The sequence below is a fragment of the Bos taurus genome, chromosome 5 (genome assembly GCF_002263795.3).
Source record: "Bos taurus isolate L1 Dominette 01449 registration number 42190680 breed Hereford chromosome 5, ARS-UCD2.0, whole genome shotgun sequence".
NCBI classification, from domain to species: domain Eukaryota; kingdom Metazoa; phylum Chordata; class Mammalia; order Artiodactyla; family Bovidae; genus Bos; species Bos taurus.
Genome location: NC_037332.1, coordinates 97,104,598 through 97,171,084, shown reverse-complemented (window position 1 = coordinate 97,171,084; position 66,487 = coordinate 97,104,598). Strand labels below are relative to the sequence as shown.

Sequence of the window (66,487 nt, the reverse complement as noted above, 5' to 3'; positions counted from 1 at the left end):
GGGGGTGAAGCCAGGTTGGGACAATCACACTAAGATCATCAGCAGTTCTTTGAGGCCAGGTGATGAATGCCAGTCCCTCCAGCCTATGGTCCATTCAGCCTGTGGGCAATCTTGGCTGCCAAAGGGCAAAGTCTCACTTTCACCTTCCAGAAGGTGTGACAGCTCAGATAAACAGAACAGAAACAGATGCTACTAGAGATCTCTACCTAGTCTGTGAAATTACACTGAGTGTTAATATGTGGTCTTTTTTAGTTGAGAGTTCCTTTAAACCACAAAACTAATATTCTTTTAGTATTTTTCCCCTTTGTCCTTCCAATAGTATACATACTCACATATCTTTTCTTTAAAAAAAAAAAAAAGCCATATATCATTTTGCTGGTTTAAATTTTTCTTCAAAATAAACTTAAAAGTTCCTTACAATATTGGTGTTGATAAGTTTCAGTCTCTGGCTTTTCATTGTGTTTCTTTGCCCTTTCACTCCAGTTACCAAATAGCTTAAAAAAAAAAAACAAAAAACAACACCTTAAATTTCACTTGATTTCATTTAAATTTGTTTTTCTAATTACAGTGTGATTCACTTACAGTTCCACTGAAAATATACAATGGTTACATGTTTTTATCTACAGAGTTGCCTACAATTAACTATGGCCAAGAGTGACTTAAGTCCTGTTTCATGGGTTTTTCGTATTCTACTAGAATGAATAACAGCTGAAACTAATTTCCCTCCATCAGTTCTTTCTGTTGTATATGTGGAGATCCCAACTGAAGACTGATGATGGAAGTCTACATTCTCAAGTGTTCTCATATCCTGAATTTAGACCATGACTTACTAAGAAATAGAGCTTCCCTGGTGGCTCAGTGGTAAAGAATCTGCCTGCAATGCAAGAGACACAGGATACTCAGGTTTATCCCTGGGTCCAGAAGGAGGAGGAAATGGCAACCCACTCCAGTATTCTCGCCTGAAAAATCCCATGGATTTAGGAACCTGGAAGGCTGCAGTCCACGGGGTTGCAAAAAGTCAGACACGACTGAGCACACACAAGTACCTTCTTAAGAAATAGTTCTAGGGCGGAAAAAATCCCCTTTGGGGTGAGTGAATAGAAGTAGTTCTGCCACCTCCCTGCTTTCCATTCAAGTTCCTTCTCCCAATTCTTTCCACCTTCAGTGTGCAAAATCCTAGCAAGGCTGAAAAAAAAAAAAAAAAAACAGCTAAAGAAGGAAAATAATGCCACAATCTGAGAATGGTATTAAAAACCTGTTTCTACAAGAGTTAGCACATGGCAATAGGTGCTAAATAACTTGAAAATGGAAACATCCATTGGGTTAGCAATGACTAAATTGAAATAACAATAGAAAACCTTTTTTGAGGGCTTCCCATGTGTTTAGTAATGCACTGAATGAATGATTGACATGGATTTGGGCTCATTTTATTACTACAATTCTATTAGGCAGGAGCACTCAGTTACTTAATTAAACAGTAATCTAGGCGTTGTAGTGAAGGTATTTTGTAATTGCCCTTTGATCTGCAATCAATTGACTTAAAGAAGATTATCTTTGATAATATGGTTATCTAATTGGTTAAAGCCCTTAAGAGCAAAAAATGGTTTCCCTAAGAAGAAATTCTGCCTCAAAGTTGTAGCATTAATTCTGCCTAATAGCCTGCCCTACAGATTTCAAACTTAAAACTACAGCAGCTACCTGATTTTCCAGACTGCTGGCGCACCATACAAACTTCCAGCTTGCCAACCCCCTTACTCATAAGAGCCAATTTCTTAAAATACTGTCATCTATCCATCTATCTGTCATCTATGTCCTATTGGTTCTGTTTTTCCCGGAGAACCCTAATACAGGTAGACATTTATTTTCCCCCATTTTAAAAACAGAGATGCTGGGGTTTGAGAATAATTTGCTGATTAATAGGTGGTAAGCAGAACCTGAACTTCAACACAGAAGCTGACTGAAGAGCCCTTGAAAACAACCATCATACTTGTGATTAAGGAAGATGTTGCTGTCTGGAGGTGTCACTGGAGTCCTGTGCCCAATTTCTACTAATTTTTAAAGGGTCATTCAAGTACAGTGCATCTGCCTGGAGAATCAGATAGCCCAAAAGTTTAAATGAATCTGAGCTGATGAACAGCGCATAAATCCGTTCTTCTCAAGAACACAAGGGCCACAGTGTGCCCCTCCAGTCTCTCCACCTTACAACTCTTCACATCTACCTTTTTGCTGCCCAGTTATCCTAGCCAAGGTCTGTCTAGCACACTCAGGGTCCTACTAGCAGAACACAGTCTCCTTAAAGAGACTGTTCTTTGGGAGAGATCACAGGGAAACGGAACAGAGAGTATTCATTCAAAACCCCCTTCATCTCATGTCTACCTGCTGTGGGCAAATAGCTGGAACTGCTCTAGTGACTGCCTGTCGCTGAAACCAGATGATGTTCTCAAGCTTCCAGACTGGCATCACAATCCTGAAGCCAGATACATTACACATGCACTCGTCACCAGAGCCCAGCATTTCTGGGGGTCATTTTCCTGCAGAACTAAAATCACACATTCTTCAAATTATAGGTGAATCCTAATTCCATGACTCATTAGGGTTGATTAGTTTTTAAAGCAATACTTTTAAAGAAACTTCTAAAAAAATAAACTTCTAATAAGTCAGAGAAAGACAATTATATAACAGTTATATGTAGAATCTAAAAAAAGATACAAATGAACGTATTGACTAACAAAAGCAGACTCAGACAACAAACTTAAATGGTTACCAAAGGGGAATGGTGGGATGGGGCAGGATAAATGCGTTTGGGACTAGCAGATGCAAACTACTATATATAAGATAGATAAACAACAAGGTCCTACTGTATAGCACAGGGAACTGTACTCAGTATTCTGTAATAACCTATATGGGAAAAGAATCTGAAACAGAATAAATATATGTATAAGTGAATCACTTTGCTGTACAGCAGAAACTAACGTAACACTGTAAATCAACTATACTCCAATATAAAAACATTGTAAAGCAACTACAATAAAAATTAATAAAACAATAAGTAAAATTAAATAAGCTGACTCTAATCCAATAAGTGAAATGGAATTATCAATAAAAATTTTTAAGTTAAAAAAAAAAAACCCAGAAATAGATTCATAGACATAGAAAACAAATTCATGATTACCAAAGGGGAAAGGAGGAGGAGGGATAAATTAGGAATTTGGGATTAACAGATACACAGTACTATATATAAAACAAACAATAAGGACCTACTGTATGGTCGATAGATATGTAAGATATATGCAATATCTTACCATAACTTATCCTACAATGGAAAAGAATCTTGAAGAGAATATATACATATCCAGTTTACTGTACACCTGAAACTAACACAGCATTGTAAATCAACACACTTCCATTAAAATAATAAGGAGGCGTCTTCTGAGAAGACAGCTTTTGAACAGAAATGTCCAGCTGAGCAAAAAGTTCAGAATGGCCCAGATTGTAGGGGCTCAAAAAATTAAAGAGGATCTAAGGGAAGTGAGACAGGCTGAAAATAAATTTAACCTAAAATAAATTTAACTGCCTACTTACCAGGAACACAAGAACGTTTCCTTTTAGGGAAAGTCTAGGTTACACTGCTGTGGAATCCATGAATTCGCAAATGATAAAAGGAAAAAAGAGAGAGGCCCCTGATGAGCGTGGGTGGTGCAGCTGCGAGACAATGAGGTTTTCGAAAATGCCGCCATTTGTAAAATGAGTTTAAAATAATATTTTGACAAGACTTCACGCCTATAAAGGGTATTAATTAGTTTGGAATGTCCTGCAGTGTTTAGATGCTTTGTATTTTGAACACACGGACTGATTAGTTAATCTGCAGCTGCTTCTGGGTGCTCAGCAATTCTTACTGTCTTGTTGCTAGGAGATGAGGACTTGCCCGAAATCGCCAGAGTGATGGGTCCTGTGAAGAGCTGCTGGGTGTGCCCACTGGCCACAGCGCCACCAAGTGGTCAATCTGTAAAACGGTGGGACCAAGTTTTCCACGGCTGTAAGCGATGGACATTAGAGTAGGCTCCGGGAGTTGGTGATGGATAGGAAAGCCTAGCGTGCTGCAGTCCATGGGGTCGCAGAGTCCGACACAACTGAGCAAATGAACTGAACTGAATCACAGCTCTCTAAGGTTGGCGCTAGTACTAAAGAACCCACCTGCCAATGCAGGAAACATTAAAAGATGTGGGTTCAATCCCTGGGTTGGGAAGATCCCCAGGAGAAGGGCATGGCAACCCACTCCAGTATTCTTGCCTGGAGAACCCCACAGACAGAAGAGCATAGCAGGCTACAGACCATAGGATCGCACAGAGTTGGACACGACAAAAGCAACTTACCACACAAAGGTCATCTCTGTTCCGGAGAATCAGCAGGTTCACTGAACAGTGGGGAATTGTTTATTCTCTTCATATTCTTCCCAACACAGTGAAGACTTTTTTTCCTCCAATGAACGCACCATGCCACAGCCAGGAGGATGGTGAATTTAAAGAATGTTGGACTGGTTGGCAGAAGGCATTGTAGTTTCCCCCTAATTTGACCTCTTTTGGACTTAATTTTCTCTTCTAAACAATGGAGGAGTTTGGGTTAGGTCTCCCAGCGTCCATTCCTTCTACTCTACAAGTCTAATTCTTTGCTTTTTTTCACATGTGGTTTTCATAGAGGAGCATAACCTGGAAGCTGACTCTGGTCCAGAAGCTCTAACAGATCTTGCTTCTGTTGCTTCAAAGTGAGTTTGGCAGGTGGCAGCAAGGCTGGAGGGTGAAGGGAGGCACTATGCCCACCAGGAGAGGCAGAAGTGCCGACCTTATCTGGCAACTGACTCTGCTCCCCACATGCTTGGTGGAGGCCCAGTGGGTAAAATTGTCCTTGCTGAGAGCACTGGCCAGAGCTCCAGCCCCGGCTCCTGGCACCCTGGGGAAACCTGTGAGGGAAGGTCCATGAGAAAGCTGATGGACTCGGAGCAGCAGGCTGGTGGGACTACCGCTTTCACTGAAGATTAGGAGAAATCCGAATCCTACCTCAAAGGCTGCGGCCCTGCCCCTTCCTCTGAGTTTATGGGCACCTGGAATTGGCTCCAGGGAATTGCTCTCCTCGGAACCTTGCTCCCCATCATTGCTGCTGCTGCTGACGCTAAGTTGCTTCAGTCGTGTCCGACTCTGTGCGACCCCATAGACGGAAGCCCACCAGGCTCCTCCGTCCCTGGGATTCTCCAGGCAAGAACACTGGAGTGGGTTGCCATTTCCTTCTCCAATGCATGAAAGTGAAAAGTGAAAGTGAAGTCGCTCAGTCGTGTCTGACTCCCAACGACCCCATGGACTGCAACCTACCAGGCTCCTCCGTCCATGGGATTCTCCAGGCAAGAGTACTGGAGTGGGATGCCATTGCCCTCTCACTCCCCATCATTAGCTTTCTTGAATTCCTGTTTTGAGGCCATATGAATCCATATTCATGAGGCACCTCATCATGTGCCTGGTAAGGAGACTGGAGTCATTTTCTTACTCCCCACAATAGCCTGCCTCCCTGTGACTGGTGCTTGGCAGGTAAATATGAGTTATGGTGAATGTTTTTCTTGTATTGCTGAGTGCATGCATGATAAGTCGCTTCATTTATGTCCCACTCTGTGTGACTCTACGGACTGTAGCCCTCCAGGTTCCTCTGTCCATAGGATTCTCCAGGCAAGAATACTAGAGTGGGATGCCATGCCCTCCTCCAGGGGAAACTTCCCAATCCAGGGATCGAACCTGCATCTCTTAAGTCTGCACTGGCAGGAGAGTTCTTTACCACTAGTGCCCCCTGGGAAGCCCTTGTGTTGCTGGGATTTATGAAAATCTTTATTAATCTGTATATTACATCCAGTTTCCTCCAAATTCAGGATCAAGTGAGACAACAGGATTCCTAAATATTAAACTAAAGAAGTACAGTGAATTAACAACATGCTGAGAAAATATAGCTGAATTATCATAGGTCTTGAGACTTTAGAGCTCTTGCTTTTGTGATTTGATTAACTCTATTTGTTATTATTCGGGGGGATTTTTTTCTAAAAAACTAATCTCAGTAAGACTTTGCATAAGATCCTCTCACTGAATTTCCACCCACTGGGGTAACTCACAGAACATTAAAGACAGAATAGAGTTTAGTAATCATCTAGTTATTTTCAGTTTAACCGAGACCAAAAATATATACATAAATAAAATTAAAGTAAATCAAATTTTATTTTTTACAATTTAACTTTTAAAAATAAATAAAAGCACTGCAGGGTCTCTTCTATTTTTTAACAACTATGAATCATAAAAGTCAAGGGCCAAGTGACATCAAGCTCTGACTCACTTTGTCATTTTCGAATATCATATGTGGAGGAGAAAGAAAAGGAAGAAAAAATACAAGGTATTCTTTTTATCTTTTGACCTGGTTGATTGAAGGCAGCTCTATGTTTTGTGGATAGAATATTTTATTGTTCTCATTCTTTGCCCCCCAAAACCAAGCCCAATCGTGTCTTGTTTCCCTGTGTCTGCGAGACAGGATATACCAGTTTGTTTCCAATCTCAGATGTTCAGCACCACAAGCCCAGGAACCCAGCCACAGTCAAGGAAAAGGTGGGGGCCAGCTCACCAAATTTCTAGGCTCTCCTGTTAAGAACATCATGCTCTCCTAAGACCTCAGATTTCCACCCAGGCTGCAGCTGTTAGGCCCACAGAGGTCTGGATGGGCTTGACTGCTCAAGTGTTCCCTAGAGAGACACCTGTCATTTCAAGGAAAGAGCCATAGACCTGCAGCTAGGGGACTGAGTGTGAAAACCAGTTCAGCCACGCTCTGACTTAAGCAAGTCCCATAACGCTGAGGTCCGATTTCCTCATCTAGAAAACAGAGATGATCATAAGAACATCACAGACTATTTTAAGAGGATAACATGAGACAATACAGGTAAAGTTGCTGAACTACTGATATTATTATTTGCAATTCTTGTTAACTAGGGTGAGAAAATGCACACCAATCTTGTTTGTAAACCTGTTATTGTTTAAACAAAACATTTTTAAAATGTGCTCGTCCTGGATTTGAAATAATGGAGACCCGACAACCAGAGAAGAAAATCTCAAGTTACCTCGGCCACAGAAGAGTGTGAGCTTGGCAAGGGTATGATCATGTGTCCTGAGAGAGAGATGAGGGACAGGAAGTACTGGCTGGAAAAGCGGCTTCATGTCTACATGTTCAGGAAAAAGAAAAAACTGCTCCTTGCCCTTGCTGTCCCAGAGTTTGGGGGCCGCGCCAGGCAGCCGAAGGTGTCTGCCTGAATGGCAGAGCGCAGAGAAATGGCATCTGCATGACTCCCTTTGGCAGTTTCTGGGCTTGCCCAGCCAGGTTCCCTGTGCGTTGCTTGAATTTGACTCAGAAGGGAGGCAGGCATCCTGGACACAGCTGAGATGGACCTGGATGTGAGGAAAACAGCACAGCGACTTCAAACGCTTCAAGGCATCATCAGCTGGTTTTAAGAGCGAATGAGAATGAGAGACAGAAAGAGACAGAAATAGGCCAACCGATAAGCTTTCTTTCCCTAAGCATCTTCATTAAAATTCAATCACAGAAAGCTACCTGGGCAAGTTCTAGTATATTCTAACATATGGAGTGCTCTCCATTAACAGATCTGGACAGAAGGTAATGTAAAAACATATAAAATATTAACACTTCCTAAATGTTGCTCAGCAGAAGAAATACAAGTCTCTGAAATGTGTCACACAGGAGATTTGATTTGGAACAGAAGCCTATAGTTAACAAAAATTCAGTAGGGAGGAGAAAAAGGAAACAGAATAAAATCAGGTTAAATCATCAGTCAAAGACTGTTATGCTTTTTGGACCTAATAGTAAATAAAAAGTCAGAAAGCATTCTTTTTTTTTTTTTTTAATGCATGTAACTAATATAGTAAAGGGACTGTTGACCATAAATAAGCTCAAGGTGAAAAGCTTCCTCTAAAACAAAAAGCAACTAAATTAAAAAAGACAAAAACTAAAATCAATAGTGAATGCATTCTACATAATAAAACATTTCCCTCAGAAAATTGATTGAAAAAATACATAAATAGCTTGTTTTTATAGTTAAATTTTTAACCTCTGGTGCATAATAATAATTGAAAGAATTCTGAGAAATCAGACAAAAGTATTTGGCGGATTTGAATTAATGGGCCAAGCAAGCTTTTTTCCCTTGGCTTCCCTGTCAAACGAATCATAGATCGAGTCTTTGGTTATAGTTCTGGCCGATGGAGGGATTTCTGAGATGCCGACATAGTTTTTTTTGGCCATCCTTGAACTGGTTGTGATAGTATAGGCATTGCTTCGGTAACACTTCATCGAGGACATGCAGAAAGTCTCTTTCATGCCTCTCCTAAAATTGGCATTATAAATGGAATACAGAGTAGGTTTAGAGGCTGAGGAACTAAAGGATATCCACGTGATAGCAGTGAACACAAGGGAACTTTTCTTATAGTCTCGTTCATGGGGGTGCCACAGCTGAGCGACATGAAAAGGCAGCCAGGAGAGCAAAAAGAGCAGATTTAAAATAAGGAACATCTTGATTGTTTTCACTTTTGTCCTTGGGACAATGTTCATGGTCCGCCTCACTGTCCGGCCATCAGTGCCGATTCTCCAAATGTATTTTATGACCTTCTGGTAAAATAAGATTATGAGGATGCACGGGATCACAAAGCTCACCAAGAAATGGATGACAGTGTAGGCGGTTCCTTCCCAGGAGGAGGGAAGGAAATAGTTGCAGTGGCTGTCCCAGCTGGAGCCGTAGAAGAACAACACAGGGGTCACAAAGGTCGCCTCGAAGATCCAGGATGCGGCGATCATCTTCTTGGCTTTCTCTCTGGACACCTTGAAGCTCAGTGGGTAGACGATGGTGTAGAACCGGTCTATGCAGATGGACAGGAGCACGTAGATCTGGACACCTGGGGTGAGATACTGAAAGTAACGCACCGCCCTGCACATGGCGCTGCCCAGGGTCCAGCGGCCGGTGGAGAACTGCAGCAGGACAAAAGGCGTGCTGGCCACGCTGACCAGAAGGTCAGCGCATGCCAGGGACACCACAAAGTAATTGGTGGTGGACTGAGTCCTCCTGCTGCGGTGGATGACCAGACACACCAGGGAATTGCCAAAGATAGAAAACAACCACAGGGCCCCAAAGAAAATGCTGGCTGTGGCCACTTCCCCAGGGTTCGGTCCGTACTGTGGATCTGTTCTGTTGCTCCTCCAGCTGTGCTCTGGGGAGAGCTCCGTCAGGTCTCGGCTCGGCAGAGGGGTGGTCGTCTCTGCGCAGCTGTGGTTGTGAAGAGGCACCAGCAGTGTAGGAACAACCAAAGGTGGCTTGCTGTTATCCATTCTGTGAGCAAAAACCATATTCATTTTTCCCCTCTTAGTTCTGGATAAGGAAAGAAGAATGAGGCCTCCTGTTAAAATGGTGTTACAAGGATTGATTCCTAAGGCTAACAATGATTTAGGATGCTTAGGTCAGTTGTCATTTGTCAAGGAGGACTTGTGCATTGGTAGGAAAACATGACTACTACCCAGAAAAAGCTCTGGCTCTGCTTCTCTTTCATTTTAGGGCTGTTTCAGCTGAGCCCAGCTCAGGGTCTCCCTGGCCTCCCCTCTCTCCTGATCTTCGTCAAATGTGGTGGAACGCACAGCAAGCCCAGTCCTCCTGACACTTGTTCCCTTCACGTGCTGGGGATCGCAGAGGGGTAGGGATCTCAGATCTGGCTCACTTTTAGGGTTTACCCCCAAATGAACTGCTGGAATTCTGGGAAGCACATGAGAAGTTCCTGAATGTCCAAACACTAAAGTAGTGAGGCTGCAAGGGAGGAAAACTTGGGCAGATGGAAACACAGACGTCAGCTATGGAAACAGCTAACAGGAATCCGAATGCAGACTGGCTGGCTACTGGGAAGGACCTTGTCCTCACTTACTGCAGAATTCCTATTACAGAAGCATCGTGGGGAACATGGAGCAAACCTAACACTTTCACGTGAGCCGGAGGAGCTCATTTAATGACACAAAAACACAGCCTATTTTTCCCCAAATGATGTGCCACCTATTGATGACATGTTTGATGCTGCTGTTGCTACTGTTTCATAAAATGACACTGACTGAGAATGTGCAAGATGTCTCCTAAAGAATGTAAAACCAGGCTGCTATAAACCTCATGGCATTCAGATAATTATGAGTAATCTACTCTAGCTTTACCCAGCCTTTATTTTAACTTTTTCTTACTACTATTCAGTTAGGGGGAAAAAGTTACACTTTTTACCAGGGAAAAACATTGTATCATTGTGAGCCATTCAATTAAAATTGAGGTGACTGTGGCTGCAGTCATCTTTAAGGTTTAATTTGGTCTGAATCTAGTAAGCAGAAAGAGGAAGCACAGCCACTGAATCCATAATAACCAGGGCTGGGGCACAGGGGAGGGCGCCCCAGCAACAGGCTCTGCCTCTTGCCCTTCCCCGGGAGCGGCTGTCACTACACCTCACAAAGAAATGTTTCTGTGGGGTCAAAGGACAGTTCCTAATGACCCATTTTGCCTTGAAGGATATTTGCAGTGATTTGTGGTAGGGAGAGGATGTTAATATATATTGTCCTCACCAAGAAACCCCATTCAACAAAAGTCTGAAGCTCAGGGTGATGTACAAATGGCCAGGTCCATGTTCCCTTCAAGGCTTTTTTTGTCCATGAAGCAGCCCTACTTAATTTCTTAAAGAGAAACATAGGTTAACTAGCCATTTTAATAACTAAAAGACCTTTAAGTATGCCTGGCTGGTTGACAGTAAGTCGTAAGACTAGCAACCATACTTTCCATATAAAAAATCAGGACACAGTCTGAAAATGGGACGTAAGATCTAAAATTAGCACTGTCCTTGAAAATCTGTAATGCATGTGTCATCCGTACAAAATCAAAATCATCTTTTCACCTTTATGTGCGTAAAACCTACAACACTGAAAAAAGGAAAAAAAAACTAAATTTTTTTTTTTTAAAGATTTAAAGTTTAAAAGGACTGATACTGAAGCTGAAGCTCCAATACTTTGGCCACCTGATACAAAGAACTGACTCTTTGGAAAAGACCCTGATGCTGGGAAAGATTGACGGCAGGAGGAGGCGGGGACGACAGAGGATGAGATGGTTGGATGGCATCACTGACTCAACGGACATGAGTTTGAGTGAACTCTGGGAGTTGGTGATGGACAGGGAGGCCTGGCGTGCTGCAGTCCATGGGGTCACAAAGAATCAGACACGACTGAGTGACTGAACTGAACTGAAAGCTTAAAAATACAAGAGACAAGCAACATTCCCAGAGGGAAAGGGCTGTTCTAAATTTGTTGGGGAATGCCTGTGGCCTAAATAAAATAGGAGCTGGTGGCACGGGCACTTTTCTGTAGTTCCACACACACTTTGAAGCCTCTGAATTTCCTTCTGCTTCTTTCTTCCTCTCATAGCAAAACTCTGCAGATAAAACTCAAAATCACCACCACCACCACCACCACCACCACCACCACTGATGCGCTGCGGGGGCCTTCTTCTGTCCCTTCCTCCTGCAGCTTTACAAGTGTGTCCGACCCCCGCCATACACACACACCCCCACCCACACACACACATACCCTCCTGGAAAGGGGACAAGGGAGGGGCTTCCCTCGTGATCCAGTGGTTAAGACTCCACACTTCCACTGCAGGGGAAGCATGTTTGATCCCTCTCCAGGGAACTAAGATCCCACAAGCTGTGGGGTGTGGCCAAATAAGAAAAAGAAATGGGACAAGACAGCCTGAGGAGTTGTTGAGTCTAGGTCTCACCTGATTGATGGCATGACTTTTCTGATTGGACCTAAAAGTGCTGCACATCTGTTTACTCATTCAGTACACCAAGAAACTATGCTAGGTGCTAGGAAAACCAATGAAAAGTAAGGCCAGTAAAAGGGTAAATGTGTAAATAAGCTGTCTGCCATATTATAACGAAATTCTAAAATAATTATAATTGACAGATAAGGAGCGAAGTGGCAGAGAAAAACAGGGACCCAATTTTGCTTGGAAAAGGGAAGAAAAGGAAAGGCTTCACAAAGGAGACCAAGGTGTAAGCCAGGGACCTGGAGGAGAGGTCCCTTCTTCAGGAAGACAGGGGTTTAAAAAAGAAAAAAAAGTCCCAAACATTCCAAGGGAGAGAGCGAGCATGTGGAATAACTTGGGGCTCATCCTTCTAGGGCTGACCTTTTGGGGGCCCTTTTCCCCTTCAGTTCAGTTCAGTTGCTCAGTCATGTCCGACTCTTTGAGACCCCATGGACTGCAGCACACCAGGCCTCCCTGTCCATCATCAACTCCCGGAGCTTACCCAAACTTATGTCCACTGAGTCAGTGATGCCATCCAACCATCTCATCCTCTGTCATCCCCTTCTCCTCCTGCCTTCAATCTTTCCCAGCATCAGAGTCTTTTCCAATGAGTCAGCTCTTAGCATCAGGTGGCCAAAGTACTGGAGTTTCAGCTTCAACATCAGTCCTTCCAATGAACACTCAGGACTGATCTCCTTTAGGATGGACTGGTTGGATCTCCTTCTAGTCCAAGAGACTCTTAGAGGTATAGTTTTCTGCAGACCATACTGCCCAGACCATACAGTCTCTAAATGCCCTACAATCAAACTGACCTACATTTTTCCTGTGGTTACAATGAGAAATTACATTTTCCCCATTCATGGGCTGAAATGTAGTCACCCGGTGGATGAGAACATTAACATATGCAGAATGGCTATGGTTCCCTCTTTCATAGAGCATTTTGTTACTCCTTTTCCCGGTTTGTTTTGCTTTAGAGCCATGCTGGATGTTCCCAGGGAGCTTTACAAAATGTTGATGCTGGGGTCCTTCCCTAGGGATTCAGATTTAATTGCTCTGGGGTGCAGCCTGGGCATCAGGAGGTTTCAAGAGTTCCCCAGGTGATCCCCATGTGCAGCCCGGATTAACAATCACTGCTTTAGAATTGCTTCCACATTTCTGTCTTCTCCCATTAACTATGGGGTCCTGGGAAAAGGGCGTTATTCTTTGTCTATGCTCCACAGCTTCCTCTGAAGTTCTTTACATTAATAATCGCTTATTAGCTATTGAATGAATTGACTTCAGAAAGACAGAGAGCTGAAATACAGGCCTCCTACTCTAGGTGGCTCTGCTAGGAGAATTAAAAGCAGAGATACAAAATCACTGTGTGTTCTCAGAGAGCTGGAACGCTGGCGACCATGGTGACAGGGGGAAACACAGCTCCTGACAAGAGCAGGGCAGGTGAAACTGAAGTCACCCAGGTCAACTCTCGTTTAAGGGTGAGTAAAGGCAGTTTAGGCAACCTCAGACAGCCTCCTGTACCCACTCGCAGAAAACATGGTCTGCCATGTTATAACTAACTAAATTCTAGAATTCTAAAGTAAATGTTAAGAAAGCTCTCCCCTGCTCCATTAATTTGGAAATAAATATATCTTTAAGGGAGTATTTCTGAAATACAGAGGCTACGTAATTACTAGTTGTGTCTGGGTCATCCATATTCAGTAATTTTAGCAACAACAGGAAAGCCGTCTTCACCTCTTTCCAGCTCATCCTGTCTCTTCCCAACCAGCCCTGAGACTACCACATGACACAGCGGATTGAGTTGAGACTGAGGGTCCCTATTCATATAAACCTTTATCTATGTATTTTTTTAATTTAAATTTATTTAAATTACAGGCTAATTACTTTACAATATTGTATTGGTTTTGCCATACATCAACATGAATCCGCCACAGGTGTACATGTGTTCCCAATCCTGAACCCTCCTCCCACCTCCCTCCCCATACCATCCCTCTGGGTCATCCCAGTGCACCAGCCCCAAGCATCCTGTATCGTGCATCAAACCCGGACTGGCAATTCATTTCATATATGATATTATACATGTTTCAATGCCATTCTCCCAAATCATCCCACCCTCTCCCTCTCCCACAGAGTCCAAAAGACTGTTCTATACATCCGTGTCTCTTTTGCTGTCTCGTATACAGGGTTATTGTTACCATCTTTCTAAATTCCAAATATATGTGTTAGTATACTGTATTGGTATTTTTCTTTCTGGCTTACTTCACTCTGATTATATAACTGGCTCCAGTTTCATCCACCTCATTAGAACTGATTCAAATGTATTCTTTTTAATGGCTGAGTAATACTCCATTGTGTATATGTACCACAGCTTTCTTTTCCATTCATCTGCTGATGGGCATCTAGGTTGTTTCCATGTCCTGGCTATTATGAACAGTGCTGCGATGAACATTGGGGTACACGTGTCTCTTTCAATTCTGGTTTCCTTGGTGTGTATGCCCAGCAGTGGGATTGCTGGGTTGTATGGCAGTTCTATTTCCAGTTTTTAAAGGAATCTCCACACTGTTCTCCATAGTGGCTGTACTTTCATCTATGTATTATCTAACAGAGGAATTATCCATCTGTTGGGCTCTAAGAGATGTGTTTTAATATACAGGTGGGGAAAATGGTGGACATGAGCTGACATGATATAGAGCTAGGGAGTGAGCGACTTCTGTAATGATGCGGGCTTGCGTCTATATATAAAATGATATGTCTGTCACTTCATATTGTAATTTTTATTTTGAGTGCTGTCTCCCCCTGTTGGGTTATGAATTTCTTAAGGACAGGGACTGTGTCTTTGCTTCTATATCCCTGCAGCACATAGATATTAATAAAGGTTTACTGAATAAATAAATGGGTAGATATGTTAAGAAAAATTATCCATTATTTGAAAATAGGGCACAGAGAGCATAGCATAATTTTTTAATATCATGCTAGGACACTGTTACATGGGATTCCCCAAGGATTATTTAATTCTCTGGAAGAATGTATCTGTTCTTGATTTTGCTATTTACAATATGACTAGCACCCAGATATTACATGTAAACATGCAGATTTGTTTAGTAGAAAAAATAACCCCAAAGGTCATAGATTTATTGCCCTGTAGGACAATAACCAGTTTTGTGCCTCCTAGCAATCTTATGCTCACATTATTTAAAGAAAGAAAAAAATAGGAACACCCCCCTCAATCCCTATAAATATCCATTTATTCAAATGCTCTTAGAAGCAACCTTATTATCTCATCTGTTCCTTCAGTAATAAGTTAATGAATTTTTGACATTATGTTCATTTCTATGCTTGAATGAAAATCATGATGAATGAGAACCATGACTTTAACCTTTGGAAAACTGTATTTTGATGGGTATATGAATGATTAGATACTAATGAGAGGACCACAGAAAGGAATCAGAGGGGCACAGACGATAAACTTCACAGTTTGCCAGAGGCTATTCCCAGATAAGTATATCATTGCTGGGGAGGTTTCTTCCAGACTCAGGAAACCCTAATAACTGATTTATTTTTCCCTCCTGAAATTATACAGATTCAGAGATATTCCCATAATACAGGAAGATTACAGCAAATTAGAATTTTATGTTAAATTTACATATGATTTGGTTGGGAAAAAAATGAATGGAAACATTTTCTGTAGAATTAGCCACACAGCCTGTGGCTAATGAGCAGTGAGATTAACTGCAATGAAGACAGGAGTTATAGTAGCATCAACACCACCAAGAGTTAGTACTTTTTTTGTGGTGTGCTTTTTATCTGTCAGGTATTTCATATGCAGAGACCTTCCAGAGAAAGAGGTAATATTATTAGCCCTATTTTTCAAATGAAAAAACTGAAGTTCTTCCCCAAGGTCATACAATTGGAAAGTGGTCACCCAAGACTGCCTTGCTCCAAAGCCCACGCTTTTAACCACCACTGGCACTTCGTCTCCCAGGGGAGCCACAATGGGCTGATCTAAATTTGGAGGGTCAAACTGGCTGGACACAGACTTCTCAAACAAACACGAATATAAAATTCCCCCACAGACTCTTGCAACCCACAGATACATCTGTTCAATATGCTAGCTCAGAAATATGTGACACAGTGAACATTTGGGGGGAAAATCACTCCCACTATATACTGCAGGGAGGCTTAGCATCAAAAGTGCAGTAGACACGCTGGTCTGGAAACACAGCCTTTCTTCAGAATAAAGAATGTGAGAGTGTTGAAAATTCATTATCAGATGATTGACTTCTGCCTTTTAAATGTAGAATGAAAGCAGAACTCTAGACTTCAGCTTGAATTGAAGTGTAGAAAAAGTCTGAACAATTCAGTATCACCCCAAGTAGGAAATTCTCTTTTAAATTTTAACTGTGGTAATTTAAGAAATATGATGGTGGTAGATATTTTCCTTAAACCCTTCACTGTTTTGTAGGCTTGATTTGCCTACATATGAAATAAGACTGGAACAGAGATGGGCTGGGACTAGCTTGCATGGGGCTCCTCAGAGCACATTCCTTCCCAATTCCAAGTTCAATGACATCATGTTGGCATCATGAATCAGCCAAGGTAGGAACAGTCGCACCATGAGACTGACAAACACCACAAATAGGCTCTTTCCCTGCAGAGCCAGTAGTTACCAGCCCACCACTTCCAGTAGGGCAGTTCACAGACCAACCTATCCAAAAGTCCTGAACTCACACACATCCCTGAATTTACAAATGGCTAAGGAGGTCACACAGGTTCTTTGGAAGCTTCCTGAGTTCCTATCTTGCTTCCTGGCTCTGAGCTATGGCTCTGGTGTGGACACTGAGCTAAGCACTTTATAGAACTACGTAAGGCCCAGGTAGCTACCAGTATGACTGTGGTGGGGGAACAGGAAAACCAGAAAGAGACAAGACATTTTCTCATAATGTGCCACACAGACAGGGTTGCCAGATGAAACACAGGAAGCCCAGTTAAGCATGAATTTCAGATAAATAACATAATTTTTTAACCTAACTATGTCCCATCCTATCTTTTTATTACCTAAATCTGACAAACATACACACCTAGAACATAACCTGCTGAGACACACTTCTTTTTCAGCTCACAGTATAGGATTATTGCCAAGTGGTTATCTGTATAGGCTTTAAAGCAGACTGAAGTAGGAGCACTATCTCTGTCACTCGTTATCTAGTTGTGTGACCCAAACAAGTTATCTAACCCTCTTGATTCCAGTGTTCTCATCTGTAAAATGAGAATCTGTTCGGTCGTGTTTTTGTGATCCCATGGGCTGTAGCCCACCAGTTTTCTGTCAATGGAATTTTCCAGGCAAGAATACTGGAGTGGGTTGCCATTTCCTACTCCAGGGGATCTTCCCAACCCAGGGATTGAACCTGCATCTCTTGGATTTCCTGCACTGGCCAGTGGATTTTTACCACTGTGCCACCTGGGAAGCCCAGAAAATGAGGATAATTAGTCCCTATTTCATTTGATTATTATGAGGATTAAATGAGATAGTATATGCTCAGGAGTTAAATGAGTTATTACAAGTCAATCTGTCTGGTACGACACCCTCAGTAAGTGTTATCCTACGATAGTTCTAAAACACACCTAGCTTGGTATCTGACACATAGCAAGTGCTGAAAATATTAGCACTACTGTTAGCCCATAAAAGTCTTCTAAGCCATATGACAAGCAAATTTTAGTAACCACAGCACACATCACACCCTAGAGTCATATTACTAACATTGGTCATATAATTTAGGATTGTTAAGGATGAATGGCTTTTGTCAAGGGCCTGAATACCTCATCATTGACAACACTGCTTTTAAGGGGAAAGTCACTGAGGTCCAAATAAACAAACATAATCTTTCTCCAAGTTTCTTTATGTTGGGGGTGTGTGTGTGTGTGTGTGTGTGTGTGTGTGTGTGTGTGACATATTTGCCAGATGAGGGCTTCCCTGGTGGCTCAGAGGGTAAAGCATCTGCCTGCAATGTGGGAGACCTGGGTTTGATCCCTGGATCGGGAAGATCCCCTGGAGAAGGAAATGTACAACCCACTCCAGTATTCTTGCCTGGAGAATCCTATGGACAGAGGATCCTGGTAGGCTATAGTCCACAGGGTCACAAAGAGTTGGACACGACTGAGTGACTTCACTTTCTTTTTGCCAGATGAAACTTTTTCCTATACCCTGAATCAAAATATGTATTGATAATCTAACTAGATTGACTGTGTCTTTCTCAAAAGCATACAGACACTATCCTGCTTAAATTATTTCCTTTAGATAATTCTGAATAATTGCAAAAGAACCTCATAATTCCAGTGAACATTAAGTTTCTTCTCCACCATCTGAGACTCCTGGCATTGTGACTTATAAGCTTGAAATTTTCCCTAATGCCCCTCTCTCTTTCTTCTGGTTCTATAATATATATAAGTATTTCTCCATAATATTTTCAGGTCTGAGCTTTTCAATCTATTTCCCAACTGAGATCAAGCAGTTTCCTGAGATCAGATGTGGCACATTTTCTCTTTGTTTGAATATTTGTTCTGCTTTCAAGGAGAACATGATTTTTTTTTGAACAGGAAAGAGTTTTCAAAAAAGCCTCTTCTAACATCACAAATGCAGGAGACCTGGGTTTGATTCCTGGGTTGGCAAGATCCCCTGGAGAAGGGCATGGCAACCCACTCCAGTATTCTTGCTTGGAGAATCCCCGGGACAGAGGAGCCTGGTGGGCTACAGTCCATGGGGTTGCAAAGAGTCGGATACGACTGAGCGACTAAGCACACACACAACATCACAAAATATCCCAAAATAATGACACTGCTGGTGAGAAATTCTAGATATCTAGAGTTAAGGAACTATATTCTTCTTTTGGAGAAGGAAGTGGCAACCCACTCCAGTATTCTTACCTGGAAAATCCCATGGACAGAGGAGCCTGGTGGGCTACAGTTCATGGGGTTACAAGAGTCAGATATGGCTTAGCAACTAAACCACCACCACCACGATTCTTCTTTCATTACCTTTACCTTTTTTTTTTGTTTTTCACATAAATTTGAAAATATTAGAAATAAACAGAGTCAGCATTCTTGGTGTGATTTCCAGAAATCAGGAGGGCTTCTATGCCCTCTGCTTCTCTCACCATTAGAGCAACCTTCTTTTAGGGTCAAAGTCCCATTTTAGTATACATGCTGCTAAGTGAGCACCAAAGGGCCACTTAAAATGTAAATGCTTCTGAAAGAGTAAATTTTAAAACATATTATCAGTATAACAGTGGTGATATCTGAGACCCTTTCTATCTTGGAGAGCTATGATCTTAGTGAAAATGAAAACAGAAGAGATGCCAGAAAGCCAACGCCACAAGCAACAGTCAGGATCTGGAGAGAATGAAGGTGGGGTGTCACATTGTGGGAAGGGATGGGTGGAGGCTGAAAGGTTGAAGCTGAAGAAGATAAACGCCATCGACTTGACAGTTTTGTGTGGGTATGGCTGGCACTGGAGAGATACATGACCCACAGAAGTCCAACAGAAAGGAGCCCAGGCTTCACCCACACGGAGGTTTACGTTGATGACAGGGGCAATCCTCCCCAGACTCTCTGTAGACCTAGCTGCAGGAGGAAATGTTAGGCCGTACCGGCTCCTCTTTGGGGGAATGTATAAATGACACGATCCAGTATTTCCCACCCCAGCTGCCACTTAGTACGGATCTATGTGGAAGCCTGAATAACACTTCTGTCTCTCTACCGTTCTCACAAAGTCTGTGGTCAGATAAAATGCGAAAGAAACAAACAGCAATAAACTTCACCCTACGAAATGACCACTTTGTTATGACAGGATATATACACAGCAGTCCTCAATCACATGTTATCTGATATTTTTTATCATCTAGGAGAAGCCAGGATTGGGCTAATTGCTGGAGATACAGAGGTAAACTAGAGCTCTCCTCTAGTGGGAGAAATAATATTACATAGCTAAATAAGAAAAAGTACACAATTAATAAATGGTTAGTGCCATGGGAAAAAACAAAGCAGAATGAAGGTCCAGAATGGGCAGGAAATGGATGGCAAGTGGGTGGTTGGCTGGTCACCCAGTGGCCATTCCCAACACCTCCCCTGCCTTCCTTGTCTCCAGAGGCTGACAAGGAAAGATAATCACCTTCTACCAACCCTTGTAGCTAGGGGTGGTCATATCAACATCATCTCCTCTGGCCACTGAGACAAGAGAAAGCCTCCTTGTAGGGTGCTGGGAGGCTCGCGAAAAAAATCTTTCTTAATAAAAGGAAAAGGGCATGTCGGGAGTGTTCTTTCTTATGAGCCTGGCTATCCCTCACTTTCTGCCTTTGTAAACTGTCACATAATGATATCAGTGCAATTGGTGGTATCTTATGAGGTTAAGGGACGTCCTAAGACTCTCAAAGATACCACACAGTGCTCTGACATTACGGAGCTGCCAGAACACCTGCCTCCAGACTACTTATTAAGTAGTCCTTGAGGTCTTAAGCCCTTTTGAGTTTTCTGTTCAGTTCAGTTCAGCAGCTTGGTCGTGTCCGACTCTTTGCGACCCCATGAATCGCAGCACGCCAGGCCTCCCTGTCCATTACCAACTCCTAGAGTTTACCCAAACTCATGTCCATTAAGTCGGTGATGCCATCTAACCATCTCATCCTCTGTCGTCCTCTTTTCCTCCTGCCTTCAATCTTTCCTGGCATCAGTCTTTTCAAATGAGTCAGCTCTTTGCGTCAGGTGGCCAAAATATTGGAGTTTCAGCTTCAAAATCAGTCCTTCCAATGAACACCCAGGACTGATCTCCTTTAGGATGGACTGGTTGGATCTCCTTGCAGTCCAAGGGACTCTAGTTTTCTGTTATTTGCCTCTAAATGCAGGATCTTATTTCAGATAGTCATCAGAGAAGGATTCTCTGAAATGATACTAGAGCTAAATCCCATTTACAGGAAGCCAGCCATGTGGAAATCAGAACACATTCTAGGCAGAAGGAAGAATGAGTCCAAAGGTCCTGGGGCAGAACAAGCTTGTTGTGAGGCTGGAGTATATGAATGTGGAAGAAAATGGTGGTGGTGGTGGTGGTTTAGTCTCTAAGTCATGTCCAACTCTTGCAATCCCATGGACTGTAGCCTGTCAGGCTCCTCTGTCCGTGGGATTCTCCAGATAAGAATACTGTAGTGGGTTGCCATTTCCTTCTCCAGGGGATCTTCCCCACCCAGGAATCGAACCCAGGTCTCCTACATTGCAGGCAGATGATTTACCAACTGAGCTATGTGCTTCACATAGCTCAAGAAAGAAAATGGGCAGGGATTAGGTCACATATAGCACTGTAGGGCACAGGTGTTATTCTTATTGCAGTGAAATCCACTGCAGGCTTTAAGCAATGGACGAATATGAGTATTACTGGATTTGTGTTTTAAAAATCCAACTTTAGTTGCTGTGTGGGTAGTTCAGAGTAGAAGAGGAGAGAACAGTTAAGAGGCTCTTACAATTACCTAGGTACATGATGACCAGGGCAGTAGCAGTGTAAGTGGAAAAAAGTAGATGGATAATGAAAACATATTGGAGAAAGAGCCACCAAGATTTGCTGATGTGTGACGGGGTAGGGGATGGAGATGATTCTTAAGTTTAGGATCTGAGACGCAGAAAGAAAAAGTTTGGGGAACTGGAAATCAGCAATTCTATTTTGGCTGAATTAAATTCCTATTGGATATTCAAGCAGAGCTATCCAGGTGGCACCTTGACATATAAGTTTAGAGAAATGTCTCTTCAGATTCTTTGCCCATTTTTATTAATTCATTCATCGTTCCATAAACATATTGTAAGATCATACAATGCGCCAGAATGTACTAAGAACTGGATATACAATGGCAAACAAAACTGCGTCCCTACCCTCATGAAGGTCATAGCCTAGTTGTGGAGGGGTGGAGAGAAGAGTAAGAAATAAGCACAAATAAAGACAGTAAGTTGTGGGCTTCCCTGGTGGTCTAGTGGTTAAGAATCCATCTGCCAATGCAGGAGACATAAGAGACTCAGGTTCGATCCCTGGGTCGGGGAGATCCCCTGGAGGAGGGCACAGCAACACACTCCAGTATCCTTGCCTGAAGAATCCCATGGACAGAGGAGCCTGGCAGATTATAGTCCATAGGATTGCCAAGAGTCGGACATGACTGCAGCGACTTACCACGCGTGCACGGGAAGATCTCACATGCCTCGAGGTAGCTAAGCTCGTGCACCATAACTACTGAGCCCACGCACTAAATCTATTGAAGCCCGCACTCCCTAAAGCCCGTGCTCCCCAACAAGAGAAACCACTGCAACGAGAAGCCCGCGCACCCCAACCAGAGAGTAGCCCCCACTCTCCAAGACTAGAGAAAGACAGCAACGAAAACCTAGCACAACCCCCCAAAAAGACAGTAAGTTGTTAAAAGTTGTATGAAAGAAAAGAGCTATTGTAAGAGCTTGGCAGGAGGCCCCTTTCTTGGGCTTCGAGACTGGGGAAGTCATGGAGGCAGGAGAAGCAGGGACAGAGGCCAGGGTCCTCTGCAGTAGACTCGCCAGGACTCCTGCTGCAGACAGTACACAGGCCAAGGAAATCCAGTCACCACTGGATCCCCAGCTTCCTTTCAGATCCGGAACAATGTTTCAGGCTCCTTGGGGCCTAGCCTTAGGACTGCTCTTGTGACAGGCTGTTGTTCTTAAGGTGACTCAGAATTCTTTGCCCCATCACATGGGGGCAGGGAAGACAGAAAGGAGTAAGCGGGGCCTGGAGGGGCAGAGTACTTCTGGGTACCTCCTTTCACTCTGGTACCACAGAGGGGCTCCCCGTTCTCCCTCCCTACTCCCCAGTATGTGCCCATCAGGTACTCTACAAGCAAAGAGAGGTAAGGAATCAGGGAGGAGAGAGGTCTGACACCCCTCTGAAGGTCACTGCTCCCAGTGGCTGCCCACTGGGAAGTGCAACCGGAAGACCTCACTGCCTGGTATAGAGAGAGGTTAAGTCATTGAGATACTGATGTGCACGCACTGTGCTCCTTGCTTGGACTTTTTTCCTGTCCTCTGCTGAGAATGAACCCAGGGCTAAGCACTCTCTTGTCTTAGAGGAGAGTTTCTCACCAGGCCTGAGACAAGCCCGTTTCCTTGGCTTTTGTTTTCTGGATGCTGGGTTCTCTGGTTGGCGGGGGAGGGGGTGGAATTTCTGCAGTTCTGTACAGGGGAGGAGGGAGAAACTAGGACCTCTGAAACAGGAGTGTGGCTGTGCCCCCTGGAGTCCTGCAAAGGGGAGTCCTGGATGGGCACAAGGGATCTTTTGAGGATGATGAAAAGGTGAAATTGGATTATGTGATGGTTGTACAACTCTGTAAATGTTAACAAAAATCACTGAATTGTACCCTTAAAACAAATGAATTTTATGGCATGTAAATAAAGCAATTAAAAAGAAAAGGCAGGCCTGGGACCCTTGCCTCACTTCCTCACTGTGCTCCAGGTAAGGGACAGATGGTGATGGAGGTTTGCAGTTAGGGAGGTGGGTTCAAGGAATGGAGTTCCCCAGCTGGAAAAGAGGCCACTGCTCCAGGTCAGGGGTAGGGCAGGGGGCTATACTGATCCAGCAGCTTCACCAGCCTTCAAGCACACACACCAGTTCAGGCCATAAATACATCTCTGCTATAATCAGAGGGGATCCAAGCCTAGAGGGGCCACCCTATCTTTTTGTAGTGTGTAAGAGCCCCGAGTCCTAGAAAGAGGATGAGAATCCTACTAATGTTTGGCACCAACTTTCCCATTGTCCTGGTAGGATGGAGCCTTGCCATTATTTAAAGGAACTAACATGTACAGTCCACAGGGTCACACAGAGTTGGAAACGACTGACGCGACTTAGCACACACTCAGACGACGTGTATAGCAGGCAGAATGCCACCCCCCCCCCACCAAGACGTCCATACTTCCACCTCTGTGAATGTTACACTAAATAGCAAAGGGACTCTACATATACAATCAAGGTTATGCAATTTAAAATGGGAAGATGATCTTGAATTAGCCAGGGGGGCCCAAACTAATGAGCCCTTTCAGAGATAGAACTTTCTCGGCTGATAGCAGAGAGCTACAATAGAAGCCAGAGACAGATTCTAAGAGTGAGAAGGAACTGATATGCTGCTCTGGCTCTGAGGTGGAGGGACCCACATGCAAGAACCAGGGGGAAGCCTTGGGGAGCTACGGGTGGCCCCCAACTGACAGCCATCAAGGAAACGTGCCCTTAGTCCTACAAGGATAAGGCACGGGATTCTACCAACCACAGATAGGAGCTTGGAAGGGGAATCAGCCCTGGAGCCTCTACAAAGAGTGCTGTCCTGTCAACACCTTGAAACTCTGTGAGACTCTAAGCGGAGAAACCGGCCAAGCCCACCCAGACTTCTGATCTGCAGAACTGTTACATAATCAATGGCTGCAATTGTGTTGGCCAAGTTTGTGTTCGTTTGTGACAGCAGCAACAGAAACATTCAATACCAATTTGTTACAAAACTGAGTGTGAACAATGAAACTCATACCAGCCATTCTATCACCTTCCACTACCCTACCAGTATCTAGGATATCAGAAACTCTCCAAATCTTAAAGAACGTAGTACTTTCTACTTCACCTTTAATGTTAGACTGTAGGCCGAGAAACCCAAGCTATAATTCTGATTATAAGCACTGAACAGCAAATTAAGAGACCCAGGTCTTATTTTTATATCAGTGTACGGACCTCAAGTAAATTAATCTCCCTGAATCTCTGTTTCCATGTCTGCAACAAAAATGAGTTGGTCCAGATAATTTCTAAGGTCATGTTCGCTGTATGAACTAAAACTGACAGGCAGACATCATAACGAGCAACACGCATTCATTTAACTTATAAGCCACCACTCTCAGCTGGTGGAGAGCGCCTCCTGAAAGTGCACTCTGATGGGAGGAAAGGGAATCTGTTAAGGGATGCTGGGGTCCAGTCCAAGGTCACTAGTCTCGGTCTCCAAAGGAGAGATGAATTGTACTGAGGGGTCAGCCTAGCCCTCCTCAGTAGTTACCCTGCTGCTGCTGCTGCTAAGTCGCTTCAGTCGTGTCCAACTCTGTGCGACCCCATAGATGGCAGCCCACCGGGCTCCCCCGTCCCTGGGATCCTCCAGGCAAGAACACTGGAGTGGGTTGCCATTTCCTTCTCCAATGCACGAAAGTGAAAAGTGAAAGTGAAGTCGCTCAGTCGTGTCCGACTCTTAGCAACCCCATGGACTGCAGCCTATCAGACTCCTCCGTCCATGGGATTTTCCAGGCAAGAGTACTGGAGTGGGGTGCCATTGCCTTCTCCAGTAGTTACCCTGGATGTGCCAACAATCTCCTAGAGAAGATTCCTCACCAGAAGTGGTCTGGTCTAAGAAAACCTGCCACCTGTGTTTGCTTCCCATCCTGGGTAACACCAGACTTCTTGGGGAGGAGAAATATTTGCTAGAAACCCTGACTGTCCTCTACCAATTTTTCCACCTCTCTTCCTAGAATGGGATCTTTCAAGTTTTGAAGAAAATAATTTGGCCAAGGAATTTGCACTTCAGTAAACTCAGCTTATTACAACAAACATTTTTTGAACAGCTGCTGTGTGCTCGTTGAATTCAAGTTTGGGAGAGAAATGTTCAATTTCATTTCCAATCTCTGATTTCAGTACCAACATCTTTAGTCATGAGACTGAAATAGGAGAGATGTGGGGAGGCAAAGACCAGATTCATGACACTCAAAGCAAAGAGCTGAACAGTGGATGCGATCTACAGCCTTTTGAAAAGCAGGTGAAGGATTCATTAAGAACTGAGTATAAGCACTGAATAGTGAGTTACCAAAAACTTCTCTTTCAGAAGCATTTACATGCTGTCTCACATCAAGTTCACATCAACACTCTGGGTAAATTTTGCACCACTGTCCTCAATCATGGTTTTCCAAGAAAGCTACCCTCAAGCTCATGGAGAAGCTAGATTTGAATGTGCAGCACATGTATTTTTCATGGACAAATTATGCAACTACGTTTGTGGTCAGATGTGATTAAAAATATGGTTGAACACGTATTTGCATGTGTTTCACATGGTTAATAACATATCTTAGTGCCATATATTTTTAGACATTTTATCAGTTAAAATGCTACTGCTATCACTTCTCAGTGCTTATTTTAACCCCCTCTGCATATCAGCAATGACTGACCGAAATCACCAATACCAGCAATTTTCAACTTCCTCTTCGGAGGCAGGTGTGACATTGAGTCCATACATGTGATGCACTCCTACAGACACATCCAGAATTACATGCAGCACTTGGCACTCAGACCACAGTCTTCAAGCCAAGAAGTCATGTAGTCAGGTAGAAAAAAAAAAAAATTATGTTGACATCCTTAAATTTATTATAATAAGTTTTTTAAAAAATGAATAACCAGCAAACTTTGGTATTTTATTGAGCTAGAAATTATTTGCAACAGACACCCTTTGTTTGGGACGTATTTTGACACTTTGGTTGATAAGCATTGCCCTGCTATACCATAAGTGTACGCTTGAAATCCCAATTCCTGAAGGCTAAAGGTGCACAGAACCATGGAAAAAGTAATGAGAGAAACACATTCTCCACACTGGGAAATGGTGGGATAAGATAAATCTGTGACAAAAGTCCACTAATGAGCATTTTTCTGGAAGTAACTAATTTCCTACCTATGCTCTTTAAAGCCACTGACATCCCAGGCGGGTTTCATAGCCTGTATCCAAATTCAAAGGTGTATTTCTTTCTTGACATGTAGAAGAAAATACTCGAAACACATTTAAAATATGAAGAGGCTATGTTATCTCAACCACCATACATGGTTCAAAGCACAGGCTCTTAGACTAGTGGTCCAGAGGTCATTTTGCCTACCAGGGGACATTTGGCAATACTGGGATGCTCTTGATTTTCACAACTCAGGGAGGAAAGTGTTGATATCTCGTAGGTAGAGGCCAGGGATGCTGCTAAACATACTACAGTAAAGAGGACAAATGCTCCATTCCCAACACAGAACTGTCTGATCCAAGATGCCAATGGTGCTGAGGCTGAGAAACCTTGTTCTCAAGCCAACCTGCCTGGGTTTCAAATCACCTGTGACTTGTGTAAGTTACTTAACATCTACGTGCTTATTGTCTTGACCAGTGAAATTAGAACAGTAACAGTCTCTGCACTTTATTGATTTATTGTGAGAAAAAAATGACACAAAAAGGAGCTAAGAACAATGTCCAGAACAAAGCCAGAGCTTAACAAATGTTTACTTTTGTTATCACTATATGCATTGAAAAAGACTGAGAAGAAAAACACCAAAAATTAAAAATAAGTTGTTTCTAGGTGGCCAGACCACAACTGATTTTTATTTTCATTATTCTTTTATATGTCTTTATATTTTCCAAATTTTCTAGAATTGTATTTATTATTACTCTAGAGGAAAGAATTTTCCTTTGGGACATAGTGGAACCAGAAAGACCTGGATTCAGATGCTGGCTTTATTTGCTGTGTGTGGCTTTGGGCAAATTAGTTATCCTGAGCTTCAGCTTCCTGATCAGAAATTGGGTCTAGTAACGCATATCAGATAGCTTCCATCAAGATTAAACATGACAGTCATTCAGTGCCTTGGAAATATACTGAATGACAGGCTCTGAGAGATGAGCGCTTTCCAAGTTGGGCCCAGGAAAAATGATGCTACAAACAGGGAAATATATTCATGATGGTGACTGCCCTTTTGGTTTTTAAACTGTCCTCTCATCTCAACCCACTGTTTGTCTGGACTCAGAGGAGAAATTGCACCCATACACTGATCCTTGTCTCTATTCCTTCTACCTCCCCACATACACATCCTAGGAAAGGATCTGATAATCTGGTGGGCAGGGCAGACTAACAGCCGGAAGTTACTGTGAGGGAAAGGCAGGACCCAGGTGTCACTTTCACAAGCTTCACGAACCCTTACTATTCCTCTTCGTATTTCTTCTTTCATCTCCAGCCTCCAAGCTGAAAGTGTTCTTGGCAAGGTCTCTCCTCCAGGGGAGCCTCTCCACTTTCTCTCCTGTTCAGCTGGTTGAGAGGACTGTCCCCTTTTAGATTTGAGAGGGATGAGTGGAAACCCAGAGAGGCTTCTAGATCCAAGCCTCTTGTGCGCACAGCCCTGCTCATCTGAGGAGGCCAGCAACCGTGCAGTGGGCAAGCAGCACCGGCCCAGCTGCACAGTGTTTCCAGCAGGGCTGTTTCTCTTCCACAACTCATTCACTCCAGGCCACACTGAAGGCTGGGAGGATGAGTAGACAGGATTAAAGGACACACACCTTATCCACAAACCCCACTCTTCATGTTCTTAACGATCCTTAATCAGATGGAAAAAGAATTGTAGTTTAGTCCTAAGTCATGTCTGACTCTTTTGCGACCCAATGGACGGTAGCCTGCCAGGCTCCTCTGTCCATGGGATTTCCCAGGCAAGAATACTGGCTTGGGTTGCAGTTCCTTCTTCAGGGGTCTCCCCAACCCAGGGATTGAACTTGTGGCTTCTGCATTGGAAGGCAGATTCTTTGCCACTGAGCCACTAGCAAAGCCGGGAAAAAGAATAGAACGGGTTATATTTGTTTATGCTATCAGGAGGGGTAACTATTTTAAGCCTAGTTATTAACCTGATAACTTAAATTCAAATCCCAAGCAACCTTTAAAGATACTCCGAGACAATCTCTTGTACTCAGCTCCTAGTCACCACAGTATGGAAACGGCAATCTGGCTCAATCCATTCTGACTCTGAAGATCCCATGGTTCTCTAGGGAGGAGTCCTGTAGTCCAGTGGGATGGGATCTTGATGCAATGTCCTAGGGAATGGGAGGGATGGTTGGTTAGGACAGGACGGCCTGGGGCAGGAACTGATCTTCTCAAGGCATTCTCTCTTGGCCCAAGGTGAACTATCTCAATGATGCCAGGCCAAAAAAACATCAGAGGAAAATGAGACTGTTCAGGGTGCCTCCACCTAGATGCAAATACAAGTATCAGGAGAACTACATTCTAAATATAAATAAAATGTCAGGGGGCTTGGTAATCACCAGGAAAAAAATTTATGGATCTTTCTTGAACTCTAGTCTGCTCCAAGGTTGGTCTGACTAGCATATGTAAATTTTAGACATAACTTTAACTGTTGCCAAGTTCTCTCCTACTACACTTTAACCTCCTTAATACCCTTCCCCATAAAAGCATGCAAAACAAAATAGATATGGGACCCCAGAATGCTGTCAGAGTCTTCAGTCTTCCCATTCTTCATTCACAAGTGCATATTGAGATGATACTATAAACAAGCTAGGTGCTAAGTGCTAGAAATCCAGAGATGGAAGAAGTGGGTCCCTTCTATCCAGAAGCTGACTTCAGATGCCTATGATAGTCTTAAGTGTACTTGTTCCAGGGAAATGTAGATTTCAGCAAGGATCAAAGGCTTAATCTAAGAACTAAAGTTCAATAAAATTCAAGGTGTCAGGGAGACACCCTCCTCTCAAAGCGTTTTTCAGTGAAAGCCTGAAGGGAAACACCTTATACCGTAAGGAATTTCAGAAATTTTGAATTCCTTCCCCCCTTTTCTTTCTCTCTGTATCTTTGACCCATCCAGTAACTTCTGTAAGTTTTCCCACAGCATATAAGAATGAGATGTCATCTTTTCTTGTCAGGGGCCAGAAGAGAAATGACAAAGACCAAGAGGACGTAAACCAGAAATTTAAAAAATCCCTCTTTTTCCCATAAAACCTAAGATAATTTGTAAAAGAGAGGTCTATTCCCTATTTTAAAGTATGATAATGTTATTTTAAAGCAATAACTCTAGTCAGTTTGATAAAACATAGTTTATGTTTATAATTTTATAAGTTTTTAATTTATTTATTTTATTTTGAAAACCAGGTAAGTACTGTTAAAGATAATATGGTTAGGCTGGTCTTGTTACTAGGTCCTGAGGATGGAAGAATGTTTCTGGGTTTGATTAAAAAAAAAAAAAAATCAACCATGATGTAATTTTAGATTTCTTTTTTCCTTTTAGATATCATTTGGTCACCATAGCAACACAGTGTTTTACTACCACATATCTATACAGCACAAGGGAAGAGAAGAACAGGCAATTACTTACTGAGTTATTTGGGGGTACAGAATGTGACTAGTGGGATAATTCAAAATTAAATACAGACTGCACTGGGGATCTGTTTTAGCCAGGCAAGCCAATTAAATGTTCTAGTAGTGTCAGCTGAACACAATTTGTAGCCAAATCAACTGTTGACATCATTTAAAATAATGGAAGCAGGGAAGCAACATAGTTCAGTGATTAACAGCATGGACTCTGATGTCAAGTTTTTTCAGTCTAAACCCCATTTCTCCTATTTGATAGCTGTGTGACCTTGGGAAAGTTCCTTAACTTCTCTGTGCCTTAGTTTCTTCATCTCCAAAATGTGGGTACTAATAATAACTCCCACAGAAGGTTATTATACAGATTAAATAACTGAGTGTGCTTAGAATGATGCCTTACACATAGCAAGAACTTTATAAGTATTTGTTAAATAAAGACAAAATAAAATGTAAATTTGCTAGTTCCTCTCTTTGTGCTGGGTAGAAATAACCAAAAGGATCAAGATTTGAGTGCATGGCAGATTCTTTTAGCCTATAACTCTGGAAGATTCCTTTGAGAACTTCCTGGGAGCCTTCTTGGTAGCTATTCTGAAAGATACGAGATTGGGTGGACAGCCTACCATCCCTAACAGAAAGCTGAAAACAATCACAAGCAATCCTGGTATCAGGGACATGAGAAGGAAGACGATCACACAGCACAAAGAAACAGCATGCTAGCCCACTCAGGCTCCCTCAGCCACAGCCAATTACCTTTGTGAACATGGACACAGAATAAGCAGCTGAAAAGCATGAAGCAGGATTTGATTGTAGTGACAATATGAAATCTGGCTAGTGTCAGTAATATTATTTTTTCCCTCTTTCCAGGATTCAAAGAAAAAAAAATCTGTTTCAGCAGGGAGTGCTTTGTTTTATTCATTATCACTGTATACAATGTCCATCTCATTTTTCTTCAATAGGCAGTTACTGTGGTGAATTATGCATTTTACAGAACTACCTAGGCATCTTTTCTGGACCTGTGACAAATCAAAAGCCCTTAACCAGCATGTAAGCCAAGACAAAATCTCTGAATGGCCTGGAAAACAGAAGGTATCATATCCTCTGAGCCAAATTTCAGCCACGAAACCGCGGGGTCTCTAGCACATACCTTCATCTGGACTTGATTTCAGAGACGGTCTCCTTGGGTCGTCTTGGTCAGGATCAGCCCTTGCAGAGGAGTTTGGAGGATGCCATAAACCACCACAGAAGCTTGGAAACACAGTCATATCTGTCCTCTGCCTTCCCCTTGGCTCACAGCCTGCTTCCTGGTAGGAAGACAAGATGACGCCGTGCAGGGTTGACTGTTAAACCATCTTCCCGCCCCCAGCCCCACTCTCCTGGTGCCCCTCCCTTCTCCTTTCCTGGGCTCTGGAATGTGTCACATGGGAAATGGATCATGTGGCTCATGAGGAGAATGTGGCCAGCTTCTCTCTCCCTTCCCCCTCACTTTTCCTTTCAGGAGCACAGAGGCAGAAATCTCCGACCTGATTGGCTCTAACCAAAAATCTCCATATGAAAAGGGGAAGATTCAACCATCCAAACCTCTAGCCTTCTCCACTTTCTTTTTTATTTCTCATCTGAACATTTTATCCTGGACATGCAGAATTGCTTGGAAGGGAAGGAAAGGATGCTTTCTCCCCAAGCCCTCCCTTTCTTCCTTGTTGTCTGTACTTTAAATTGGCAAGGTGTTCCCTAAGTTCCCTCCGGAGCCACCTTGGCATATCTGACAAAAATCAAGTGTTCAGCACCACGGACAGCATTATACCCCCTCAGCGCTCATTTGTCTATTTCACTCTCGAGTAAATAAAACCATTTAAAAAATATTTCCCTGAGGTTCTGTGTCTAAATATACACCTTGCCATATATAAGTAGGACTCCAACTTCCTCTAATGTCAACTTACTGTTATTTATAAACACAAATATAATTTTTACATATCATCAAATGTCTACCTTCCCACCCCCATCCCACCATCCATCCACACCCTTTAAACATGCTCCATGTTTTGGAGGTGGAGAGGAAATTCTCATTACACAGTTTACCATATGCCCATATATCTATGCTCACAGACACAACCACAGAAATATGTAGGTTTCTTGAGTGTGCATGTTCAGATGTCTTTAGCCCCATCCCTAGGCCTCAGGCAGGGCTGAGTTAAGAGGCAGAGAGCGAGTCTGGTAGGAGCTGTTTTGTGCAGGGTCTTTCCTGCTTTGCTGACGTCCCGGTTGCCATGGTGCTAGGTAACCACTGAAGGGGATGACTGCGTTCAGAACCAGTCACCATGGGACCCTGCTGACTAAAGAAAGGAAGAGGGAACAGAACTGAATTGCAGAGGAGGACTTTCAATGAGCATTTTCAGAGCCAAATTTACCTAATGGGCCCCTTCTTTACTGAATTGTTGCTGACCCTAAATCTTGAAAGGATTCTAGGAATTAGTATGGACACTGTGATGGTGACTCCCTCCATCCTTCACTGCTTCTTTCCTTAAAAATCTATTTAGGTGCAACACAATGAAAATGCCAGCTTCACAGAACGACTGTGGTGTGCCATCAGAAAGCAGGGTTGGGGTGAGGGGGTGGGGGGGTGGAAGAACACAGGAAACATACTTCTTGGATTGCGGCTTCTGGCTTTTGTGAGGCCATTTATCTAGTCTTAAGTGGGAGATACACTAGACCTACACCTGAACTAGGAACAATTGTGAATGCTTTATGAGTTTACAGGAGAAAAGATAAATGTTGTTTAATGTGACTTGCTGGATTATTTTAAATAAAGAACAATTTGAATAATAAGGTCAATCCCTTGTATAACATTTGGACTATCCCAAGTTAGGAACTGAATCTATACATTTGTCTCTTTAGGCATACACATAACCTGTTTATTTCTAACTCAGAATTCTAAGCATAGCAATTCTGAATACTGTATTTCTATGGGGGGGTTCAGGTAGAAATACTGACTTTCAATGTGCAGTAATGCAAATTCTGTTAAGAAAAGAGGTAGCATAGAGAAGCTCCAGTATAATTCCATGAAATTGAAGCTCTTTCCTGGCCTAATGTCCACAGCTTAAGACATGTTTACTTCTTTTATTCTAGGATAAGAATCAAGTTAATTCTAGTTTTTCCATGTAAGGCTCAGAGAAATTCAACTCTGTTAATTCTAACACTGGCCCCTTTCAGAAAATTAGTTTATCAGGAAAGTTGGACATGTATTTGAAGAAATTCTTAAAAGAGTTAGTCAGATGGTGACTTAATATCATCTCTCTTTTCTTAGTGAATAATAAGAATAATAATAACAGCAACAACAGAACCAGCTAATTATTTATCATGAGCCATGATCTCATTTAACCCTCCTATCCAACCAGAGAAAAACTTAACTGTATTTTTCTCATTTATTGAATAGACTCCTTGGAGGTTTAGCCTGACTTGGTAAAAGAAATTATTGTATTTTTAATAAAACATTCATCACACTGGTAAAAAAAAAATATCGGGAGTGGGGTGTGATGTATTATGTTTCTCAGCAAATTATGGTGGCTCAGACGGTAAAGATTCCACCTGCAGTGCAGGAGACCTGGGTTGGATCCCTCGGTCAAGAAGATCCCCTGGAGGAGGGCATGGCAACCCACTCTAGTATTCTTGCCTGGAGAATCCCCATGGACAGAGGAGCCTGACGGGCTACAATCCATGGGGTCGCAAACAGTTGGACACAACTGAGCACATCCAACCATAAGACAGGTACTGTTATTAACATTCCTGCTTTACAGGCAAGGAAACTTAGGGAGAAGTAATATGCCCACAATCATACCACTAGTTAGCATAGGAGCTAGGACTTGGGACTATTTAGTCTGACCCCAGAGCAGGTACACTATACTATTCTATATCATAAATAATGGATTCATTTAAAATAACTTATTAATTTAATATGACTGATGTGATTCAGTACTATAGGCCTTTGACAAAAGAAATCAGAAAGACCGCTTTAAATCATTTGAGAGCAAAAAAAGACCAAATTATTCATTCTTTTTAGAATGACCGCACATGTACATCATAGCTTAATGATAAAATAATGAAAATTATTTCATAAGGAATCATAATCTGAAATATTAATACTATAAAATGCTATGTAATATACTAATTCTATTAAAAATATATTTATAATCACCAAACTTATTCCCAGCCTTTTTGAAAAAACAGTTGTCTTCCATCCAAACCCATAAAATCCCACAAATCCGTAATATTTGTGTAACTGGGGTCATATTTTGAAAATAACTTACGTGATTTTTTTTTTCTCCTCTGCCTGCCTGGGGAATCAGTTGGCCTTGGGGATAGAGAATGTGGCACTCTTCAGAGTTACCAAAGTGATGGGAAAAAAAGAAGGAATAAATATTCAGCTTCCAAAATTTAAAACAGGAGTGTACAGCAAGACAATAGGCTTGAAATCCAAGCTACTGTTTTGAAAGCCATTCTCAAAATTCCTTTATTTGTCATCAACCAAATATAGAAGACTTTGCTCAGATTGTCTGGTACCATAGAATAGGCCTTCAGACTGGGGCAGGCAAACATTTTCCAAAGGGTCCCAGAGTCTGTAGCCAGTTCTATGGGTAATAATTTTTAGATCCTTAACTTCCACAAACTGATCTTCCTGTGAACTGCTGCAGTCGAAATATCATGCTGGTTCTTGATTCCCATCTAGAAGTTTTTCTTCCCTTTTACCACAGACTGGTGAACCTCTCACCCACCTTACCTCAAATCCTACCATGGTGAATTGCTTGGATTTTAAAAAGCCCCTGGGAGCCAAGCAAGGAAACAACTGGAAACACTGAGGATGCTATTGAGATATTAGTTAACTTGAGTTAACACATCCTTTTAAAAAACAAGAGCTCTCCAACTACTTTAAACAAAGCTGAAAGCAAACCACTATCCAATTGTCCACTGAGAGGTTCATTAAAACAAGTTCTCTTAAAGGAAAGCTCTATTTACAAAAGAATGCCAGCTAATAAATGCAGAATATAATATTTTGAACACCATTTTTGCAGGCCCCCTGTAATAAATGATTCAGGCAAGGACCACAACAGATATTCAAACTATGAGATGAAAAGTTGTTGGGAATAGGTTGTTTGTAGATTATTTATAAACTTTCAATGGTGAGACTGGGAGAGGGGGTCATCGTCTTAACCAAGTGACCAAATTTAGCATCACTAGCAATGGTGGGTCACAGTCCACAGGTGCGCAGAGTCGGACGTGACTGAGCACACTTAAAACGGGACGCCCTGAAATTAGTGCCTAATGTAAAGCAATGTAACCTACCCAACATTACTAATGTTCTTTCTAAAAACATTTATCTGAATATAATCAAACCTCTATACAGTGTGCCTCTCAGGGAGGGGAGAGGGGTGGGGAAAGTAGTAGTTGGAAAAACAAATCAAAGACATTATAAGAAAAAAATCAACCAAATTGAGAATATAGAATATTCTGCAAAAGAACTAGTCTGGACTTAGCAGAAGGTCATTGTTTTAAAATAAGAAGGGTGAGCTTTGACAGATTAAAGAGACTAAAGAAAACCAATTGCAAAGCACATAATTTGATGAGATGCTGACTGAGGAGGGAGAGTTAAAATACATAGTTAAAATATATAAATAGTTTATATATATATATAAATATATAAAGTAGCTCTAAAATATTTTGGGGACAGTTGGGGAAATTTGTCTTGTGATTTGTATTAGATGGTGTCATGAAATCATTATTTCTATTAGGTGTGAGAAAGGAATTGTAGTTAACCAGTGGATTTTCTTATTCTTAGGAGACGTTGAAGAAGTTAAGGATGAAAGGTCAAGATGAATTCAAGTTACCCACATGTGGTTAAACAAGAAAAAACACGTACATAAAAAATCAGAAAGGGAAAGTAACAACAGGCGAATCTAGCTGAGGAGTCTGTGGGTGTTTACTGTACTGTACTTTCAACTCTGTCGTCTGAATGAAAATGGAAAGTAATAAATTCTGCTCTGTGGTGGACAAGGACACGCCACACAGAGAGTAAGAGTCTTTCCCTCTAGATCTCAGGTTCAGAGACAAAGAGATAAAGGAGAATAAAGCAGCCAGTCACTGGACCTGACTCCTTCTAGACCAAAGAAGGATATGAGAGTATTCATTTTCTCTTGGTGACTCTTTCAAATTACTGCAAACAATGGCTTCAAAAAACACAAATCTATTGTCTTATGGTATTGTAGGTCAGAAATCCAACATGGGTCTTAGGGCTCAGATTATGGTGACAGCAAGGCTGTGTTCTCTTCTGGAGACTACAGAGAGAGAATCTGTTTCCATCCTTTGGCTTGTAATTCCCTTACTCCATCTTCAAAACCAACCATCTTGTAGCTCTTTAACTATTACTCCAGTCACAGAGTAATGGTAACTTTAGCCATTCCAGAGTCACTCCCTGTGACTTCGACCTCAGATTGGAAAGTCACTAGGTTGGATCCACGAGATAATCCAGGATAATCTCCTCTCTCAAGGCCTTATCTTAGTCATATCTACAAAGTCCCTTTTACCCTGGAAGGTAACATATTCACAGGGTCTGAGTACTAGGGTGAATATCTATAGGTGTCCCAACTCTGCATACCACAGTAAGTTACCTCCAGGTTGAGAGGAGCACTCAGGGCAAAAGATCTCTGCTTTTGCTCCCCTCTGGAGACAGCTGCCAAGGCCCCTCACACCTCATCCTGAACTTCGCACGGCCATTTGGGCCAATGGCAAATTTTCTACAGTGTACACAGGCATACAGAGCAGCTGACCATCCCAAGCGTTTCCTGTTCCTTTGAAGCATGGATGCTGAACTAACAGCCATAGGGCCTGCTGTGGTCAGGTGAAGTGACTTGATAGCAAGAGCCAAGGAGAAGCAGTCTCTAAAGGGGAGAGGCTGTTCCTCCCTGGGAGATTTGCCTGAAGCCAAAAATGGGCCATGAATTCGTGAGATCCAGGCTTCAGCATCACAGGCCAGCAGGTTCCCCAGTGATCAGGCCAGCAAGGGGCATCATGAGAGAACCCTGCCAGTGCACACACTAGGTCCAGAATGAAGCCAGGGAATACCCCTTACTCATGAGTCCACAAGGATGTATCTGTTACCCTCCCCACCCTTCATACAAATGGACGTTATCGTCAGAGATGTCAGGACCTCCTTGGGAAACATTGTGAAATAGGACACATTTTTATCCAAAAAAGACTTATGCTACTTAAAGGAACCACTTAAATAATGAAATTGATTGAACTATATTTGAGACTGAACTGGACACTTAGTTGGTTTTTCTGTAATCAAACAGTTGGGGTGGCTTTAAAATGTGTCCACAAATTCTTTGATATGCCTCCCTTCAAATGATGACACCTAATAATATTTCTCTTGAACATGGGCCATCCTTACAACCCGTTTCCAGTTAAAATGATGTGGGAGAAGTGATTCTCTGTAGTTCCTGTGGCTAGATCATCGCAAAGACAGTTTCTGCCTGGCTCTCTCCCTATTGGATTACTCATTCTTGGGGAAGCCAGCCACCGTGTCATTAGGACACTAATGCTGTAAAGAGGTCCACGCATGGAAAACTGAGGCCTCTCACCAACCAGCACCAACTAGCAACAGGGCAGTGAGCCACCCCGATATCAGATCCTCCAGCCCTAGTCAAGTGACTGCAGTCCACAGGACATCTTCTGTTGTTGTTCTGCTGGGTCTTCACTGCTGCGCATGGGCTTTCCCTAGTTGCAGCAAGGGAGGGCTCATTTCCAGTTGTAATGCAAAGGCTTCTCTTCGTGGTGGCTTCTCTTATGCAGAGCACAGGCTCTAGGGTGTGTGGGCTTCAGTAGTAGTTGAGGCATACAGGCTTAGTTACTCTACGTTGCAGTGGAGAAGGCAATGGCAACCCACTCCAGTACTCTTGCCTGGAGAATCCCATGGACAGAGGAAGCTGGCTGGTCATAGTCCATGGGGTCACAGAGAGTTGGACACGACTGAAGTGACTGAGCATGCACGTATTCTACGTTGTGAAATCTTCCTGGACCAGGGATTGAACTCACGTCCCCTGCATTGGCAGGTGGATTCTTATCCACTGTACCACTAGGGAAGTCACAGACAACATCCTGACTGCAACTTTGTGAGATCCCAGGTCAGAACTACCTGGTTAAACTGTTCCCAAATTCCTCACCCACAAAAATGATAAGATAATGCTTATTATTAAGTTCCTAAGTTTGGGGGAATTTTGTTATGCAATAACAGATAACCTACCCACATGAAAACTCTAGAAAACAACGAAGAGAACTACTTTTTCTTGACATATTTGAGCAGTAGTGAGTTAAGTAAGTGTCCCTGCTGCATATGTGTGTGTTCCTGTTGTGGTAAACTGTGGTTTTATTAATCCCAAGGGCAGGAGGAAAGGGAGAACACAACTAGCCACGTTAGAGAGCTATCTAAGGGGAAAAAAGAAAGCCACTGGGGTGGAGGTGGATTTATTATAAAGATTCTGAAGAACTGCAGGGAACTCAAGAACAGGAAGTGGCAGTGAGACCAAAAATGGGACTGAAGTAAGGGACAGAAAGCTGTCAGAGCTGAGATAGCCACCGACTCCATCTCTTTCTCTCTTGAGGCTGCTGCTGCTAAGTCACTTCAGTCATGTCTGACTCTGTGCGACCCCACAGACGGCAGCCCACCAGGCTCCCCCATCCCTGGGATTCTCCAGGCAAGAATACTGGAGTGGGTTGCCATTTCCTTCTCCAGTGCATGAAAGTGAAAAGTGAAAGGAAGTCGCTCAGTCATGTCCGACTCTTCACGACCCCATGGACTGCAGCCTACCACGCTCCTCCGCCCATGGGATTTTCCAGGCAAGAGTACTGGAGTGGGGTGCCATCGCCTTCTCCATCTCTTGAGGCTACAAGACCTATTCTCTCCCATTTTCTCTCTCTTAATTGGCAGCCTTCACCTGCTTCTCTTTTGCAATCAGCTTGTTCCGATTACTGATGCACAAATAGTGGGCTCAGCTCTCTGCAAGTTACATGACCTTACAAATTCAATGCTTCTATCTAAATGAACCAGTCTCAAAACAGAACTACAATATGATGCAGCAAGGCTACTTCTGGGTATACTGTTGTTGTCTAGTAGCTCAGTCGTGTCCGACTCTTTGTAGCTCCATGAACTAGAACCCCTCAGGCTCCTTTGTCTATGGAATTTTCCAGGAAAGAATACTGAAGTGGGCTGCCATGGCCTCCCCCAGGGGATCTTCCTAACCCAGGGATCAAACCGATATCTCCTGTGTTGGCAGGCAGATTCTTTACTACTAGATACCTTTCCAAGTCCACTTTTGGGTATATACCTAAAGGAAATAAAATCACTGTCTAGAAGAGATGTCTGCATTCCCATGTTCATAGAAGCATCATTCACAATAGCCAAGATATGTGGAAACAATGTGTCTGTTGACAGATGAATGAGTAAAGGAAATGTGATATACAAATACCACCCCCTCACACCCACACACACTGGAGTATTATTCAACCTTAAAAAAGAAAATCCTGCCATTTGTGACAACATGGATGAACCTTACATTAAGTGAAATAAGCCAGACACAGGAAGACAGATACTGCATGATCTCATTCATATGTGGAAACTAAAAAAGTTAAATTCATAGTAACAGTGAGTAGAATAGTGGTTACAGGGCTGCGGGATTTCGCTACAGGGAGAGAGATACTGGTCAAGGGTACAAAGTTTCAATTATAAGATAAACAAGTTTTTGAGACCTTATATACATACAGCATGTTGACTACTGTTAATAACAGTGTATACTTGAAGTTTACTGAGAGATTTCAAGTGTTACATGCAAAAATGGTAACTATGTGAGATGGGGTATTATTTAGCTTGACTGTGGTCATCACAATGCACATCACAATGTACATATATCACATCACATTGTATACCTTAAAGATACACAACTTTTATTTGTCAGTCATACTTCCATAAAGCTGGGGAGAAAACATATGACCCAGTCTCTCAATATTCTGATCCAAATTCTTAGGAGGCAGTCAGTTTGACTCTGCTCAAGGAGACCAAGGAGATCAAACTAGTCAATCCTAAAGGAAATCAACCTTGAACATCCATTGGAAGGACTGATGCTGAAGCTCCAATACTTTGGCCACCTGATGCAAAGAGCCGACTCACTGGAAAAAGACCCTGATGCTGGGAAACACTGAGGGAAGGAGAAGAAGGTGGCGATGGAGGATGAGATGGTTGGATGGCATCACTGACTCAATGGACATGAGTTTGAGCAAACTCCAGGAGATAGTGAAGGACAGGGAAGCCTGGCGTGCTATAGCTCATGGGGTTGCAAAGAGTCAGTCAGACACGACTGAGCGACTAAACAACAACAAAGTCAGATATAAAGTAGATCAAATCAGCTGGAGGCACTGGGATGCAGCAGAGTTCTTGTGCTTCTCCCTCAACACGCTCTAACAGATTTGGCAAATATTATAAAGAGGAAGGACAAGGAAAGGGAGGAAGCAGCTGACAGAAGAAATGATGGACATCTTAGTGTGTATTTTTTTTTAATTCCATGAACTCTCCACTGCCGAGCCTGCCAATAACCACAATATCCTGGCATCGATAACAGCAGTAGTAAGGTGGTTTCAACTTCTGAATTACTTATATCCCTAGAAACCTACAAGAAAGTACCCTTTCTCTTAGAAATTCAAATTCGTGACCCACACATGCCATCCCGCCCTGTCCAAGTGATTCTCTACTCACTGAAAGGCTACAAAAACAGCCTCGATTCTCATTATTCTCATTTGAAAGTACCGACAACACCACTTGTGTAGTCAGAGCAGTGGTTCTCAACCTTGGCAGCAAAATGAGGAGCTTTAACAAAATACTGGTATCTGGGTTCCAATTCCAGAGATTCTGATTGAATTGTCGAAGGTGAAGCCTGGGCACTAGGAATTTCTAAAGCTCCCCAGATGATTCTAATGTGCAGGCAAGGTAAAGAATCTAGCCTAAGGTTCTCTGAATACAGATGCTACACTGAGCATGCACATTTTGGTGAGGAGATGGCAGGCATAAATGGTGAGAAGCTCAAGGCAGACACTCTTATTTATTAAATATACACTATAAGTTATGCTAGTAACTCATGCAGTTGTCAACAATATCTTGTTTCATCTTTACAGTCATCCTATGAAGAAGACACTACTATTCTAATTTGACACAGAGGAAACCCGAGGCTCAGAGAGGCCACACAGAGAGACTGTCATACCTTAACATCAAACTCCAGGTCTGATTCTCAATTCTATACCCTTTCTGTGACACCGTACTGAGAGATCACACCTCCTACAGTTGAATGATCCCACTCCCTAAAACCAAAATACGAAGGCATCAATGCAGAAACCCTATTCTATTGCATGCGTGGATTTTTTTTTTTTTTTCTGGAACATTTTCATGAATGACACACATGTGGCCCAGTTACTAGGTTACCCTAGTGTTAATTGCTCAGTCATGTCTCTTTGTCTGCCAGGCTCCTTTGTCCATGGAATTCTCCAGGCAACAAAACTGGAGGGGGTTGCCATTTCTTAGGCTATACTGTAGGCTGCCAAAATGAAGTGAATTTGCTCTAGGGAGAACTTCTTAATAGGGGACTACCAGGACTGGACCTTTCTTAATGAAGCATTTCCATTCTATTGATTGATACCTGGATCCTGAGTTTTCCTTACAGATGAAGCTATATTGCTTACCTACAAGCAATTCCTTTGCTGGTCGACTAAAATCACGTATTGCATCGTTCCTCTGCCTTGTACTCCAGACAGTCCATAAAAAATCAAAATATATTCAAAATCAAAAGTTGACTAGAGATTGCTGCCAATATCAAAATGGACTCTCATACCAAATGACTCTGGGAGGCTAAAAGCAGAAAGTATGTATTTTTGTAACAAGCTGGTGTCTTGATAGCTCAGTTCCACCACTCCACTCCATGAAGTCCACACTGTATCCTGCCTGAGGTGTGGCTGAAGGGACCCACAGGACAAGGACACTTCAGGTGTGGGTAGTACCTTCACTTCACTTCACTCACTTCATACTTTATCACTGGAGAAGGAAATGGCAACCCACTCCAGTGTTCTTGCCTGGAGAATCCCATGGACGGAGAAGCCTGGTAGGCTGCAGTCCATGGGGTCGCACAGAGTCGGACACGACTGAAGCGACTTAGCAGCAGCAGCATCAGCACCTTCAGACACTGCAGGAAGAAACTGAATGCTCGTGCAGGTGTCCCACGTATCCTGAGAGAGAAAGAGGTCAGGTTAGTCAGTTATCCTAAGATGCTTCCAGAATTCCTGATTCCTCTACTTCCTCATCCCAACCTCAGCCCTTGCTCAGGACTCTGGCTTTTAGAATCCTCCTTGTCCCGCTCACTTAGGGACTCCCCAGTTTCTACCGTACTCAAGAGGAACTAAATATGGGAGCATTTCTGTCTTTCTGTTTACAAACACGAACATCTTCACACTGTCTGATGGGAAACGTTCTCTACTGCAGGAGTTCCCAACCTTCGGGATCTAATGCCGGATGATCTCAGGTGAAGCTGATGCCATCATGATAGAAATAAAGTTCACAATAAAGGTAATGACCTTGACTCATCCTGAAACTATCCCCTGTCCCCCACCCACCGTGGAATAACTGTCTTCCACAAAACTAGTGCCTGGTGCAAAAAAAAAAAAAGTAGTGTTGGGGAACACTACTACCAAGAGCCCTGTTTTCCTAATTTCCCCTCTCCACTGGTCTGTGTAGTTACTGCCTTTCTTCACCGCTTCTATTTCCCATCTTCTCCTTCCCTCAGTATTACCTTACTTCACAATCCCTCTTGGTCTCCAGGGGAAAAAAAATTTTTTGTTTTCACGGTCCTTAAAAATGTATTCCTTCTGTCGCTCCCAGGGTTATCTTTCCAAATACATAAAGCCCATCACTCTGGTTTTAAAGCCCGAACGGCCCTCCCATGTCCACTCCTTTACTACTCGATTCGCTGAATTCTCAGAGAATTCACGGCAGACACACAGTAAGGAAAAGAGGGACGACCGTACAAGCATGTGGAGTAGTTGCTGCAAAATCTCGAAGAATCTAGTGTTGTGTGCTTGAATCCATCGCGTCAACGTGAATTATCCTCCGACCTTTCTCGACCTCTCAAGCCTAACTAGCTTGACTGTTATTTACCAAAAAGTTTCAAAACGTTTTCGCGCTTAAAAGAAAAAAAAAAAAAGTCAGGCGCACGCGCAACCGCACACAGTTGTGGGGGGCGGGGGTTGCTGTTCGCGCAGGCAAATCTCGCGATGTTTGAGCCAGACCGGAGAGGAGCGTTTTTTTAATGGTGTTGTGAGGCTTTTCCCCTCTCCCCTCCACCAGGTGCAGTGATTTAATGTTGTAATCAAGTTAAAAATATGAAGACTCCACGGCGAGAACAAACGAGGCTAGAAATAGGCAACACGCCAGCGGCTGTTTTCCCTTCTAGGAAGGGCTTCTTGCGACGCCTCGAAGGCCCCACAAGTTCCTCAGAAACAAAAGTCAGAAGTATATAAAAACAGAAGCAGCCAACCACTGTATCACCTTAGAGCGGTGTGGAGATTCTTGTTTTTCCACTTTTTACTGTACGAAAAATCCCATTGGCTGCTAGCAAACCAGGTTACACGCCTGTCGCCACTGCGCCTGCGCTAGGCTTTGTTTACTACCTCGGACGGCCGCTGGGTCCCGCCTCAAGAGCTGGCGTGTAAGGGCATGTTCTTGGGTGTAGTTGTAAGCCGGGGACACGGATGGGAGGTTGATACTAGGACAGGTTAAGTGTAAGCCTGAAACCAGGGAAAATACGAGCGGTAATGAAAGCTCTTAAACGCTCAGAAACCGTTGTCTTGTCAGATCTGTCGAACTGAAAGTAATGAAGGTGATAGCGCCACTCTTAAATAACTAAGAAGTGGTAAGCAGCAATTCTAAGCCCCAAAGCGGAGGTGGAATTTAGGAACTTGTTAAAAATATAGACTCTGAAATGGAAAAGATGCAAATAACCCTAACGCTTAAGCCCATCTTACTTAAATTTCGAGCAATACCTCCATGGTTAAGAATGTCTCTTGCAGCAGAGTCAAGAAGGCAGCCATGCAAATTTTGAAACTAAAAACTGGTGGCTCTAGAAGCAATAGCCAGAAAAAGCACCAACCAACAAGCAAATTTTTTTAAATGGCTTTAAGTTCCCTTCAAAATCAGTTTCAAAAAATAGAAGGCTATGATACAAGATGAGAAGATCTGGTGAAACTTTGATTATATTATAGATATGACTAGATCCGTTTGAAAACAAGGCAAGTTAAATTTTTTTTTAAGTTTTTGATGGAAGAATTTCTAATGATGCATTTTAATGTGCTCTAAACTCCTTCAGTTGCTGGTAGATTCAGCTAAACCTAGATCTGCATCTTTGAGTTGTATAATAGTATCTGTATCTTTGATGTTTACAATTTGGACGTTTTATTGGACTATTTGTTAGGTTTCAAAAAATGAATTTGAAGACTTTAATTTGTAATAGAAGAAACTTTCTACAAAAGGAAGATGAGATTTTTAGGTCACATGAAATTAAGTAAGGGAAAAGTATGTACATGTGTGCAAACGGGGCCAAATTTTCAATGCTCTGGGCACTTCCACCATGGTTCTCAGAGAGCCTTAACGTTAAAAAATTAACCTCTAGATTTTTCTCTTTCTGTTTGATATGATATTAAAATGCAGTAAATGTAGCAATTTGGATACTTACTTTTAAGGCAACAATTGGTGCCAAAGTCAGAAGGAACTTAAAGTCCTGCTCCATTATCTAGGGTTGCACTCATTTGGTTGAGGTAAGGTGATAGCCAGTTTTCTAAGCAGGATTGAATTGACGTTTTTTTTCGTGAAGGAAAAGAAATGTAGATAAGCTGAATTGATTCTTTGTTCACTTATTAAGGTGATTAAGACTGACTCATAAACACTGCTTACTTTGTCAAGGCAGTCAACAACTGTAAAAGAAACTGAATGCTTTTATTGCACATGATGAGATGGTGCTAATGGAAATAGAGAATGGAAATTGGATGAAGAGTTGATACAGAGCTACCAATCCTTTGAGACTACTGGTGTATTTACATGTGATGAAAATGTTAGTGTAAGACCAGTAACTGGTCAAATAAAACTTTTATCTTTGTTCACTGAAAAAAAATCTTTTAATGAGTAAAAGAAACTCACCAGGAATTGGTTACCCATTCAGTCTGTCATGCAACTCAGGAAGTAGACTTCCAGAATTTCCACGATCAGTAGCTAAAAACGTTATCCATGGAAAAAAAAAATAGCTATCCATATTATTTATTTAGCAGCATTCTGAGCATGCTCTCCTGTAATTACCTTGACGTTGTAAGGCAGTGAAAAAACTGCTGCCTTTTGTAGTCACATGTTTATGTAAACGTGGGTTCTTGAATTATTGTGACCCCAACATAAGGAACTGCTGAACAAGGAATCTTCTATGCATTCCCAATTACCCCAAATTTGTTGAATCAATACAATATAATCTTACTTATTGCTTCCCTTGTGGCTCAGCTGGTAAGGAATCTGCCTGCAATGCAGGAGACCTGGGTTCGATTCCTGGGTTGGGAAGATCCCCTGGAGAAGGGAACAGCTACCCACTCCAGTATTCTGGCCTGGAGAATTCCATGAACTATAAAGTCCACGGGGCCGAAAAGAGTCGGACATGACTGAGCGACTTTCACTTTCAATCTTATTAACTGAGTGATAGGACTTTTTTCATGACATAATTTTAAAGATTTTAGAAGTATTAAACGTTACAGCCAAATTGCAGTGTTTGTGCACTGCAGTTCCCTTTATTGGTGAACAAGGGACTGCCAGAGAACTGTGCTGCTGATTCTAGCCCTGCACTGTTTCAAGTGTTGGGAGTAATTCTAGTACACTTGTCACACCTGAAGAAAGAATATTGCAATCAGATGGAAGGGAATCGTTAGCAAGGGCGGGGTGGCGGGGGCATATGGGAGAAAAAAGGGTGAACTTTGGTTGTGAATATTTAGCAGTGCCCATTAAGGACATCTCTGCTACAATACTCTTGCCACAGCTAGAGAACTCCACCCTAGGCTCTCTGCCATCCTCATCTTTGCCCGGCTGGCTTCTTTATTTGCATTTACATCTCCTTTCTGTTCTGCTATCCTCAACTCAGTAGTCTTCTGTCACAGTCTCTGGAGAAGGCAATGGCACCCCACTCCAGTACTCTTGCCTGGAAAATCCCATGGACGGAGGAGCCTGGTAGGCTGCAGGCCATGGGGTCGATAAGAGTTGGACACGACTGAGCGACTTCATTTTCACTTTTTCACTTTCATGCAATGGAGAAGGAAATGGCAATCCACTCCAGTGTTCTTGCCTGGAGAATCCCAGGGACGGGGGAGCCTGGTGGGCTGCCGTCTATGGGGTCGCACAGAGTCGGACACAACTGAAGTGACTTAGCAGCAGCAGCAGCAGGCACAGTCTCAGGATGGCTGCCATAGCACCAAACATCATGTTCTCATATGAAATGTTCAAAGAGAAAGGAAGGGATAGAGGGAGGGAAAAAAAAGAGGAAAATGCTTTCTCTTTGTGTCCTCCCTTATCAGGGTGAAAAATCTTTCCCATATGACTTAACAGACTTCCCCTCACATCTCATTGCTCAGAACTATGTCATATGATTACCTCTAGCTGGGAGGAAGGGTAGGAAAGTATGTATATACAGTAAAAAAAAAGTATTTTTTTTAAACAGCACACTAGAAATAACAGGACTTAGAGAAAATACAAGCTTGGAACAGACCACTCAAAACCTATGCAGTTTTGTTACCTGAGGACCATAAAAGTTACTAGGCTAATGAAAAATATCAGCACAATTAAATCTCCTCTGGTGTTCTCAACATCACAGTAATCTTTTAGAGCTATATTGTCTGTTTTGTCTATGTGAGGCTCTTGAGCATTTTTAAGTTTTTTTTTAATGTGCACCATTTTTTAAGCTTTTAGTGAATTTGTTATAATATTGCTTCTGTTGTTTATGTTCTGGTTTTTTGGTTTCAAGGCATGTGGGATCTTACCTCTCCAACCAGGGATCAAACCTGCACCTGCTGTACTGGAAAGTGAAGTCTTAACCACTGGACCGCCAGGGAAGTTCTACTCTTGAGCATTTAAATATACCAATCCAAATTGAGATGTGATGTAAGTGTAAGATATACACCACATTTCAAAAACTTCAGTTCAGTTCAGTTGCTGTGAACGACTCTTCAGCTGTGACTGAAGAGTCACGTGACTGACTCTTCAGTCAGCCGTGTCCGACTCTCTGTGACCGCATGAACTGGAGCGCGCCAGGCCCCCCTGTCCATCACCAACTCCTGGAGTTCACTCAAACTCACATCCATCGAGTTGGTGATGCCATCTAGCCATCTCATCCTCTGTCGTCCCCTTCTCCTCCTGCCCCCAATCCCTCCCAGCATCAGTCTTTTCCAATGAGCCAACCCTTCGCATGAGGTGGCCAAAATATTGGAGTTTCAGCTTCAGCATCAGTCCTTCCAAAGAACACCCAGAACTGATCTCCTTTAGAATGGACTGGTTGGATCTCCTTGCAGTCCAAGGGATTCGCAAGAGGCTTCTCCACCACCACAGTTCAAAAGCATCAATTCTTTGGCACTCAGCTTTCTTTACAGTCCAACTCTCACATCCATACATGACCACTGGAAAAACCATAGCCTTGACTAGATGGACCTTTGTTGGCAAAGTAATGTCTCTGCTTTTCAATATGCTATCTAGGTTGGTCATAACTTTCCTTCCAAGGAGTAAGCGTCTTTTAATTTCATGCCTGCAGTCACCATCTGCAGTGATTTTGGAGCCCAAAAAATAAAGTCTGACACTGTTTCCACTGTTTCCCCATCTATTTCCCATGAAGTGATGGGACCAGATGCCATGATCTTCGTTTTCTGAATGTTGAGCTTTAAGCCAACTTTTTCACTCTCCTCTTTCACTTTCATCAAGAGGCTTTTTAGTTCCTCTTCACTTTCTGCCATAAGGGTGGTGTCATCTGCATATCTGAGGTTATTGATATTTCTCCCGGCAATCTTGATTCCAGCTTGTGCTTCTTCCAGTCCAGCATTCCTCATGATGTACTCTGCATATAAGTTAAATAAGCAGGGTGACAATATACAGCTTTGACATACTCCTTTTACTATTTGGTACCAGTCTGTTGTTCCATGTCCAGTTCTAACTGTTGCTTCCTGACCTGCATACAGATTTCTCAAGAGGCAGGTCAGATGGTCTGGTATTCCCATCTCTCTCAGAATTTTCCACAGTTTCTTGTGATCCACACAGTCAAAGGCTTTGGCATAGTCAATAAAGCAGAAGTAGATGTTTTTCTGGAACTCTCTTCCCTTTTTGATGATCCAGCGGATGTTGGCAATTTGATCTCTGGTTCCTCTGCCTTTTCTAAAACCAGCTTGAACATCTGGAAGTTCACGGTTCACATATTGCTGACGCCTGGCTTGGAGAATTTTGAGCATTACTTTACTAGCGTGTGAGATGAGTGCAATTGTGCAGTAGTTTGAGCATTCTTTGGCATTGCCTTTCTTTGGGATTGGAATGAAAACTGACCTTTTCCAGTCCTGTAGCCACTGCTGAGTTTTCCAAATTTGCTATGAAAAAATAATGTTGAATATCTCATTAATAATTTTTATATTGATTATATGTTGAAATAGTTCACCTGTTTCTTTTTACTTTACTTTTTGAAAATATAGCTACTTGAAAGTTTAAAATTGTACATGTTTCTCATATTTCTGCCAGACAGTGCTGCTTTAGAACCTTTAACCCTGGGACATGTGCTTTCTCCTTGGACATGTAGGTCATTGAGGACATTTGATTCCAATTGAAAGCAGTTTCATCGAAATTAAAAGTCTGGTCCAGTGTCTCATGCTCTTGGATTGAAAGAATTAATATTGTTAAGAATGGCCGTACTAGCCAAAGCAATCTGCAGATTTAATGTGATTCCCTATCAAGTTATCCATGACATTTTTCACAGAACTAGAACAAATAATTTCAAAATTTACATGAAACCATAAAAGACCCAGACTTGCCAAAGCAATCCTGAGGGAAAAGAAAGCCAAATGTTTGTATCTGAAGTCAAGGTGAATATGTCATGGAGGCAGTGTATATGTCTATGTGTGTTTAGAGGGATGGGGGTGTGTCTTTCTGAAGAGTAGTTTAGTGGAAAAGGATCAGACGTGGATTATTTTTCACCAATTGCATGTGACCAGAGACAAATTACGTTTTATCTTTTTAAAAATATGTATTTATTTACTTATTTGGCTGGGCCAGGTCTTAAATGCTGCACGTGGTATCTTTGGTCTTTGTTGCTGCACACCAGATCTTCAGTTGCAACATGCAAACTCTCAGTTGTAGTATGTGGGATCTAGTTCCCAGACTAGGGATTAAACCCCGGGCCCCCTGCATTGGGAGCGCAGAGTTTTAGCCACTGGACCACCAGGGAAGTCCCCACCTTTTTCCTTCATTTCTACTTACTCACTTGTTAAGGATTATAATACTTACTTTGACCACGCAATTATTAAAAACACTCTGCTGTGATAAACTACATTAACGTTAAATTCAAACTATGTGAGTAATGTATGAAAATGATCTGAAAACGTTCAATAGGTAGAGTCTATGCAGATTTACAGTTCAGTTAAATTTGGTGGGGTTTAAAACTTTTCTGTCTGCATTTAGAAACGTAGGCTGTAAGTATGGTTATGGTCTGGAATATTTGCCAGATTGGGGCCGAGAGTTCTGGCCTTGTGCTGCCCTCCTGTGCTGTTTAAACAGCTCAGCAGGTCAGTTACATTCCTGCTTCATGAATGCTCTGCGGGGGAATTCTTATTACTTACCCTCTTGTGTCCTCATGTGGCAACAGAGGGCCTAACTATTCTGGATGTTTCTGTTTCTTTGGTGAAGGAAGCCAGATGGAAAACCACTCTGAAACATTTAGGTCAGAAAATCAAATCCCAAGTTAAGGAAAAAGGCAACAAATTGCAAATTGCATTAGATACTAGAGATGTAATTGGTTCACTGATACAGGAAGATCTTAAGCAGATTACTGAGGTTCGGAGAAAAATACCATTATGACAACGTCAGAAAAGGCTTTTTGTCAAGAACAGAAACACAACTCAATGTCCTTTTATTATGCTAAGAATTTACAATAAAGCGATGGTTTTCTAAGCAGAACATTAGCCGGGTGAAATATGAGATTCGCAAGCACAGCTCATTCAGTGCTAATTCTCTTAGCACAGCCTCCAAAAGCGATTCCTTTCCAAGAGGTTTAAGGTAATTTATCAATATGACAATTCTCTGGAAAGTTAAGAAAACACACTGAAGGAATGATAGAATGTGAAACCATACAGAGAAACAAGCAGAGGTGGTCAGTGGGTGGCACCTTCTTTACATGCTTAGCTCCCTATCTGCCAGTGCCCAGGCCCCATCCCAGGCCTGCTGCCACACTGGCCTCCTGCTATTAGAACCTAGCCACTCTCTGTTTAGATGAGGTATATGCGTGCATATTTTGTTCATGTGGGTATACAGCACGCAGGGACATTACACGACTTACCTTTTAGTCCACTCCTGCCAGGCTTTCATATCCTCCACTTGGCCAGAACTATTCTTATCAAGATCACCAATGACCTTCATGACCAAATCCAATGGTCAGTTTTCAGTCCTCATCTTACTTGACTTACCAGCAACATTTGAACCATTTGATCTCTCTCGTCCTTGAAACATTTTGTTTTACTTGGCTTCTGAGTCACCTCTCTCTTGGCTCTCCTCCACTCCATCAGTGGCTCCTTTATATTCTCTTCTGTTTAGAGACTTCCCATCATTTTGATTTCTAAAGGTTGTAATGCTCAGGCCTCTTCTCTATCTAAACTCACTCCCTTCATGATCTTATCTAGTCCCAAGGCTTTAATATAATCTAAATGCTGAAAATTTCCAAATTTGTTTCTCCAACACAAACCTCTCTCGCCTGACTTCCAGACTCATATATACAACTGCTTACTCAATGTTTCCACTTGGATGCCCATGTCTGTCTCACACTTAGCACACTCGAAGCAAAATTTGTTCCTCCCTCAGTCAACCCCACTTCAGTATATGGCCAAACCTTCTTCAGTTGCTTAGGCCAAAAAGCCTTGGGGTCATTACAGACCCTTCTTTCCCATACACTCTACATTTTCAATCATTTGGCAAAGTTTGCTGGCTATATCTTTAAAAACATATCTGTCCATTGACAGATGAATGGATAAAGAAGTTGTGATTCATACACACAATGGAATATTACTCAGCTATAAAAAGGAACATATTTGAATCAGTTCCAAAGAGGTAGATGAACCTAGACCCTATTATACAGAGTGAAGTAAGTCAGAAAGAGAAACACAAATATCATATATTAACGCATATATATAGAATCTAAAAAGATGGTACTGACCATCCTATTTGCAGGGCAGCAAAGGAGACAAAGACATAAAGGACAGACTTTTGGACATAGTGGTGGAAGGAGCGGGGGAGTGATTTGAGAGAATAGCATGGAAACATATACATCACCATATGTTAAATAGACAGCCAGTAGGAATTTGCTGTATGACGAAGGAAACCCAAAGCCAGTGCTCTGTCACAAACTAGAGGGGTGAGATAGGAAGGGAGGAGGGTGGGTGGCTCAAGGTGGGTGGGGGTGGGGTGAGGATCTATGTATACCTATGGCAGATTCATGTTGATATATGGCAGAAACAATATTTTACAATATTGTAAAATAATTATCCTCCAACTAAAAATAAGATAAAAAATTTAAAACCCAAATATCATAACTCTACACTTTTTTCCACATACATTGCTACCACCCTGGTCTGAATCAGCACGACCTCTTTGGATTACTGCAATGGTCTCCCTACTTCTCTCAGGCTTCTTTGAAGAACTTTCCACACAGCAAAGTGATCAAAATTAGCCAAAGTCAAATCAAAACTCCCCACTCAAAGATGGCTTACCTCAATTGGAATAATATTGAAAGTCTTTATCATATCTTGTAAAGTATACATGATCCAGGGCTCTAGTTTCTTTCTGATCTCATCTCCTACCTCCCAGCCCCTACATACTCTAACCTGCAAGTCCCTTTATCGTTCTTTAGCATCCCAGGCATATTCCTCGGGGCTCTTGGATTTGCTATTTCGTCTGCCTGGAACACAGAAAATTATGTAGTCCATGCCCTCATTTCATTGAGGTCTCTGTTCAAATGTCATTTAATCAGAGAGTCCTTCCTAATATAGCACCTGTCTCCATTACTCTCTGCACCCTCAATGACACCAGTTGAGCACCTTTAATGGCATGACACCCTATGCTTACTTATTTGTGTATCGTCTGCCTTCCACACTTGAGTATTAACTCCATTCCATTAAGCAGGACTTTGGCTGTCTTTGTTTTCTGCTATGTCCCCAGAGGGTCTGGCATCTGGTAAGAGCTCATTAAAAATTTAATGAATGAAGGAATGAACAAATATTCATGTGAACAGTTATTCAGAGAGTGGTCAGGAACAGAAAATGAGCACTTTCCAGTATTTTTTTAGCTGTAAGTTTGTGCAAACTGAAGACTGAGATGGTCATTGAGAGAGGTTTTCTCCTTCATATCTTCTCAATGAATGTAGTAGAAAATGGTGAGTTGGTGGTGAATATGTTTTTTGTTCCAAATTCCATATTCTACTCATGAAAGTTGTCCATTTATGTTTCAATCATGGAAATTAAGGTCGTGAAACCAGAGTTTGCTATTTCCCCTTCTTATGAAATCAGCAATACTGAATTTTCTTACTATATTTTGCTTAAAAATGAGAATTTTTTCTCTAATTAAAAATACCTCATGAATTTTTTTTCTCTAAAGTCTGACCTAGCTCAGTTTTAAACCTTTTTTGAGTCGTTTCTTTCAAAGATGCTATTTTTCTTTTTAGGAATTCGAATCTCCTTTTCTCCAGAACCTTCTATTGATGAACAGTAGGTAGACTAAGCCAATGAAACTTCAGTGATAAAATTTACAAACTCACTAAGTCATTGCATCATCTACAAGGGTCAGCACAGTGGACTCTGGACTCAGCTTCCGAAGGGCAGGCACACTGGTCCTAGCGCCTTGCCTGCACCTTTCTGTGGCTTCGGAACACTCAGTCTTCTTAATCTCGGGGCCTCATCTGCAAGAGAGGATAATGGCATTTGTCTTGCCATGGTGGTCTTATGAGGGTCAAATGTGATGAAATCAAAGAAGGTGCTTTCAAATATGTAAAGTATTAATCAGGGATGTCTTGGGTTCTACTAATAGAAACCAGTAACAAACTAGCTTGGAGCAAAATGGAATTGTTTTACAAACACAGGCTGTCCCACGGAACTGAAATCCATGTAGTTGGACCTCCCGAGTTGCAGGATCCAGAAACTGGGGAGTTTAGGGTGCTCAGTGTTATTTGTCTCTCTAAAACCCGGGGTCTCAGGACCTCCCTGGTGAGCCAGTGGCTAAGACTATGCATTGCTAATGCAAAGGAGCCCGGGGTTCAACCCTTGGTCAGGGAGCTAGATCCCACATGCCACAACTAAAGATCCCTCATGCCGCAATGAAGACCCAGTACAGCCAAATGAATAAATAAATAAATGTGAAAACCTACAGTCTCTCTCCTCCTCCTCTCTTTGAATGTCCCTTTCTTTCTTCTGACACTGCAAGCAATCTTTATCTCCATCTCCATCACATGTGGGCCAAAGATAGCTTTCTTAAAACTGCTCTTTCAATTCCGAATCTGTATTACCTTATGCATCTCTAACTTACAGTTTACTAACTGAAGTTTTTGAGACCTGGTTTCGAATTTCCAGGAGAGAGGATTTGGTCTGCCAAGTTCAAATCAGATAGCTACCAACTATCCCCTCTCTGGTCATCTTCAAGAAGCAAATGGGAGCAATGTCATATAATCCCTTAGCAGAAAAGGCTAAGGGAGCAAACTCTCTGAGAAGGTTGTGTGGGGCAGTGAAGAAAAGAGTGTTGCACAGGTCAACTGTGATGAAAAATATGGAGAACATTCCACATATACTTTTTCCCATACTTCTGAAAACTTTATGTGGGATCTGACCTGGTCATATGATTACTTTTGGCATATTTGTAAATACAGACAGGTCTCAGAGAGTCCTGCCAACCACACCATACCTTTACATTACGTGTCAGATTCATGTCTCCAATATTATCTCTGTTACCCATTTTTGTGTGGGGCGGGGATTATAACGTCTGTTTTTAAAAACTAACTATAATTATTTGGTTGAATCCCCATGGCTGCGTGATGGTTTTCTCTAGTTGCCGAGCGTGGGCTCTAGGCGTGCGGGCTTCAGTAGTTGCAGCACGTAGGGTCAGTGGTTGTGGCGCATGGTCCTAGTTGCTCCCAGGCCTGTGGGATCTTCCTAGACCAGGGATTGAACCCATGTCCCCTGCATTGGCAGGCAGATTCTTAACCACTGGACCACCAGGGAAGTCCCTTTGTTACCCTCTTAAGGAACATAACCTCTTATTCTTTTTTCCCTCAAGGATATAGTTCATTTCAATATATATACTGACTGTAACAAATCAAATTCTCAATCTTCCCTATTCTTTATTTCCCAGACTTTCCCATTTGTATTAGTTGTTGTTGTTGTTCAATCGCTAAGTCATGTCTGACTCTTTGAGACCCGTGCACCACACCACACCAGGTTTCCCTGTCCTTCACTGTCTTCTGGAGTTTGCTCAAACTCGTGTCCATTGAATCAGTGATACTATCCAACCATTCCATCCTCTGTCACCCCCCTTCTCTTTCTGCCCTCCTGTATTAGTTAAGATTGACTATAAAATGTTATAACAAATCGACCCAAACTAACATGGTTCGACAAAGTAGAAATTCGCTTTCTTCTCTTGGGTCAAGTCATTGATGGTGGCTCTATCATCTTTAATGTGTGGCTTCCAAGGTTGCAGTGATATTCACCTTAACAGTCCATGGGAGTGGGGAGAGAGAAGCGGAAGGGGAGGGGTCATGTGATAGGTTTTATACACTAGGCTGGAAGACACATATCACTTTTTCCTACATTCTGCTGGAAAATACCTATCATCAGACCACATCCAACTACAAAGGAGGGTGGGAAATTTAACGTAGCTGGGCAGCTGTATGCCTGGTTACAATTCTGATACTGAGGAAGAAGGTGAGAATGGAATTTGCTGGACAGCAAGCCATTTCTGCTGCATCCTCCCTTTGTGCTACTTCTCTTATTTAATGGCACCATTCTCTCAATTACCCTTAAAGTCATCCCCCATTTCTCCATCTTTCACCAGCCCTCGTATCTGTTCTGACTACCTAAGCAAACCCACATTCATTCCTTGTTTTCCATTCCTTCCTCTGCGCCACAGCTTAAGGCCCTTGTATCTCTTGCTTAGGCTGCCCAGGTGGCACTAGTGGTAAAGAATCCACCTGCCAGTGCAGGAGATGCAAGAGACGCGGGTTCAGTCCCTGGGTTAGGAAGATCCCCTGGAGGAGGGCATGGCAGCCCACTTCAATATTCTTGCCTGCAGAATCCCAGAACAGAGGAGCCTCGTGGGCTACAGCCCATATGGTCACAAAGAGTTGTACACGACTGAAGCGACTTGGCACACACACAGCTCTTGCTTGGGCAACTGCAATCAGCCTTGAAAGTCACCTCCCTATGTCAGTGCCTCCATGCTCATCACAACCACCCTAGACTCTGCTGTCAGATGCCATTTCTGAACCCAAACATCTGACTGTCCAAGACAGCTTGGGGCCCTTTAATTTTTTTAATTAATAAAAAAACATGTATTGATTTGCCTGCACCAAATCAATTAGTTGTGGCACAAGAGATCTTTCAGTTGTGGTATACAAACTGTTAGTTGTGGCATTTGGGGTCTAGTTCCCTGACCAGGGATTGAACCTGGGCCCCTTGCATTGGGAGCACATAGTCCTATATCGTTTTAATTAATTCTTATTAGAGGTACTTCCTTGGTGGTCCTTGGGCTAAGACTCCATGCTCCCAGTGCAGAGGGCCCGGGTTCAATCTCTGGTCAGAGAACTAGATCCTGAGGATTCCAACTAAAGATCAAAGATTCCCTAGTATCACAACTGAGACCCTGCACAGCCAAATAAATAACTTAAAAATTTTTATTGGTGTATAGTTGCTTTACAATGTTGTCTTCAACTGTACAGCAAACTGAATCAGCTACATATATATATATATCCCCTCTTTTTTGGATTTCCTTCCCATTTAGGTCACCACAGAACACTGAGTAGGGTTCCTGAAGCTATAGGTAGGTTCTCATTAGTTATCTATTTTATACATGGTATCAATAGTGTATATATGTCAATCCCACCCCTCCACCCCCTTGTTAGTTTGTTCTCTACATCTGTGTCTCCATTTCTGGACTCCACATCTATGCAGCTTGGGTCCCTTAACTGTTACCTCCACTCCTGGTCAAGGTGGTGATCACTGCATACAAAGTATCTGCAGCTATGCCTTTGTAACTCAGTAGCTCACACCAGACAGCCTCCTGTTCTCTGTTCCAAGCCCTTTTTCTTCTCTGGTCTCGTGGCTCATGCTTCTACCCTATTGCCTCACATTTGTGCTCTGTGCAAAACTCAGTTCCCTTTCGATTAAGGCCATAATGGGATTGTCCACCCACCTTTCATTTGGCTCCGTCCCTAGACTCTGTTTCTCAGAGCACAGGCTTGTTCTTGGTCAGGAGACATGTTTGAACAGTGATCATGTTATTCTCTTCACCAAAAGCTCCTTTGCTTACTGAATAAAGCAGACTTTTTCACTAGCATGTCACCCCCATGCCTGTCACTGTCTGATCCCAACCCCCAATTACCACCCCTGCCAATACATCTTTATAATTTTTATGGTCTCTCTGGAGTCCTCAAAGCATTTCTCCAAGGGCACTTTCTCATTCTTCAAGATCTGACTCGTATCACCTCCTTGACAGCTTCCTCTTTGTCTCTCCTTTGTACTCCATCTTTGAACACAGTTCTTCCATATTCTGCTTTCTATCTATGGAGAGGGTGGTCTCCTTATCTAAGATGAACGTGTTAGTCGCTCAGTTGTGTCTGACTCTTTGCGGCCCCATGGACAGTAGCCCTCCAGGATTCTCTGTCCTTGGGATTCTCCAAGGAAGAATACTGGAGTGGGTAGCCATCCCTTCTTCAAGGGATCTTCCTGACCCAGAAATTGAACCCCAATCCCCTGCATTGCAGGCAGATTCTTTACCATCTGAGCCACCAGGGAAGCCCTCTAGGATGAATACTCCCTAAAAGGCAAGAATTGTGACTTCCTCATCCTTTCATTCTCCACACTGCTGAGAATACCACCTTGGGGAATACCTTACCCATGGTGAGAGGACATCATTCCAGTGCTTAGAACCTCCTACTGCTTCAGTGGCCTCTCCTGTCATTCAGTCATGGATTAAAACCCTGCAGAGGCCTACCTCGCTTTGTTTGAGCAGATGTTGCTGCTGTTACTCCCTCCTCTCTCCCCTTTGTTCCTTGAAGACAAAATCACACTTCAGAACTTTTGTGTTTGCTGTTCCTCTCCATCCTCCATTAAAAAAAAAAAAATTAAGTCTTTTGAATTTGTTACAATATTGCTTCTATGTTTTAGTGTTTTGTTGTTTATTTTTTTTTGGTCAGGAGGCATGTAGGATCTTAGCTCTCCCACAACGGATGGAACCCCCACCCCCTGCATTGGAAGGAGAAGTCTTAACCACTGGACCACCAGGGAAGTCCTCTGCTGTTCCCTTTATGGGGACACTACATGGCTGCTCTCTCTCAAGTCCTCAGAGCATCTCTCCAAGGGCACTCTCTCCATGAAGCCTTCCTGGACCACACTAGTCACACTGGAACCTCACAACACTCTCTTTCCCCCTCCTCTTGTTATTCTCCATAGCATGTATCACTTCCTTCCGCGGTATGTATATTTCACCCATGTATCACTGTGTATTTTCTGTCTCCTCTCCCCCTACTAGAGTGTAAGCCGTCATCCTAGTGTAAATCTGCTTGTTTACCTCTGTATTCCCAGAGTCTCGGATATCAAGGCACTCAGTAAATATTTGTAGAAAGAAAGAATAAGCAAATTAATAGAAAATGCTCAGTAAGTATTTATTAAATTGAATTAAAAGGGTCAGAAACAGACTGTGAAATTTCCAAACTCTAAAAATGTGTCGGTTTAGGAGCATAGTGAAATTGAGCGAGCGTCGCCTCACCGTAAGCATCCTCGAGGAAGGATTAAAATCGTGTGCTCGAGGTGGGAGGGGCAATGGGGCCAGGAAGCGTGCGCCTTCGCAGAAGTTTTGGGGGCTGCCTGACTTCCCCCCTGCGAGGAACTGCACCTGGGAGGCGAGCTTGCTGAGCCGCCCCGCCGGGACATTCGGCTACCACACAGGTGTTTTCCTTTAAGTAATTTTGGTCTTCGTCTCTCTCCTAAGCTGTTAAAGGACACACACAAATCTTGGGTGGCTTATGAGCCACTTCTCAGCTCTAAGGAGAAGACTACCAAGAGTGAAACTGACAACAAAAACATCACCCAGGACGAGATTCTGGGGCTTGGGGGCAGCCGAACCCCCTTTATCAGAGCAGCGCGAGTGTAACTTTCTGTCTTCTCCCAGGCTCCGCCTTTAGGCTGTTTATTGGAAATTCTTCTCCCGGGCTCAGTCTTTTAAAGCCGCCGCCTACTGTCCACAGGAGGATGGCGCTCACAGCTCCGGGTTCTCTTCCCTCGGGGACTCCGTCGTATTTTTTTCACGCTTCGACGCTACTACAGCGGACGCCTGCCCTCTCACTATTTGCCCCGCAGTTCTACGGTGCCTTGACTGTAAACAAAACACTTTAGATCATAGCAAGGTCGGAGTAAGCACAGCCTTTCTGCTGGCAGCCAGACGTCTTAAGGTGGCGTCACCGTGACTCGTTTGGTTTTCAAGATTAACAAAGCGACAAAATGGTGGTCCTACATACTAGTTAAAGAAATATTCAGGGTGCGTAGGGGATGAAAAATCCATTTTTAACTTTTCTGGAAGATATTAATTCCACGAATAAAATCCAACATCTGTGGCAAGGTGTAATACTCTAGGATGTCTCCATTTACATAGATATGGTAGCTGTGTACTTATGCATCTGAATTTATGCTCATATAGAATACAGAATTTTGGTGTAGTCCAACAACTGTGTAAAGATTTCAACAACAATAATCTATAATTTCAGGAGTAGGGTATAAATTATGGTATTGAGACCTACCCTAATTTTTCTTTCCCTCTTCTCCATCTTCTCCAATTCAGTAGTGGGGGCATTCGACCTAAAATAAAAGAAAGAAAGAAGATGAGACCTTTTACTTAGATGCCAGGTGAAATATTTTCTCTCCATCAGGTAGGAAGTCCGGCCTTTGAAAGCACTGCCTCTCTTGCTGCTCTCTGGGTCTCACCCTGCCCTTTTGGAATCTGCATTTTAGTCATATTAAGTGCAAGGTCATACCAAAGGCCAGTGACAGTCGTATTTAAATATCAGGGACCACAGGCCCCATCAAGAAAACAGCTGCAAGCAGCCCAGAGCATGAGAAGGAGCCATTTTGAATCATTTATAGGAGAGGAGGACCTGCAGACTATAGACAGGAGAATCACTCTGGGTGATACCCAGAGAAACCTCTCTTGAGTCTCAGTTTCCTCACTGGTTAAAAGACAAGGTTGAACCACAGGGTTTCCAAGGTTCCTCCTAACTCCTACATTCTGGAGTGTCTGAAGCAAGGCAGGCACACAAAGTGGGCAAATACTATGTGGGTTAAGAAAACAAGTTAAATGTCAAACTCACCTGTAGCATAAATGCCTAAGAAAACTGTAGTGCACAATTGCTGTTGGGCACTGTTAGAACCGGAGATTACTTTCCAGTAAAATGTGTAACTTTGTTCCAGAACAAAAGGAGGATAGGGAGGGCAGTTAAAGACCCTTTGTTTCAGATGTAACAGCCTGTGCATCCTGTTTTAACTTCCATCACCTTGCTCAGGAGCACACTGTTAGGTAAATTTCAAGTTGCAAAAGGGAGCAGAGAAATGCCGAAATACTGGGTTGACCAAAAAGCTCGTTTGGGCTTTTCCGTAGGATCTCCTGGAAAAATCCGAACGAACTTTCTGACCAACCGAACAATCTCAGACGTGAGGACACGGTTGTGGTTGCTTTAGAAATCACTTCGCAACCCGGACTTTCCGATTCCTTTCACTCCTAGAAGACCCGCCGCCCTTTAAAAGCGTCACTCACTTGCATCTGAATGGTGTTCTGGGTGGGTTCCAAGAAGCTGAGTTTGGTAGGAGAGAAGGGTGGAGGAAGGAAGAAGCTGTTGTGTTTGGCGGCTGGACTCAGGTAGAGGAAACTGCTACAACCCGGCAAAGAATTGAAAAATACAAAGAGGAGACGAGTTCCCACACGCAGCCCGCGTCAGTTATCTGTACTTGGGAGGCAAGAACCTGGCCAGGGGTTTAACCTTGTTTTTTGTTTTTTTGTTTTTTTTTAAACTAAAAGTGTCTGAGACAGCTACAAAGTTTATTAGGGGCTTGAGAGACCAGTTGACTTTTTGATCTTGCAATCCTTTCTTATTTTTTATTGAGGGAGACCTTGGGTTCAGAATACATGATTAAGACTGCATCTATTCAAGGGTAATTTGTAGAAAGACGTCCTCCTAGGCTTCTCCCCTAAGCCCCTAGCCTCCCCTAGAAATAGCAAAGACTTCTAGGTTAAGGGTGAACTAACCACTGCTCACCCCCAGCTTAAGGCACCCAGGCCGAGGGGCTCCCCGCCTCCCCCGCCGTGTGAGCGATTGGGGGCCCCCGGGGGGGGGAGCCCAGCTAGGGGGCCCAGCTCCCACACTGCATCCCCCCATCCCCCGCTCGGCGAGTGCGGGGAAAACAAGATCGCCAGCCATGGGTACCACCACTGGCGGCCGAACACCTTGGAGCTCTCCCCGGCTTTCCCGGGCGAGGAGCCGGGGAGGGGCGCAGCGCCCGGGATCAGAACACCCGCCGGCCGGCACCGCTGCCCAGGCCCCTCCCCGGCTCCCCGGCCGTTTGGCGAGCTTGTTTGTCTTATTTGTAATTTCTCCTAGGCCAGCCGGAGCAGGTCTGCTGGCAAGACGTGCGCCTCCCGCAGTCACGCGACCAGCCCCGGGTCCCGGCCGCGCGCTCGGCGGCGGCTGTGGCGGCGGCGGCGCGCCCGGGAGGCGGGGAGGCGCGGCGGGGCCACCTTAAGGCCGCGCTCGCCAGCCTCGGCGGGGCGGCTCCCGGCGCCGCGACCAATGATCTCCTCCTCTGTTTAAATAGACTCGCGGTGTCAATCATCTTCTCCTTCGTCAGCCTCCCTTCCACCGCCATATTGGGCAACTCCAAAAAGGGGGCTCGTCTTTTCGGGGGTGTTTTTTTTTCTTCCTCCCCGCTTTCCTCTGGGCTCACTCTCTCGCCGCTCCGCGACTCCGCGACGCCCGCAAGGTTTGGAGAGGGCGCTCGGGCGGCGGGACCCGCGGGCTCGCGGCGGCCGGGACTCGGAGCGGCTCTGCCCCCTCCTGTCTCGGCGGCGCTCGGCTCCCCTCCCCTCCGCTCCCCGCCCTCCCGCTTGAACGGCCGGGATCGGGGCTGCCTGGCCCCGGGGGGCTGCCCCTCGCCCCCTCCCCCAGCCCCGTGCGCGCCTAGACGCTCGGGCGCTGACTCGGCTCGCGTTTGTTTCTCTTGGCTCCAGGGGCCGGCGCAGGGCTTATAAAGAGGGGCTCGGGCTGGGTCGGGGCGTTTTGTTTTGTTCGGTTTTGTTTGGCGAGAGAGAGAGAGCGCGCGCGCAAGAGCCTCAGTCGCCGAGACCCCCCACCCCCACCCCACCCCCCGGGAGGAAGATGTCAAACGTGCGAGTGTCTAACGGGAGTCCGAGCCTGGAGCGGATGGACGCCAGACAGGCGGAGTACCCCAAGCCCTCGGCTTGCAGAAACCTCTTTGGCCCGGTCAATCACGAAGAGTTAACCCGGGACTTGGAGAAGCACTGCAGAGACATGGAAGAGGCCAGCCAGCGCAAGTGGAATTTTGATTTTAAGAATCACAAGCCCCTGGAGGGCAAGTACGAGTGGCAGGAGGTAGAAAAGGGCAGCCTGCCCGAGTTCTACCACAGACCCCCGCGGCCACCCAAAGGCGCCTGCAAGGTGCCGGCGCAGGAAGGCCAGGATGCCAGCGGGGCCCGCCCGGCGGTCCCTTTACTTGGGTCTCAGGCAAACCCAGAGGACACGCATTTGGTCGATCAGAAGACTGATGCCCCGGACAGCCAGACCGGGTTAGCGGAGCAGTGCCCTGGGATAAGGAAGCGACCTGCCGCAGATGGTAATGACCCTTTCCGATGCCTAAAATGTCTGTCTGTGTCTGTCTGCCGCGCTCCTTTCCCTGCTCGAGGGTCTTTAACCGCAGCTTTCTTTTCAGCGAGTTCTGACTTAGCTTTTGGGGCGGAGGCGGGGGGAGCGCACTTTGCTACTCTGAGGTACATGAGTACATGCTATTTATTTAGTTGCCTGCTTGTCTGTTTATGACTTTTAAGTCAGAAGCTTGAGATTGTGTTATCTGATCATTTCTCTAACTGAAAACATCGCGGCTCCTCCCAGCTAGACAGCGGTAGGTATGTGACAACGTTGGGATGTTTATCAACTGCCTCCTTCTTCGCTTTGGAGAGAGAGCTTTGAAGCGTAGAAAATACACTTTCTGTTATGTGAAAACAACTTCATTTTGTGCCCTTAAAGGCCACTGGGAATGACGGACCCAGGATTGTGGGTGGAGGTGGTGGGTTTTTTGTCCCTTGACTCTTGGGCTCACTTCTGTCGGCCATTGTTTTTTTCTAATAAAGATTGTTTGTGTGTGTTCTTTTTAAAATTCCCTCTTGCCCTTAGATTCCTCTCCTCAAAACAAAAGAGCCAACAGAACAGAAGAAAATGTTTCAGACGGTTCCCCCAACGCCGGTTCAGTGGAGCAGACGCCCAAGAAGCCTGGCCTCAGAAGGCGTCAGACGTAAACCACTCGGTGGGTTGATGACTTGGAGCAAATAAGTGACACCCCAGTTGGGTTGCAGGAACTCGTGGGCTTTCAAGCCCCAAGATAACCCAATCTCAGTGGTGGCTGGCAGATGAAAACTTGTGGGCTTTTGTTTTATGCTTTGGGAGGACAAAAAGGTAGGAATGGGGAAGACTGGGAATCAGTGGGGAGGTACTATAGTTCTTCCCGGTTTTCACCTCCTGAGATTATTTTCCTTTGAAGCACAACTGATCAGAACAAGTGTCCCAGGCAAGTACTTGTAACCGAGGCTCCGTGAGTAAGAAGGTCAGTTGCCTGAAGGTGCCATCAAAACATGTCCAGAACAATAGGTTCTTTTTCCATCTGACCAAGAGCAGGGGTCTGCCTTCATCCCACTTCATGAGAATTCATCTCCCAGAGGACCACATTGACTCAGTAACAGATTTTGAGCTCTACATGGGCAAAAATGGCAAATAAATGATTTAATTCAGAACTTTGAGGGAAAAGTGAGGCACTTTTCCTCACTGAAAAAGTGGTTCATATCCAGATAATCAAATAGTTAGAAATGTCACAAGAGAAATATGTGACTTGCTTTTGTCTTTATCATTTTCATATGCTCTCACACTCTCTGGCTTCATATAAGTTTGGAGGATGGAGAAGGAACCTGTGTGTTTAAAAAAATAAAACTGAAATGGAAGGCTCAAAAATACTAAGGTTCCTGCGGAATTTCTGATAACACTGAAGTTGCAAAGCAGAAGTTAGAGTGACTCTGCCAGAGTAAGCAATCCAGGAACACGTCAGCATGTGTATGCTAATCATGCTATAACAGGAGAAGCTGGGTACTTGTAGAGGAAATGGAGAGTACTTATCAGGGCTGGCAGGGGTAGGTGTACCCCCAACTTTAGAAGTGGAGATTTTTGCCATTTACTAAAATATGATCAACATGAAAAGCTAATTTGAATAATCAGCCCCCAGCTTTACACGGATTGGTCTTCTTAAGGATCAAACTACACATATTCATAGTCTGTAAACTTCTTACAATAACTATGTCCTTCTTTCTCTCTCCAAACACTCTCACTAGCCTAGCATATAAAGAGATCCTAAGAAATGTTTACACTAACTTTTAAAATCCTCATTTATAAAAATTTTAAAAAGGATGAAGGTGAGGTTCAAGTTGGTTGTGTTTTTAAATCAGTCTCATATATAGGACTTGGTTACATATACCTGATATTTTTCAGAGCTTATATAAAACAGTGCTATGAAACCTCTACATCACAGCTTCTATATATGAAGTAGGTAAATTGGATGAAAATGATTTCTGAAGTAACCCTAACACCTGCGGCTCTTGGTTTGTGACTTGTGGCATAGGTCGTCAGATGAGCAAATCAGACCTGCTGAATTTTGATCTGGCTCCATTCTCACATACCGAGAAGCACTTGTTAGTAAATATTGCCAGTTCAGAGAATACAGGAAATCGTAGTAAGGACCTATTCATAAGCATTCGTGTGTATATTTGTACATATGACTAAGACTAGAAAATTTTGGGGGGAAAAAAAATGAATAGAATTTTCTTTGGAGAGCCTTTATAAATATCATTGCCAGTTATTTTTCAAACTGAGAAAATTCTGCTACTCTTAAGTGTTATTGGTTTCTGAATTTTCCCATGTCTGTTCTTTCTCATCTTTGACCCCAATTCTCTAGACCAGGGTTTCTCAACCTCTGCACTGCTGACATTTGGGGCCGAATAATTCTTTGTTGAAGGAGGCTGTCCCAGGCATTGTAGAATGTTCTGGCAGCATCCCTGATCTATTGAAGCACATGCCAGTAGAAACCCCTCCGGTCATACCCAGTGTGACAACCAAAAATGTCTCCAGACATTGCCAAATGTCCCCCTGGGGGTGGGGGGATGGCGAGGGGCAGGCAGCAAAATTACCCACTGTTGAATACTGCTGTTCTAGACAAAAGCCTATAGCACAGGGGAGAGTGAAAAGCCAGTGAGAGAAATGTTGGTTGGAGATGACTCTAGTCACCAGCTTTTAGTATGTTCGTTCTTTCCCATTGCTCAGGTATTTCCCAGCTAAAACTAACAAAATAATTCCGGTAATATATTGACAATGTTATTCTAGTGCCTTTTCTTCTAATTCTTTCTCCTTGTTTCTTTTGCAGAACTAAGAGTATGTTTCCTTGTTTATCAGATACATCACTGCTTGATGAAGCAAGGAAGATATAAATTAAAAATTTGGAATACATATCGCTGACTCCAAGAATGGACATCCTTTACAAGCACTGAACAGCAACAGACTTAATAACACTAAAGTTTTAGGCACTCTTAAATCATCTGCCTCTAAAAGCGTTGGATGTAGCATTGTGCAATTAGGTTTTTCCTTATTTGCTTCATTGTACTACCTGTGTATATAGTTTTTACTTTTTATGTAGCACATAAACTTTGGGGAAGGGAGGGCCGGGGTGGGTACTGAGGAATTGGCATGGGGGGTTGTATTAAGAGCTTGCTTCGATTTAGAGCAAGGACAAAAATATTTGACTTGCATGAAAAGAAGCAGTTTGGGGGAAGGGTTTTTGAATTATTTTCTTTAAAGATGTAATGTCCCTTTCAATGAAAACTGATATTTCATTTAAAAAATCATCCAAATTTGAACACTGGCTGCAGATAATTGCTGTTTATTTTTACATGAAGTTTTTTTCTCATTTGGGAGCTCTGATGATTCCGTTATGTAGTAGCAAATGGCTTTTTTTTTTTTTTTTTTTTAACAACAACAAAAAACTCAGTGCTCCCCACTAGTATCCCTTACAATTGGCATTTACCAGTATTCAGCAGTCTGGTAATCACTCCAGGTACCTCTGGCCACTCTGGCATGTATGTGGGGAGTGTTCTGAATGCTCAGAATTGACCATTTAATTTTTATCAGATTTTTGAGAACATTTCTTAATTTTCTTTTCACTTCAGGGTGTGTAGACACAGTCAAAATAATTCTAAACCCTTGGATATTTTTAAAGATCTGTAAGTAACTTGACATAAAAAATAATGAAATAATTTTTAATTTACAGCTTCTCATTCTGTTTCTTAATTTGTCCAAAGGATAGTGGTATTTTTAAAGGAAAGTGCATATAGAGAAAAGCACCCGTGGGTTGGTGAAATGGATACTACATCTTTAAACAGTATTTTTACATTGCCTGTGTATGTGTATGAAACAAAACCATTTGAGGTGTACCTGTGTACATAACTCTGTAAAGACACTGAAAATTATACTAACTTATTTATGT

The 66,487-nt window shown here is 43.1% G+C and overlaps 2 protein-coding genes across 7 annotated transcripts in view; one reads left to right on the top strand and one right to left on the bottom strand.

Moving 5' to 3' along the window:
- Window positions 1–6,284: 6,284 nt before the first annotated feature.
- Window positions 6,285–43,278, bottom strand: GPR19 (G protein-coupled receptor 19). 6 transcript variants are annotated; one of them, XM_024992055.2, is made up of 5 exons: window positions 42,913–43,278; window positions 41,813–42,352; window positions 31,188–31,344; window positions 28,606–28,761; window positions 6,285–9,445 (listed from the first exon to the last, which is right to left on the bottom strand). In XM_024992055.2, exon 5 carries the CDS (start codon window positions 9,427–9,429, stop codon window positions 8,176–8,178), a length of 1,254 nt encoding a protein of 417 aa, XP_024847823.1. In that variant the 5' UTR covers window positions 9,430–9,445; window positions 28,606–28,761; window positions 31,188–31,344; window positions 41,813–42,352; window positions 42,913–43,278; the 3' UTR covers window positions 6,285–8,175.
- Window positions 43,279–61,537: 18,259 nt separating this feature from the next.
- The window catches only part of CDKN1B (cyclin dependent kinase inhibitor 1B), a 5,184-nt gene continuing 234 nt past the window's right edge, over window positions 61,538–66,487 (top strand). Inside the window, 3 exon segments of the mRNA NM_001100346.1 lie at window positions 61,538–62,527; window positions 63,085–63,214; window positions 65,372–66,487. The exon segment at window positions 65,372–66,487 is cut by the window's right edge and continues 234 nt beyond it. Of these exon segments, the coding sequence (NP_001093816.1) occupies window positions 62,053–62,527; window positions 63,085–63,206 (597 nt within the window). The 5' untranslated portion in view covers window positions 61,538–62,052 and the 3' untranslated portion in view covers window positions 63,207–63,214; window positions 65,372–66,487.

Excerpts from the sequence above, each read along its gene's own strand:
- GPR19 (XM_024992055.2), bottom strand. The coding sequence starts at position 9,429 with ATGAATATGGTTTTTGCTCACAGAATGGATAACAGCAAGCCACCTTTG.